The sequence below is a fragment of the Emys orbicularis genome, chromosome 12, assembly GCF_028017835.1.
Source record: "Emys orbicularis isolate rEmyOrb1 chromosome 12, rEmyOrb1.hap1, whole genome shotgun sequence".
Lineage (NCBI taxonomy): Eukaryota > Metazoa > Chordata > Testudines > Emydidae > Emys > Emys orbicularis.
The window spans coordinates 20,824,786-20,896,276 of NC_088694.1; the positions used below are offsets into that span (position 1 = coordinate 20,824,786).

At 46.5% G+C, this 71,491-nt stretch overlaps 2 protein-coding genes across 2 annotated transcripts in view; one reads left to right on the forward strand and one right to left on the reverse strand.

The window, feature by feature from the left end:
- GHRH (growth hormone releasing hormone) overlaps nucleotides 1-5,161 on the forward strand; it is a 7,415-nt gene extending 2,254 nt beyond the window's left edge. The window contains exons 2-5 of the mRNA XM_065415012.1: nucleotides 1,496-1,633; nucleotides 3,660-3,764; nucleotides 4,549-4,680; nucleotides 5,092-5,161. Coding sequence (XP_065271084.1) covers nucleotides 1,496-1,633; nucleotides 3,660-3,764; nucleotides 4,549-4,680; nucleotides 5,092-5,161 — 445 coding nt within the window. The remainder of the gene's footprint in view (nucleotides 1-1,495; nucleotides 1,634-3,659; nucleotides 3,765-4,548; nucleotides 4,681-5,091) is intronic.
- Nucleotides 5,162-8,752: 3,591 nt separating this feature from the next.
- RPN2 (ribophorin II) lies at nucleotides 8,753-40,522 on the reverse strand. Its single transcript, XM_065414117.1, has 17 exons — nucleotides 40,474-40,522; nucleotides 38,844-39,037; nucleotides 35,735-35,830; nucleotides 33,806-33,981; nucleotides 32,049-32,124; nucleotides 29,402-29,536; nucleotides 27,295-27,471; nucleotides 26,682-26,800; nucleotides 25,583-25,688; nucleotides 22,579-22,670; nucleotides 21,388-21,502; nucleotides 20,425-20,619; nucleotides 19,758-19,844; nucleotides 19,001-19,096; nucleotides 17,119-17,194; nucleotides 16,182-16,311; nucleotides 8,753-9,095 (listed from the first exon to the last, which is right to left on the reverse strand). The coding sequence occupies exons 1-17, from the start codon at nucleotides 40,484-40,486 to the stop codon at nucleotides 9,086-9,088; spliced, it is 1,893 nt and encodes a 630-aa protein (XP_065270189.1). The 5' UTR covers nucleotides 40,487-40,522; the 3' UTR covers nucleotides 8,753-9,085.
- Nucleotides 40,523-71,491: the final 30,969 nt, after the last annotated feature.

The following is a 71,491-nucleotide window of genomic DNA, read 5'->3' on the forward strand; positions in this document are numbered from 1 at the left end:
GCTGCCTACACAGGGACTAAGGGCACATCTTCACTACCCGTCGGATCGGCGGGTAGCAATCAGTCTATCGGGGATCGACTTATCGCGTCTAGTGAAGACGCGATAAAATCGATCCCCGATGGCTCTGCCGTCGACTCCGGAAATCCACCACGGCAAGAGGCGGTAGCGGAGTCGACGGCGGCGCGGCAGCGGTCGACTTGCCGCCGTCCTCACAGCCAGGTAAGTCGACCTAAAATACGCCACTTCAGCTACGCTATTCACGTAGCTGAAGTTGCGTATCTTAGGTCGACCCCCCGCTGTAGTGTAGACCTAGCCTTAGCTATCCACTCAGGAGGGTGGATTTTTCACACCTCTGACTGATGTAGTTAAACCAACCTAATTTTCTAGCGTAGACCTCACTCTGCAGGGATGGCACATGGGCAGTCTGGTCCTACACAGGAGCAGCGAGGGGCTGGAGCATGCTTAGTGAGGACAATCTTTGGAGATTTTAGCTGCTCAAATCAAAGATGTCTCTGATCATTTACAAACCCCTGTTTTTCAAATGCTTATAACTTGGCCAACTTTGAAGTGGATTTTTATGGGAAGGGCAAAAGACGCATCCCTGACACAAAGGCCGCCCCCTTGCCAAATTTGGAGTACAGGCGTGCTAGGACATTTTAAAGAAAAGGTCTCACAAATTTTTTAACAGGGGGAAAACAACACATTTTGCCCTAGCCTCGTTCTTGGAAATAGCTGAGCTATTTTGGTTAAATTTTTCAAAACAATTCAGCCTGGCATGGAAAATTTCAGCCTAAATGGTTGAAGTTTGGCAAAATTATAAACAGTTGAAAACAGGATCTTATAATGGGAAGTGTTCAGCAACCGTAATAATATAGATGGTACAGCCAGCCCTGCCTTTAATTAAAAAGTTGTAAGTACAGGTTAACTGTCTTTGCTTCTTCTGTATTATTGTCCACTTGCATTGAAGTGAGAGGTGTAGGAGCTTTGGTATTATATGGATTGAAGGGTTGTGTACTAAGGCCTCCTTGTAATTCATTTAAGTATCTCTCTACCACCTGTTGAAATCTTATTTTTGTAAGTTCACAAATCAGTAGATCTACAAAACTTTAGGCTTTGCTTTCAAGAACTGGCACAGTGAGAACACATTTGGTTATGTTTTGCCTGGGTATGTTGGCATTTTGGAGAGGGGGACCTGTCTGCTACTTTGTGCCTGGGACTTCTGGGTTTCTAATCTCAAAAGGTGCCTAGCATATTGGTATAAGTAGCATCTAGGCAGCTTCCAGAGCTGGAGGACAGCAGTACAAAGACAACCTGCGCTGTCTCCATGAGACAGGGAAGGGAAGAATAAGAGAGAAGACAAGCCATACCGAGGTGAACCCAGCAAGTGCTACTTAAGGACTGCTGGTGGTTGGCCCGGTGGAGAAGGCTATGGTGGTGGGGAGATGGTGTGGATTGCAGCTTGGTTGTGCTCAGAGCTGCTGGCCCGTTCTTACAGGTACAATCCACTGCCCATCTCTAGCAAGACGGTGAGCTTTCAGCTACAGGACGGCAGTCCAGTGCAGAGCAACAATCTCTCTGTGGAGCAGCAGCAGCAGGAAGAGGAGGGTTTTCTAGCCAACCCCGCTGAAAAAAGGTAGGTGCCTCCCTCTCCAACCCCAACCCACAAAGGGACCCTCAGTTAAGTTCTTCCTACACTGCAGTCCATGAGGGAAACAGCAAGAGGATTTGAGGGCACTTGTGGATGTTTTGCAGAAATTACAGTGAGGATTGAGTTCTAGGGCTGGTTGAAGTTTTTCCAGCCCAACTGTTTTTCGATGGAAAATTGGGTTTTTGATTAAAGTTTTTTGCAAAAATTGTCTGCTTTCTATAGAAGATATTAAAAACCCAAACATTTGAAAATTGAAAAGCTTTCACCTGAAAATGAAAAAAAATTCAATTTGGAAAGGCAGCGAAGGTGCCTCCTGGGAGTTGTAGTAGGGCTGCCTCTTGGTCTCATTCTCTACTGGACTACATACATCTCCCATGATGCACTGTGGTGACTCAGTAAGAAAGGAGATCATGGTGCATTATGGGAGATTTAGCTCAGCCACCAAGACCTGCCCACAGAAAAGAAAGGAGGCATAATGCACCTAAACGACAACTCCCACGAGGCACCGCAGCACCATTTCCATAGAAACGTGCAGGGACTTTTTTTTTTTTTTTTTTTTTTTTGCAGGGAGGGGGCGGTTTTGGCCAAGGTTTTTCGGGTTTTGATATTTTGCCAAAAAGTCAAACCATTTTCCAGCCACCTTCATTGATTTCTCTAGTGGTTTAACACACAGGACTCAAATTGAAAACAGCCACGCTCTGTGGCTACCTAGGTCAGGAACAGAAGAATTTTAAGTCCAATTGAAGCCATAGAGGGAAGGGTAGGTAGGAAGCGTGTAATTACTCACACAGGAATTTGATCAAGATGCTTGGAATTATCACCCCAACTCTTGTCAGAAGTCCTACAGCATCTTTACTGAACTGATGTGGGCAATAGCACAGTAGCGCGTTCCCGCTGACAGACATCGCCAGCGACACAGAGCCCCCTCCCAGCACACTGCCCCATGGGTCCAGCGCTAATGCAGGGAGTGGAGTGTCACGATGCCATTGACATATCTGAAAGTGCCGGTATCTTCCTTAAAAGGTCTCCCCGACCTGGTGCTGACTGGACAAAACCCTGCTCTAGCAGATGAAGTCTGTGCTCATAGCCAGACAACATGTAGTCAGCGGGCTGTATATTCTCTCCACTATTATAAGGCTGTCTCCCTACACCTGAGTCAGTCACCTGGGGAAGGGGTTAGCTCTTCCAACCTTTCCAAAGAGACAGTTATTGACAGATAGCAAAATGAGGCACAAGATCAATACTCCTTTCCCGCCCTATTTCATGCAAGCAGCAATTCTGCAGAGCTCTAGGCATCTCTGGGAATTGTGGCAGCATCTGTTCACCTCAAAAACATTCACGAATTCATCCTCACAGCACCCCCATCAGGCAGGGAAGGATAGTTAGTCCTGTTTAAGCAGGTGAGGGAACTGAGGCAGACAAGAGCAATGGGGTTGGGTTGGTGGATTCATCCCTGTCCTTGTACAGAGCCAGGATGTGGGGACTGAGTGGGGGGCTTGCACTTCCCCTCTCCTGGGACTTCTGGGACCCAGATCCCAGTGAACATTAGAGCACCTCTGAGGGCGTCTCTGAAACTCATGTCCCAGCTGCATTCACCCCTAACGGTCCCATGGTGTTGCTGGGGAATAGCCAGGGCATAGGAACATCCTAGCCACCCTCCCCCTCACCCCTGCAGCCCAGCTGTCTCCCTACCCCCCAACTCACAAACCTTTGGGCCCTTTACAACATTTTTTTATTTAAATGTGAAGCCACTTTTCCCCAGCAGTTCTTGATTGGTTGGTAGATTTTTCCTGCTGTTTCCATGTCAGGACTTTTTAAAAAACAATTGCTTTTCTGGTGGAGAATAAAAAGGGTCAGTCAGATTCTGGGATGGTTGTTTGCCCCTTAATCAGCTCCTCTCTCAGCACTATCAGATGTGAATGGTTTTTGGTATTTTTAAAGTTGATTTCTTACCAAAAGGGTGTATTATCCAGGGTGTTTTATGCATCTAGCGTCTGTCTCTTATCTTTAGGATGCAGCGTCATGCTGATGCCATATTCACTGACCACTACCGGAAAGTCCTGGGGCAGATCTCTGCCCGGAAGATCTTACAAACCATTATAGGCAAACGGCTGGGGTAAGACCACTTTTCCTGTTCTTCTGTTGTTACTGGGTTGGGGCTTTGCGTGTTACACCAGGCAATTTCTTCCATGCACATAGCTAAAGTAGAGAACTTTCCGTCCAGTCCGATGGAATCATCATCTCTCCTAGTCACATGCATTTCTCACTGTTTCACCAGTACAAGAAAAAGCCTCTTCCTCTGTGGTCTAAGAGAACCCTGCATCCCCATATTTTTTTAAATGATCCCGACAAATCACAGTTTTCTTTGGGCATTGTATTTAATCCTTTCCTTCCCAACCTATTAGCTTCAGGGTTATTCTTAATCTCCACCACTTTAGGAACCGGCTAGAACCTTTGCGGGAAGCATTAACTGCTATCACTCACTGAAAGAAAGAAACTTGGCTTCACCCTGCTCCAAAGCAAGGGGGGGGGGGAAATCAAAATCCACATTGCTGCTCCCTCAGCTTTGACCACATACACTAGTGGTGCTAAACAAGACAGGAGACACTTGTCAACTGCAGCCTATCATTGGTCTCCCACTTGACCAACCCCATTCCTACTCAAGAGACTGTGAGCAATGAGGTCAGTTATTTCATCTTAGCAATGGATGGGCAAATGATTTGCAAATCAGAAGTAAGATCCTGCAACAACCTGATCCATGAGGCAATAGCTAAGCCACCCCTGCAAGTGCAGCAGATTCCCCATCCTTTCAGCAAGAGATGGAGAAACTGTTTGTAAAGCCCCTGTTTGCAGAGAGCCATTCTAGCAGCCCATTCTTGTTCTTTGCATAACCGAACCAGCGAACGCAGTCCAGGGGAAGGGGAGCATGAATTTTTGACCAGACGCCAGTCTGAGAGCATCTTGATGGACAGCCGCTACCACCAGCAGATGGTATTAAAGAATTTCTTGGGAGCCATATTGCAGAATCAAAGGTAGGTAGAAAGCTTTACCTTGAAATGTAGGGCCCTATAATCTTAACCCCATTTCAGTCAATAGGAGTTTTGCTGTACACTTCAATGGGAGCAGGAATAGGTCCTTATTCCTATCTGACTTATGTGGGTGAAAAGCTGGCAGTAGGTAATATTCCTCCAGTACATTCCTGGTCAGAATAAAGCTTCTACTGTGCATCAAAGCCTGCATCTTTCTTTCCAACGGTAAGCATGGCACAGCTGCATTGGGGGAAACTTGGATGGAGCCTCCCCTCCACAGCATGGCTGATACTAGTCCTGTACCTTGTCAACTTGTCTCTTCCCCCAACTCTATTTCTGAGAGCAATCACAATAGTGAGTTGTTTTCCACACAGAATGATGTCACAACCTACCCAGCTCTCTCCTCTTATTCAGGCCTCAGGATGTCAACAGTGATCATGTCGAGGACTTTACCAACACCCTGGCCAAGCTCATGAAACTGTAAATCTCTCTCCCTTCTCCCCACCGTGCTCTGGTGAGTAGCAATCCCTAGCTGCTGAGCTTTGTGCAACATCCTGCTTTTGCAGTGCTCTGTAGTGGGAAAAGAAAGGCTTAAGACCAGCGTTACTGTGCAGAGAGATAATTAAGCTTCCATCTCAGCACAGACAGCGCCCACTGAAGTCAATGAGTGGTGAGTTCTTATGTACCTAAACATGGATTTAGAGCCTAACTTTAGTTTGAAAATGGTGGCCATGAAGACTGGTACTGTTTAAAAGAACTGCTTCAAAATCAAATGCTTCCATGAATGGAGAGCTACAGCAAGGGTAGCTTCCCAAGCACCCTCCTTACCCACCTCGCTTCCCTTCGATTCTTTCGCCTGACTTACTTATGTCTGACTCTTGCAGCCAAGTGATGACAGCTCTGGCGAGCCTGTGGTTGACGTAACACACATCTGTTATGTCTTTCCTCACAAACAGCTGCCTCATAATTTTCTTTTTTTTCCTTCTGCACAGGAGTCATTCAGAGATCATGGACCCGGCTGTAGAGTAAACAACCCACAGCAGCAAAGACAAGATCCTGGACATGAACAGCTGTAATTCATGCATATCCTTCTTGGAACCTAGAGACATTTCATAAAGGAATAAGATTGTTTTAAAAGTTACTATGCCCAGGTTAATTTGAATCAGTCCTTAAATTAATTCCTCCCTACTTCCCTTCAGGTGTACTTGACCAAACAGATCTCTCACTGTTATCTGCTACTGGTCAGTTCTCTGTATAGGGCTACTCAATCCTGTGCACACCTAGCCCAGGGCAGAGATTTGATTATCTACAATCTCAACATAAAATTTTTGAATCAAGTGCTACTGAAAGAAATCTGCTGAGTTACTGCTCTGTCTGAAAGTTTGTTTACTCAATAAACATGCAGGCTACTAAAAACTACCTTTTGGTATCCATGTAGATTTAGTCTATACATTGATATGACTCCTCCCCCTTATGGATACATGTCCAATGGAGATCAGATCAAGCATTACATGATTGCACACTAATGAACGATTTATTTCTCCTTTAGAAAACACACACAATGTACTGGAAACATCACTGGCCTAAGACATGGCTATTTTGTCCTGTCCAGAACTCTTGCAGCAGGGTTGAACTCACCAGCAAGTCCAGCCTGGGGTTGGTTTGGTGTAAATGAGACTGCTGTGCATCATCAGAGGGGAATTTCAGATTATACTGGTCAATATATTTTAACTTTCATGATGGAGCATTATTAATTCTTCTCCTAACTCCATTGCAACATTATTTCCCACATTTAGGGTGATGTCTGTGTAACTCCTCACTGCCCTTTAGAAGGGAAAATATTTTAGTATGTTCCCCCAGTGCCACAAAACCCCTCTCTCCAGTGTCCGAAAGGCAGAGGAAGAACATTATTCTGCTCCTACTTTGGCATCATGATGCTCCTAGTACTGCACATGTAACAGTTATGCCTTCAGATGACATATAAATAATTCCGGGTGGGTTTTGCCTTTCCATCATCGTAGCAGAAATAAAAGTTGTTCTGAATAAACCTGTCCAACAGCAGGTCAAGATTCCTCCTTGTCTCTTGAGGTGTGCCCGTTTCTTGGTCATGAGCTACATATTGGGTCCTTAATGTGTGTTGGACAGAAAGTTTGCCAACTGGTTTTGCAGAGGCTAATTCTAACAGCTGTGCTAGACTATTAAAAGAGCACATGGCGGTATCTGCACTTGTCCACTCCAGGCATAGGTATAATTTTGCACATACATGAGTGGAGATGAGGTCTTTGTAGATGTCTCTCGTTATATTAGACCTTTGCCTAGGTCAAACTTGGGGTGGAGAATTTTTTCTCTGCTTTTCTTCATGGCCCTCTGCTCAGCACAGTTCATGAGGTGACACAGATATGAAAATGGGGTCCAGCCTACATGCCTGAAAGCGAGTATTTATATCACACATTGTGGACACTAAGGGCTAAATATCTGAAACGGGCTTCAACTTGGCCTCTAGTTTTGTGGGAACAATTTTTCCTTTCCAACTAATAGCAGCCACATTCCACTGTGGGCATTAATGGCAGACAGCTAAATTCTCACCCGCATGTGCAATCAAGGAGGTAGGAAGCTAAAGCCTATCAATCATCTGCTCCCAGTTATGGATGTAACTGATGGTGGATGCAAATTTAGATGTCCCATCTAAAAATGTAGCCTGAGGACCACCCTGATCCTTGGTGTAGCTCCATGCAAGTCAGCTGAGGTGTTTCTACAGAGTGTTTCTCCAGGCATCCTTAAGCCATCCTGCCCTGTGCTAGCTGGGTGACTCCTGGATCCCTGGCCCTACAGCTGCAGTGATAGGCGACAGCTGCAAGAAGGGAAACGGAAGAATCCAGGCAGAGTACTAACAAACAAACATTTTCAAAACAGAGAAAAAGGGGGGGGGGTCTCTCAAAATAAAACAAAAAACAAAAAAAGGGTTCAGTTTATTCCTATGCTAGGAGTTGCTGATTGAAGAGGAAGGACGGGGGTAAAACTCCACCCAAAACAGTTTTCCAATTCCATGTTTTCACAAAAAGAGGTTGAGATAATGGAGCTAAAAGATCACAGTGATAAGTCACTATAGGGGTGTGGATTGCTAGGGCATCACTCAAGTATTTAAACGTTTCTAACCTTTGGCCTTCCAGTACACCCAGGCTGGGCTCCAATGGCCCAGGAATATAAAGCCAGTGTGGCTTAGTGTTTAACCAGTCCTTTAGACTTCAAAACAAACCCATCACACATCGCTATGTCACAGCCAGCAAGCCCATTGCAGACTCTTGACATTCATTTAATTTATCAGAAAAATGCTCTCTCTCTCTCTCACACACACACACACACACACACACACACACAGAGAGAGAGAGAGAAATTAACCTACTATAAAAAGACACAAAACAAAGAAATCACCCTTGAAGTGGCAAGGTCTGTACCCAGTATTGGAACGGAAACAAAGCTAGGCTAACCAAACTGCTCTGTTGGCAGAGATTTAGGCTGAACATCCCTCACTGGAGTTTCATTGATGCTGCATGGGACCTATTAAAAATAATTAACAATTCAGAGTAAAAGGGAGGATGCACGTTAGTCTTCATATTTCAGCACCATGGACAGTTTCTCTCTCAGTTTAGGCAAAGAACTGGCTCTTGACTCTTTTGGTTCTAGGATCAGGGAATCTAACAATAATACAAACAGAGGCCCCGTCTACACAGTCTTCCAGTGCAAGCAGCAGGAGAAATGCAGATGTGGGCTTCCCAGTTGTATCCTCTGCAACCATCATTCAAGACAGCACAAGAGTAGAAAGTCCTGCTGCACAAACTTCTTTACACTGGAATAGAATGGGGCGAGGCCAAGGAAGGACCTGAAAGCAAGTGCCAGGCACACTGCAGGAGCAGCATCATGAAAAGAGAAGCTTCACACAACAGTATGCCTTGCCTAGAATAAAGAAATTATGGGCTAAGCAAAGCCAGTGAAAACGTGTTTCACTCTCACATGGAACCCAAAGTTACATCACAGCCTCTGAAGCAGCTGGGAATAAAACATTGAACCCTTCTTTCCTCTCATCATCCTCTTTATTCCACAAGGGGGGAAAATGTCAGAATTACAAAATCTGCACTGTCAGAATTTAAACACTTGGGGGGAGGGGGGTGAAGAGGGAGGGAAGAAAAGACATGGCCTTTGCTGGTTTAATTCCAAAATTGCTCAAACAGCCACTAAAAACAAGTGAGGGAAAACATTCAAAAAAAATAAAAAGTATAACCACAATTCTCTTGACTTCATAAAAAAAATTCTTTTCTGCCTTCCAACTTCTGGCCTTTGGACTGTTTCTTGGCCACTTTTCTGTGTAGATTTGAGTTTTTTCCCTCCTATTTCATCCATTCTTCTGGTACTAATGTGTCCTGAAAGGAAAGAGAAATCCGAACAAAATTAACATTTTCAATGCAAGGTTGAAATTCCTTGCTCATTAAGTGTCCTGTGCTCTTTTGAAGGAAGACACAGGATTTCTTTTTACATGGCAAAGATGTAATAAACCGTATCATAACGTAACAGGGGGGGGGGCAAACAGAAGGAGCAGTGAAATGTCCAGAAAACGCAAAGGTGGATTTCTGGCAAATGGCAGAGGTGACCAGCCTTGCAAAACAAAAACTGAATTAAAAAATGGTGGCTGAGTGCAAAGCTTTCAACAGGCTTAGTCTAATTCTTAAACTTACCAAGAAACTGCTGGTTTATGCAATTAGAATGAGTGGGTTTGGATCTTTGGGCTGGTCTACACTGGGGGGGGGGGGGAATCACTCTAAGATACGCAACTTCAGCTACGAGAATAGCGTAGCTGAAGTAGACGCATCTTAGATCGATTTATCTCGGGTCCTCACAGCGCGGGATCGACGGCCGCGGCTCCCCTGTCGACTCCGCTTCGGAACTCCACCAGAGCGAGAGGCGGGAGTCGACGGGGAGCGCATTCGGGGATCGATTTATGACGCGATAAATCGATCCCCGATAGATCGATTATTACCCGCCGATCCGGCGGGTAGTGAAGACGTACCCTTAAAAGGAAGACTTAAAATGTCTTCTCCAAATTAAAACCTGAGCCAAGAGAAATCTAACACATACATGACAAACCCATGTCCTGGGAAGGGACAAGACACCTGCAGGATCCACTGACTTCAATTAGAGCCATGGGTGCTCAGCACTCTTGAGTCAGGCCCCAACACTCTGCAGAGTTCAGAGCGTGCACGTACACTGAACTCTGTTACAGGAAAGTGCAAACTGATGCATTCTTGGAGTATCAGAGCAACCCTGGCTGTGGTTTTGAGGGGCTGGCAAAGACAACTGCCTGCAGCTGACAGCATTTAGCTCTGGCTAAGGGAGAAGTGTTCAAGGGACACACAATGCCATTCCTTACCTACTCCACACTGGGGCACCGAGAATTTAATGTTACGAACATTCATCAGCCAAAGCAAAGTGACACTAAGCTCACATATGGATATCAAGCCAATTCCTCTCTAGTTATGTCAGCTTTTTCGTGTGTGTAGTCCAAGTTTCAAAAGCACCCGCGAGGGAGTTGAGAGGTGGTGCTAGGGGTGTCTTGAAAGGGTCTGAAAAGGGACATGAGGCCAAATCTTCAACTCATAGACTCATAGACTTTAAGGTCAGAAGGGACCATTATGATCATCTAGTCTGACCTCCCGCATGATGCAGGCCACAAAAGCTGACCCACCCACTCCTGGAATAATTCTCTCCCTTGACTCAGCTGTTGAAGTCCCCAAATCATGATTTAAAGACTTCAAGTTGCAGAGAATCCTCCAGCAAGCGACCCCTGCCCCATGCTGCGGAGGAAGGCGAAAAACCTCCAGGGCCTCTGCCAATCTACCCTGGAGGAAAATTCCTTCCCGACCCCAAATATGACGATCAGCAGAACCCCGAGCATGCAGGCAAGATTCTCCAGCCAGACCCTCATTGACCATTGATACTAATTACCAGCGATGGCACGTTATTGACCTATTGACTAAAATCACGTTATCCCATCAAACCATCCCCTCCATAAACTTATCAAGCTTAATCTTAAAGCCAGAGAGGTCTTTCACCCCCACTGTTTCCCTCGGAAGGCTGTTCCAGAACTTCACCCCTCTGATGGTTAGAAACCGTCGTCTAATTTCAAGCCTAAACTTCCCGACGGCCAGTTTATATCCATTTGTTCTCGTGTCCACATTAGTACTGAGCTGAAATAATTCCTCTCCCTCCCTGGTATTTATCCCTCTTTTTTTTTTTAGGCTCGACCTGGTGGCCGAGTGGGGACTTGGAAAATTTTACAGCCGCTTCCCGGGGCTTGACCTGGTGGCCGTTGTGGACACTAAATGTACTCATGCACATGTAACACAAAGCATACTTGATACAGATTGGGCAATTACAAATGTAAACAGCAATTTGTACTCACAAGTAACAGTGCTATGTTTTAAGGATACAGTTCCTGTGCCTGTATTTTTGTACATAAAATTTAGTCCCCCTTTGAAAATTTGAATCCTGGGTCCTAGTTATGTGTGCCTAGAGCACTGGGTAGGTACAATTCTATATACTTCAAAAAATCAAATAGAAGCTTGAGAGATCTTTCAGCAGTGTATTCTGCAATGGTTTCAATTCTATCAGATGAATGGTATTACAGTCTGATTCTCTCTCTCAACCCTGAAAGAGTGCACAGTGTAGGAGAAATGAAGGATATCACACATGCACAGAAACAAGAGACATGCAGAAAGACAGGCAGCATGCTGGGCAGTCTGGCCCCCACAGGACTATTGCATGGTAAATGGGAACCTTCCCCATTCCAAATTAACAGCAGAAATGAAGGGCTTTATATTGGGAAAGTGATGTGGGGGAGATCTGAAAATGATTTCATATTCGGAAGGGACTGACCACTGATGCAGGAAGCCAGGAAGGGATTTTCTTCCCATAAAGAAGAGTTTAGTTTTTTTTTAAATGCATCTCCTTCCTCTGAAGCATCAAGGGCCACATGGCTGAAGAGGGGACATCAGACATGGGGGCCAGGGCTTTTAGGTGGCATGGAACATTCTCTCTCGAGGTGCCTGCCTGGCTGGCTGGTTGGTTTTGGCTCACATGCTCCAGGTCTAACTGCTTGCCGTGTGGGGTCAGGAAGGAATTTGGGTTTTTTTCACCTTTCTCTACAGCATGGAGGGCAAGTCACTTGCAAGATTATCTGACTATATCTTATTTAATTATTTCCCTGCCATTACATAGGCCATGAGCACTGGTGCACCTTGGTCCTGCCTGTGGCACATAACAGTCTAGTCTCCTGCGGGCTGTAACGCTTTGGCCTAATTTGGGTTGTTGGGTTTAGCGTGTGGGTGTTGGTGCCTGTGATATACAGGCAGTCAGACTAGATGATGTAGCAGTCCCTTCTGGCCTTAAACTCTATGATGCCACAGAGGGAGCCATCAAATCTAGTCTGATTTGATACTTGGATAAATCACAGCTTGGGTCACAAGTCAAAAGAGGTGGGTGGTTTGGCCTTGCTTCTACTGGATATCTGATTACCCACTCCACAAAGCCACACCCAGTTCAACCTGACTCTCAGTCTCTGGTAAAGATACCCAGGAATGAAATAGCAGAAACAGTGCAGGTCAGTGCAACTTTGTACAGCGACCACTTCCACTACGCTCACCTCTAGACTACATTCTCCATTCACTTACAGGCATGATAATCCCCCTCCCCCACGCCGGGTTTCTGTGATTAATTTAGCTTTTGTTTCATTGTCGTATAGAATCCTTAGGCCCACAATAAAAAGGATGCACATGTGTTTGTGTATGTATGTGTCACATAAACTTGGGAGAGTGAAGGCTTCACACAGAAGTCGTTTTCTCTTAATGCACGTAGATAACAGAACAACATCTAAAGACAGCTATAATTAAAAATAATACACCCCCACCCCCGATTCAAAGCCATACGTGACAGGTTGGAAAGTGGCTTCAGTTAAGATTTCTTTTGGCCGAGGAGTGAGCGATGAGAATGAAATGAAGTAGCCAGAATGCCTGGGAAAGGCAAATTCCAGAAGAGCCCTTACTTCTAGGAAGAGCAACCCCCTTTTACCGCAGCGTTCTATACTTTGCCAACCTACTGCTCTGTTCTGCAGCAATCCTGCCAAAAGGAGAGAGGGAAAAGATTCAGAGGACAGCGAGGAGGAGAGCAGCCCGGCTCCAGGAACTGGAGCAGATGAAAGAAAAAGCAAAAAGCAAAACCAGGGCTTCCAGTACCTTCAATAAAGACACAGGGATAGGCCAAGCATTACTGCTGCTACCTCTCCTGTGCTGCCCACACCAGGAGAATGGCTTTGACTCAAAGTCTGTGTCAGGTAGCCATTGCTCTGAGTATCTGACATAGGCTAGCAACAAGGGTTACGCTGGGCTGGCAGTAAGCCAACAAAAGATGCCTTTTAGTAGCTTATTCTCATATGAGAACCTGAAGGATGGGCCACCTCCACAGTCAGGTGGAAGTTCTATTTTAAAGTTGGCATTTTGGTAAAAGCTCTTACGTGTCACAACCAATGAAACTGTATGGCTCAACATGGAGAGGCTGTTTAGAGAGGTAGGGAGTAAGCCATCCCCCATTTATCTGCTAACAGAAGCCCTGGTAGAGCTGAACCAGTCAGAGATAAGCTTCAATTAATCTCCTTTGCCTGCTTCTCCAGATTTCTTAATATAGACACTAACAATTTCTGGTTTTACTTTTACCATTTCTATTTATCGTCTTAGCAAGAAGCAAACTTCAGACTTACTAACAATTGAAATACAGGAATGAATGACAAAACACAGCTCCATCAGAAAAGAACTCCTGCTAGAGAACTCTATGCAAAGAAGGAGAGGGGAAATACCACATTGAGCATCCCGAGCATGGCTGGAAAATGCTGCTTTGAGAAGGGATTGAGCTCTGACGATCTAGCTGATTATCTTTGCCCAGCTGCAGTCTCCGCATACTGCTTAATTTTAAAGGTAATAAATCAGTATAAAGTTACTGAAAATACTATTTTTCTCTCGGGTTTTATGGGTCAGATTGCTTTGTAAAAAATGTGTGAACATGCATGTGCAAACTCCTTCCAGGGGACCAACAAGGGCAAGGTAAAAAAAGAGAACAAGTTTGACTAAAAATGTGTTAAGGGGTAAGCCCAGCAGCCAGGCATCGCACTCGCAAGACAGGGATCAAAGCCTGAATCTTTAAATTAGACTCAAAGTGACAGCAGTTGAGTGTGGCAACTGAGGGGACTCGAGGCTCTGAGGAAGAAAATGGCTGAGACTCAGTCTGTAGTGATGTTGGGGTCAGGGAGCAACAACCTGAAGGCAGCCTAAGTGCGTGTGTGTTTGAAAGATGAGGTTGCAGTAGCGAGGTATGTATGAGAAGGATCTATGGATACTCTGATTAGAGGGCCGAGGATACATCTACGGGGTGATGGTAGCTAACTAAGCTTTAGATTCATGTTCTTATAAAGGTTTGCTTTCACTAGGAAGGTTTGTGCTGATGGGTAAGCCACAGGGAATACTGACAGCAATTGTGCAGGCTAGGGAAGGTCTTGCATGGGGCATCAGGAAAGTAGCTGGTTACATGCTCGCACTCCCACCTTCCTTGAAGAGTGTCATCTTTATAATAGTGGGGAAGGGAGGGAAATTCCACATGCACAGCAAGTTAGAACTGTAGTCTCATGGCTGATGTCTTTTAAAGGCCAATCCAACAGGAGTCTTTCCCGTGGCTTTAATGGGAATTGAATCAACCCTATAGTATAGGGAAGTCAAAGCAACATCCCCTTTACCACAAAAGCATTTACCACCCAGTAAGTGGAGCTGTGGAAGGTTGGAACTTCAGAGTACCCTTATAATGAAAGTTACTGTAAATGTTTGATACACCAGGGAGTGAACACTCTCTTCAGAGCATGTGCTTTGTTGTAAGTACAGTTCTTCCAAGGAAAGCCTTATGGCCTAGACTTTCAAACCTGGATACCTCAAATTAGGCTCCCAAGTCTGCATTTAGGCATCTAAATGAGCGGGCTGGCTCTCAAAAATGCTAAGCCACCAGCAGCTTCAGTGAAATCCATAGAATCATAGAAGTGTGGCGCCTAAAAGTGGACACAGTTCTCCAGCTGAGGCCTCACCAATGCTGAATAGAGCTGTACAAATACCTCCCGTGTCTTACATACGACACTCCTGTTAATACAACCCAGAATATTAGCCTTTTTTGCAACTGCATTACATTGTTGGGTCATCTTCAATTTGTGATCCACTATAACCCCCTGATCCTTTTCAGCAATACTACCGCCTAGCCAGTTATTCCTCATTTTGTAGTTGTACATTTGATTTTTCCTTCCTAAATGAAGTGTTCTGCACTTGTCTTTACTGAATTTCATCTTGGCGATTTCAGACCAATTCTCTAATTTGTCAAGGTCATTTTGAATTCTAATCCTGTCCTCCTAAGTGCTTGCGGCTTGGTGTCATTCACAAATTTTCTACACATACTGTCCACTTCATTATCCAAGTCGTTAATGAAACTATTGAATAGTACCAGACACGAGAGAGACCCACCCTGTGGGGCCCCACTAGTCGCAGCTTCCCAGTTTGACAGAGAACCTTTGATAACTACTCTTTGAGTAGTTTCTCAATCAGTTTTGCACCCACCTTATATTTCATCTACACCACACTTCCCTAGTTTGCTTATGAGAATGTCATGTGGGACTGTGTCAAAAGCAATACTAAAAATCAAGATATATAGCATCTACTGCTCCCCCTATCCACCAGGCTGGTAACCCTGTCCAAGAAGGAAATTAGGTTGGTTTGGCATGATTTGTTCCTGACAAATCCATGCTGGCTATTCCTTATACACCTCTACCCCGATATAACGCGACCCGATATAACATGAATTCGGATATAATGCGGTAAAGCAGTGCTCCGGGGGGGCGGGGCTGCGCACTCCGATGGATCAAAGCAAGTTCAATATAACGCAGTTTCACCTATAACGTGGTAAGATTTTTTGGCTCCCGAGGACAGCGTTATATCGGGGTAGAGGTGTAAACTCTATTATCCGCCATGCTTGCTGCTGGCTGTTCTGCACTTCTGAGAAACAGCCCATTCATTTAGGTGCCTTAATTTAGGCCCCAAGTTGAAAAGTCTTGGCCTGTGACTTCAGGAAAACCCATGTTCTGTCAATGCCCAAGGAAGAGCACACATTCCCTCTCTCAAAATTCAAAGTATTTGATCAATTCATTGAGCTGCTTTATAATCCACTCTCCTCAAAACTCCACAGCTGGTAATTCTCCAGTGACAGCCACCCCTACTGCAAGCAGCTAGACTACTTGCTATTTAGCACTCCATTAGGTGTTTGTGCTGAAAATGGCCAGTGGAACATGGCCGCCTTCCTGTCAACATGGCCGCCTTCCTTCCCCCGGCTTTGTGGAAACCAGACCCTACAGTTACATCCACATCCCTTCCTCTTACCTCTTTACTGCTTTCTGGGCCAACATTCTGTTGCCTGCCAGGAATGTGACACTGCCCAAGATGGCCAGGTACTTCAGAGTCTGGAACATGTTCAGTTGAGTCCAATAGACATACATGAGCCCCAACATGGCTATGAAGAGACAAGACAGAAAGTCTCATTTCAAAGCAAGACCCTGGTTAAAACTGTTCATGCCACTAGACGGTTTAGAAGTAACATATTGTGCTGCCACCCCTCAGCCTTGGATTCCATTCTCTCTCTGGCTCCTTGGCCCAGGAGAACCAGAGAGACTCTGCAGTCAGTTCCATGGGAACAAGGGCCTTGTGCCATTGTCATTGATGAAAGAGCAGCACTGGTGAGTTATGTCCAATTCTCTTCAAATGGAAGGTTGGTGGATGCAATATGAAGGTTTGTGAGTGTTAGAGGAGGAGGATCTTCCAGGGTTCTGCGAGGGACCAAAAAAACCAATGAGAATTCAGAGCTCTCAGAGAAAACTAGGTCCCATCCATTCCTGATGAGGACAAGTTGGTCTACAGTGTGTGCGCGTGTGTATAAATAGACTCAAGAAGAAGCATAGGGAGACCCCATAGGCCTTCATCCCCACTCTACTGCCTCAAAAAAAATCCCCCATCTACCAAAGGGTGAATACACAATAAAAATAGTGACCTCTGATATGAAGAGTGCTATTAAGTGTAGGTAAGTGGTGTGCAAGAGGAGCCTAGTATAATGACAGCTGTTATAAGCTGATGGACAAAACAGGTTTGTTTATCACCATATTAACAATTCTGAAAGGCAGAAAGGAAGAGGAAAACGAGAGAGAAACGTTATGCTATTAAGTCATTACAGTTAATAGGTTGTGAGTCCATTTATCATCAGAGTACATCTGTAAAGTCCATGTGGGAAGGAGGTCATACAAAGCAAAGAGCCTCTGGCACTTACCAGCATGACCCAGGTGAAAGATAATGGTGCTGGGAGCGAAGCTGAAATTGGAGATGTTGGCACCAATCTTTATCCACTGAAAGAAAAAATAAAACCCCAATCACAATGGATTTATTAGACATTAGCTTTTATTTGTCATCAGTTAACCACAAAGTTCTTCAACATGCCTTTCAAACTGGAGTTGCTTCAAATTCCTCATCAATTAAAATGATGGCCAAGACTGCAAAACCAACTTGTTTGTTACTGCTTGTCCACATGAGAAAACAGCCTGGAGTAGTTACTGTGGGAGAGCTATTGCAGAACAGCTATTCCACAATAGCTCCCCACACCGCACTAACAGTGTCTTTGTGTGGTTTAGCTTCAATTCACACCTGAGTTTATTTCACAATAGCTTCCCTGTGTAGACAAGCCCTTAAACAGTGGCCAACCCAAGATCCCATCTACTTCTGCCAAGCTTTTAAGGCAGAAGACACTGCTCCTAGTTGCAATAACGAGTCTGTTTCATGAAAGCAATCAGTTAGCTGGTATTTAACTCTTAAAGAAATACTATCTTGGAGTCTGCAGGATCTCACAAGTATTTTGCTAAACAAAGCCTCCAAACCCATCCTTCCCTCAGAAAAATCTGATTTGCCTTGAATTCATATGAATAAAACTGGTAACTGTGAACATAATGTTCTGTTACTGAACCCAGGATGAAACTAGCTACAATTCTAGAAGAAATAAAAGGTTATGAATGACCATGTAATAATGTCAGTTTGAAGGGAGTAGAAGAGAAGACGAAAAGGAGAAGCATCACTGAGGGAGTGCTGGCTAAGTCATCAACAAGTGCACCATGGATTCCCAAGGTAACTGGACACGGCTCTGTCCGATTGCCCCCAAGCCTTCAGAAGAGGAGAGGTTGCATTTGGAACACACAATGAGGTAAGGATGAGGGTTCAAAGAGGAGCCATATGTTTATCCCACCAAACCATGTATAATTTAACTTGATGAGCAGAGAGATTTTAAAGTATACCAAGCAAGTTCTAAAGTGGTGTTTAGTTGATGACAGGTGCTTGGCTGATGCTGTACATTTCACCTCTGTCAATATGGACTCAAATGCTGATTAGGTCCACAAGTGGGAATCAATCTGGTGGTCTCTCAGCCAAGTCCTTTAGCATGTGAATCCACATCACAAAAAATTGCCATGCAGTTTGGTATGACTGCCTTTGTTCTGGAAGAATCTAAGGCTGGAACAGCAGGGGCAACTGAGGTCAGAACCTGAGGTCAGCAGAGCCATGTGGGAGAAGCTTACACTGTATGATGCCTCATCCTAATCAGTGCTCTTAGTTTTCTAACTGGAGCATGAATTCAGCAAAACAATTTAGGGACAGGAAGTTAGAACTGAAGCTAGTCCAACCCTTTGCACCTAGATTGAGCCCTGAGTAGCTCCATTAATTTGCTTGTAACATCCCATTTCCATAATGCCCTGCCTTGTTAACATCAGGCTCTTTCTAAGGACTGGAGAGAAGCTATATCAGCCAATAAGTAATATTGTGAGTGAGGCAAGGATTCCTCTAGTCACCTGATAGCCTCTCATTCAATGTCTGGGAATCAAAACTGCACTTTTACCGAGGCTAAGGGGCTTTATTACATTTTCCTTAACCTGTTCAGTGCCTTAAGATGATTTGCTGGAAGTCCAGCATAGAATGAAACAGAACCAGAGAGTTATCTGAGTTAGAAGGGACATCTAGGAAGACACTGTTCTTCCCTCTGTATCACAGCAAGACTGACTTAATTACTCCTAACCAGAGTGTAGGTAAGAGGTGTGGCTGTAGTTGTTTACTGTGCTAGTTTTGGGTTGTAGGGCAGAAGAGAAATTCTATATGGAATCTATTCAACTTACCAGAATGAACAGCAAAAACAGCGGGGAGAGGATCAAGGCTGTGAATGTGTTGGACACCACTGTAGGAGGCCTCTTCTCAGGTTCCCTGAACAGGTGCTGTGGAGAGAAGTCCCTTTAGAAGCACTTCACAAGAATAGTTTCAGCTCAACAGGTGACAAGTTTCTGTCCCAGCAACAGGTCCCACACACTAATTTTGATTGGGGTGGCCCCTTTATGTATCAAAGGCCCAGTCCATGTCTTTCTTGTGGAAGTGTCTCCCCCTCCCAAATGTAATTCCTTGCTTTCTTGCAATGTCAATTTTTCCTTGTAGTCTGTAAAACAGGGAATCTCTGGCTACTCAGCATGCACCATGGATGCTACTCTATGAGCTGACCTGGAGGGAGAGGTAGGGGGAGAGATCTTTAGGAGCTGGAAGCTTTCTTTGGTCTCCACTTGATGAAGCATAGAAAGTGTGATCTCTAACAGAGATCAGAGACAGAGTGTGTTCTCATTGAGGAGATCCATATCTGAGCAATGATGGCACAATATTTTGTTGCCATACCACTGGGACACAGAGTTTATTTCTGCCTACTGATAAGTAATGCGACCCCAAACTCCCTATCCACCAAGAAGTTATTTTTGTTTTCCTCTAATGGGCATCACTAACATGGCGAAGATGCTCTCGTATGGAAGGCTACTTTTTAAGACTGTCACTGATAAGGGTAAAAGTGAAATATTCTATCAAAAATAGAATTCATTCCCATCTTTTGAGCTGTACCTGGATTTCTGGCTTGGGAATGAAAAGCTTCTTTGACTGGACTGCGGATGGAGCCTCTTCCTCTGGGAATTTGATAACAACATCAGCCTGAAATGGAATTGAACAAAATTACAAAGCCATGACCCTGGTGTATGACCTATAAAGGCTATTACACCCCCCTTCCCCCACAGAGACAGACTCCCCAACATAATGAAGGCATTAAAGACGACTAAGCAATTCAGCCACACTACAATGAACAACGCACCACATAGACCTACTGAATTGCATTTTAAACTGACATTTCCTTTTCTGAACAGGGAAGGGAATGCCCTTCATTTAGCACTATGCAGCTGGATATGTTCAAATCCCAGCTGGTACACACAAGCTACTTCCAGGGACAGCTTGCTTCTGAGCCTAAGCCCAGTCAGTACAGGACTGTCTCAGAGAGCCTGTTCCATGGCTGCTCTTCCATGACACACAGAGCTGAAAAGTCATTCTAGTCTTGCTTTTGCACCGATTCAATTTTTTTTTTTTTTAAACCAAGAGTCTACATATGCCATAAAAGGAAGCAAGTTCAGCCACACAGAACTACAGCGTTTGTCTCTTTATTCTTCTAGGCTTCTATTATTGCTTCTCGCTACACTGTCAGTGATCCCACAACCACGTCACTGCACAGTCGGCAACATACCACATTCCACAGGATTGGATTTTCCAGAGTGGCATCTCCAATTATCAAGTAAAGGGTGTAGGTACCAGAGGCAGAATCAAACTCTGTCTTTCTCTCAGCAGTGTCCAGTTCAAACTTGTACACATTCTTGCTGTCTGGTTCTGCGACAAACACCACCTCCTGCCCAGTCTTTGGGTTGTGAAGACGGACAAATGTCTGAGAAGGAAAGTGATAATGGCTTTATACTTATAGAGGGATTTTCATCGCAGGAAGAAATCCTGGTTTTGACACATTGAGGCAGGCAAGTATTCATATTTTACAGATGGGGAAACTGAGGCACATGGTGGCAAGTGATGTACCTAAAGTTAGTGACTCAGTGGCAGAGCTAGAAATAGAATTCAGGAGTACTGACTACTGGACACCTTACTGAATCACTTGAACACAATCCTTCCCACAGTAGCCACACTAATATAGGAACCAGCGCAGTCCATAAAGTCTCTTGGGTGCTGGCCATTTCCTGCTGTGGCTGCAATGAGCGCTACTTGCAATGTATTACTATCATCACATGCCTGGTCTCTGGACTGTGAGGCTGGTACATCGAATGCAACCTTAGGTGTGAGAGTTTCAGGGAACATTCTGTATCCAAGGTAGAAATGCACTTTTACAGCACAGGATGTAGCTTCCTCCACTCTGTATTTGTTTCTCTAAATAAGCCATGAAGTAAAGCTTAGCAGAGGCTTATTTAAAATGTAACAAAAAAAAGTAAGTGAATTGGATTCACTCTGTTCAGATCCAATCTTCTTTCCCTCCCTTTTGGGTGCACAAAAGTATTTATCTACAATTTTCCCATCACAATTTGTTTCAAACACAGACAATAGGATGGTTTTCAAAGCCTAAGAAAGCTTTTCAAAGAGCAACTGCTGCTTGAGATGCCTCAAGAGGCAGCATCCAGATGATAGGATAACTACATAAATTCATCCTGACCTGGTGAGGGATGAGCTCGGCTCCACTGTTCACATCCACCAGCTGGAAGGACAAGGCAAAATTCTGATGGCTGTCAGCTGTGAATGATCCTTTGGCTTTGGCTGGATAAGCTACCCTAAGGAGGAGGTGGGGGAATAAAAAGAGATTAGAGATGGTTTTCCAACAGAGGGTTTGGAGTCACTGACATGTAAGTCTGGCTAACAGTGTCACGATTTACTCATGGGGGACTTACTGTAGATTACTTGATAAAACAGACCATCAGTTCAGAGAATTAAAATGCCTCTCTGTTCCATCACTGCCCTCCCACAAAACTGAGGGGAAAAAAGTAATGATTTAGCATGATTTATTTCTGCAAGCTATTTGTGTATATTAAGGGGAAAATATTGGATTTAAAGAAACCCCACAAAAACTGATTTATAGTTAGAGCTGTGCAAATAATGGATTTCTTGGTTTGCTGGCAGTTCAAAAAAACAAACAAAAAAAAAAACACCCTGAAAACTAAATTTCCAATAAAGTGAAAAGTCAAAAAAAACATTGGTTTGGGTTGAATGAAATTATTTGTTTGACCGGAAACAAAATGTTTCATTTGCATTTTAAAAAAATAAAATTGAAGAAAAATTCAAGATGAAAATTTACCACTCCCAACTCAAACATTTTGTTTTGAAAATGTCAAAACAAAATGTTTTAAACTTTCAGAATATTTTGGCTGAAACAATTTGGCAAAACAGACAATTTCGCCAAATCTGCATTTCCCCCTGAAAATAAAGTCTCAGCTGACAAGTTTCACCCAGCTCTATTTGCAGTAGCATGACCTTAGACCACACATTCATCTTAGAGGTTCCTCTAGATGAAATCTGCCAATACCAGGAGCACTTAAGCAATTATTTTAACTACTTATATCTGCTAACTTGAGCACACTGCCAATATGAAGTAGCTGCATGGAAGTAACAGAGGGCTACAGGGCTTGTCTAGCTTCTGTCAGCACTTTCTTCAGTTTAAAAAAAAGCCACTTTTCCCCAATGAGCTCTCAAGGATTTGTGAGTTGAAAGGAGAAGGCACAGATACACTTCTGATGACGTTTAGATACAAAAGACTACTTGAGCTTCCATAGCAGCAGATCAGGAGGTACTGAACAGCGGCCTCGGCTCAATATTGTCATTTGTCAGTGCATATCACACAATATTGCCTTACCTTGTGGTTTTTGGTGCAATGCTTTGATCCTTATCCACAGTAGAAAGATCCACATTTGTAATGCCAACTTCTGTGGAGACCTTTACTTTCAACTGTAGCCAAGCATAATAGGGAAATTAACAGTACACCCACACACACAAAGTTCATGCCAACATTTTCCTTTAGAAGTCTAGAAATCCCCCTTACTCCCAGATGCATAAGAGATAATCGAGAACAAGTTTGAAGTACCCCTTTTGCCAGAATTTGGGGGTGGGCTGGAGACTGATCATTCATTTAGAATATACTCCCATACCAACCCCTGCACCCATGCGCCAACAATCCAGACCTCACACTGAGATCAGTAAAGTACAGCTTGTCTATTATGGTCAGATACCTGACCCTCTCCAAAGAACAGCATAGGAAGATGGTTCAAGCAACTAGATCCCGCTATACGTTTTTTAAAATTAATGGAAACGATGTATGTTACTCTGCTCGCAGTTTTTAAAATACATTTCTACTTTTCTCAGTTCCTATTAATATCTAGCTAACAAGTCTGACAGTAACCTGCTATATTTTTCTTGCCTTAGACCTCTGGTAGGTCTTTCTGCACAATCTCTTACCACCAGGCAAAACCAAAGGACTCACAAATGCTACTGGCCTCTACTTCAATTTAGCAAATTCTCCTTTATGATTAGAGTCAAGTTATTATTTGTATTGCAGTGGCCCCAAGGAGTCCCAGTCATGGACCAGGACCCTGCTGTGCTAGGTGCTGTACAAACAGGACAGCCCCTGCCCCAAGAGTTGACAATCCAAGTAATCAATCAAATCAAGTGGGATTTACTTCCAGCTTTCTCCCAATCATAAATAGTTGCTGCAGAGTATAGCTTTTAATTGGCACATTTGTTCTCCTCACATAAGAATGGCCACACTGGGTCAGAGCACTGGGTCCAACTAGCCCAGTATCCTGTCTTCCAACAGTGGCCAATACAAACTGCTTCAGAGGGAATGAACAGAACAGGCAATCATTGAGTGATCCATCCCGTCGTCCAGTCCTAGCTTCTGGCAGTCACAGGCTAGGGACACTCAGAGTGTGGAGTTGCATCCCTGACCTTGTTGGCTAATAGCCGTTGATGGACCTATCCTCCATGAACTTATATAATTCTTTTTTGAACCTGTTATAATTTTGGCCTTCACACCATCTTATAAAAGCATTCCTTGGAGAGTTAAAATCTATTCATTGCCAAGATGTTTTCCCATCATGTACTATGGTTCGTTACTGTAGGGTTGCTCTGAGTTCCAGACCCTGCCACACAAGAGGATTTCTCTTACATAAAGAACTTAATTTGCAATGTTCAAAGCAAAAAAGAGGTAGGTTAGATTTTGGCCCTGCCAATCTTGACTCTGTCCCTTTACAACTGAGAATTAGAGATTTCAATACAGATGTTACCCATAAGATTTCTTGTTAGTGGATCCTGCCCCAAACTAGCCAGAGAAGAGAACTTCATATTAGTTCTAGGACAGGAACAAAGGAAGTGAGAATCTGATCCACTTCCAGTTTTAAAGGCAACTGAGAGCACCTCAGTGCTATTCCATGAAGCTCCCTTTACTGACTATTACACACAAGCCCATCTCACAAATATTTTAATGCCAGGAAATGCAGTCTTTCCACATGGAGTAATAACCCTGCAGTTTAGCTCATTACAGTCAAAAACTACTATGCATTAGGGACAATTAATGGTAATGACAGCCTCCGAACACACAGCTCCCCCGCAGCCCTCCCCGCTAACAATGAGTCTTCTTATTAGGAGACGATCACACAAAGCCATGGGCATTAATGCATTCCCCCGGTGCCACATGCCTCGAGAGAGTTTAAGCAAGACCATCAATCCCTTCCTGACACTCTAAGTGCAATTATTACCACAATTACAACGCCACTTTGATAAGCATGGCAGAGGCCAGCACTTGTAAATAAGTGTCTTCCTCCCCCCATTCTGTGCTGACTGAACTGAAAGATTTTAAATGCTAATTTTTTCATTAGCGGCAACTGAGGGCAAAAAGTTAACCCCCCAGAATACACATCACTTGAGGAGAGTGACAATTGTTCCCAACTGTCACCACTGCAGTGACTTTGTGAATGGAATGTTCTCCCTGGAGCAAATCTGGGGAAAAAGTAGAATCCCAAACATTTATTCACAATTACATTTCCTTGACTAACAGGCAGTGGGCAACTGTTCTACTAGCAGAGGTGTGTTTGAACAAGCGCTTTTTAATTTGCACCCACAACTTGACTCTCTCAGTCTTGCTCTGACACGAACATCAATGTCTACCTATTTTCAAGATGGAAGGAACATAAGTTTGACTGTAGAGTATGTACAAAGACATTAAAAATCAACTGTTTAATGTTCATGTTATATAAGGAACTGCGTAACATGGCTCTTTAACCACATCCTGAAGTTTATGGACTCAAATTCTGAATAGCTTGGAGAACCAATATTTCTAGTGAGTTCTTCCATCACTTCATACTAATGGATGTTATGCAAACAGTTGCTTTACATCGCCAATGTTACTAATCTTTGTTCTGTATTTGATGTACATATATTACCTACTAAAGGATTAATAATCAGTAAAATTACTCTAATTGATCCCCTCCAGATCTAGCTTCTGATCCTGAGGTAGTCATAACAATAATAATACAGCCTAAGCGTTGGGTACTTTTCATCAGTAGATTTCCAGGTACTTTTTGGCCATTTTACACATAGGGAAACTGAAACAGGTGAAGCGACTTGCCCCAAGGTCACAGAGCAGGCCAGTGGCAGAGCTAGGAATTCACATCCCTCCGTCCCCCCGGTCTCCTGACTCCCAGCCCCATGCTCAACCCCTTAGGCTAAATCAAAGTCTGCTGCTTTGCAGAAGATTGTGATAGCACACATTCAGTACAATGGGCCAGATCTTCATATGGGATACATTAAAAGTAGTTCCATTGAACAAACACTTGACAATTAGACAGCAATCAAAACACACCCACCTCAACTTTGTTTGCAATTAATCGACTGTCACCATCGACGCTGATGGAGAAATCATAATATCCACTGGCAGGTTTGGCATTCATGAAGTTCAGCTCAAAGATGTCTCTGTGACAACAAGAGCAGAGATATAAAGAACAGAAAACACATGCTCAACAATATCCATATAGGAAACTAACAAATAGGAAACTTGTGCAACTATACAGAAGTGAAAGGCTCCAAAGAGCAAGGTATACTAGATTTTCCTCTACTACAGCTTACAAGTATCTGAGAGAAGCAGCATATACAAATTGAAAAATATTAGCATGAATTCAGCATTTCTGGTTAAGAAGAGACTTTAACGCTTCCAAAAATAAAAATATCTTCTACATTTAAGTCTGATATTTTCTAGGTACACTAGATCGTAGTTTTATTACAGCATTTTTTCTTGTAGACAAACACTTATGCTCTATCTACAGTAACTGCAACGGTTAACAGTCATGAGCAGAAGAACAGTAAGTTTATAACAGAGTGAATTTACACAGTAAACTGGAGGGCAGGAATGATCATTTCTTTTGAAGGCGGGGCAACTTCATCTCACCCTCACAAATTCTTGCTGGATCAGTCTGAACTGATGGATTATGGCAGTAACCCCAAACATGTGGCTTTTAGGGCACCATATGTGGCTCTCGTTAAGTCCACATCTCAGGTGCAAGTCTGATGTCAGAACAAAGATAATTATGATAAGCATATACCACACTATCCAAAATAAGTAAGGCAACCCTAAGCATACAGATCAGCCCTGCCAAAATCATTCTTCATCTATCCAAGGAGTTAGGGAAAGAGGAGAAACACCATATGTTCCCTCCCAGCAGTCAGAAATATTTTTGGGTGGGGAGAATTGCATCAGTAGGGAAATGACATGTGGCAATGATTCAGTATCATTACTAAAGAGCACTCAAAGTCACTACGCTCACCAATAAATCACTATGGTGCCTTGAGTATTCCATCATTTAACAAGCGTTTCTTTCTTATGAGAGGCAGAGAAGGGGAATAATCCCCTGTTTTTATAACAGAGGTTGCTGCTTTATGTCAAACAGTAGAAACAGGTTTGTTCCTTACTCTGAAACGGCAAACGGCATCTGGTGAAGGACAGTGGCTTTGGTAGAAGCAGACTTGGCATGGTCTAGCTTTACAGCAGCTTGAGTCAGTGGCTGTGACATGACATTGGTCACTTGCAGCTAGAAAGAGAAAAAGTGGATTAGTAAGAGTGAGATCCACATTTCTGGGAAGGCTACCCAACAAGGGAGCTAATTCTTGGAAGATGGAGAAGCATCCAAAGACAACTCACTTGTAGAAATCCCCTGCCCTCTACTACTATTCCCCATGATTTGACGGCCACACATGTCAAGTTTGAAACACAGCATCCTCAGTCTACCAAGTTCCTTATGATGCCTTCATATAGGGATGAGAAACATTATTAATTCTCCTAATAAAAGCAATTATGCTGAGCACTGTGGTGCTTTTTGTGGTAGTGTCTCTGCTTAGTCCCCAGTACACAGGGATCCATAAGACTCAATTCCTAAATCCACATTCAATGCCTATGTGAAATAAGTCTGCACTTGAGCCCTGGTGCCAAAAGTGAAAGGCGTTATCCAACGCATTAAGCCATCCCATCCCTGCAACACTGCAGATTGAGCCAAGATTATGGACAAATTCAGATCTAGGAGCTCACCCTGAGGATGGGTTGATGATGAGACACGGCTGCTGGCCCATCAGGGACAACGATGACGGGCAAGTGGTAGCGGTTCTGGGATAAAGAGCCTGCAGCACAAGCCACGCTGAAGGCCTCAGAGAGTGTCTCAAAGTTCTTCTTGCTAAAAATTGCATTCATCAACTGGATTATCTGATCCTGAAACAAAGAGGAACCAATCATGTGTTAGCCAAACATGGGGTGTGGCGGGGAAGGAAGGAGAGGGAGGGCCGCTTTCCCCAACATTTGAAAAGGGCCTAGCCTAACAGTGCTAAAAACCTTCTTGTGCAGGAACAGAAGCCTTGACTAATACTCCGGTGATTTTACCTTAGAGCTCTCTGCAGATATGACTGGCAAAATAGTCTCATTCAAATACAAATACAGTACCCAACAGCCACAAGATTTATGTTTCTTTTCTTTTAAATTCATTTTGTTTAAACTATTATTAGGTCAGCCCTGTAACAATGGAAGGTTAGTTACCTGTTCTTCGTCTGGGTTGAACCTTAGGATTCTTGTTCTTGGGTCTAGAGTTCCCAGCACAAGCCAGGAGGGTGAAGCCCAAATTAATACAGAATCTTTAGAATTCCTGTTTGTTTCAAACTATAAGACTACCCCTTGATGTAAGCACAGGCATTGGGGCCAACTTCGGGTATGAAAATGGCATAGTACTCAAAGCCAATAAGAGGCCTGTATACACACCTCATATCCCAGAGAGTCCGTCCAATATCCGAGGAACGGATACAGTTCATTTATCATTACAAAACCAGACCAAAAACACCCACCACAGTCACCTCCTAAACAATCTCCTTTTAGTTTTCTCAAATGCATTTAAAGTTCCTCTAGTTGCTCAGTTTCCACTGTGTTCATATCTACTGATGTCTCATTTTCCCCTGTGTTTGCATCTACTGATGGTCAATGGACAAGAGACCCCAATTGAAGGCACCCAGATGGAAGCATCAGATCCTCTATTACGTGCCAATCTCACAAAGTGCTCTTCAACAGAACAGAGCATCTTGCGGGATTGGGGACTTAATCATCAACAGATACACTGGTTTAACACCATGAAAACTGTAAGGGGAGTTGTTTTAAATATTATAAACCGGCTAAACTTTAAAATAACTCGGGCAGCTTTCTGAAGAGAAGGTATTTTCCCCATTCAGTTAAAAAGTCATCCAACAAAAGAGCTCCTGACAGTCTGATTTAGAATCAACGCTAAACAATTTTCTCTAATTGGACCAATTTATTTTTTTCTGTCTTGGGACTCTGACAGTCTGAAATGTGCGACTGTGTTCACCAGAACCTTTGTGTCAAAAGCGACATCCAAATTACTGCTTGGCAGCAGCATGGAAAAGGGCCAAGAACGAACTCCGATTCCATACACAGGCTTCATTCTCAACCCCCTCCATTGCTGCTATTACCTGAATGATGCACCAAGTGGCTCAGCCTAGCTTCTTTTTTCAGGTCCTTACACAAAACAGGTTATAACGGTACACTGAGGTTCAGTGAATTTTACCCTAAAAGATGCTTAGGAAATGATACTGTAGAGGGCTTGCAATAATGATTTCTATTAGGGCTGTCGATTAATTGCAGTTAATTCACGTGATTAACTCAAAAAAATTAATTGCGATTAATCGCACTGTTAAGCAATAGAATCCCAATTGAAATTTATTAATTTTTTTTTGTTTTTCTACATTTTTCAAATATATTGACTTCAATTACAATACAGAATACAAAATGTACAGTGCTCACTTTATATTATTTTTGATTACAAATATTTGCACTGTAAAAATGATAAACAAAAGAAATAGTTTTTTTCAATTCACCTCATACAAGTACTGTAGTACAATCTCTATTGTGAAAGTGCAACTTACAAATGTAGATTTTTTTTTTTGGTTACATAACTGCACTCAAAAACAAAACAGTGTAAAACTTTAGAACCTATAAGTCCTTGCTATGGGTCAATTTCTGCTCTCAGTTATACCTGCTGCTTACACCTTTTAATGCTCTCCAGATACAATAATTAATGTTCTTTCACAAGTGTTTTTTTACCAGCTACTACACCTTCTGGATCATAGGATCTGTTACATACCTCCTTCATCGCTGGCTCTGTACCCACATGGTCTGACAGGCCGTAAGTAGCAGCAACAAATAATGCAGTAGTCTCAAGTCCTTCTTCAAACTGCAGATATACCCCACCTAGGTCATCCAAGCGGGCAACAAGATCCTGGCAGCAACGAGTGAGAAAAATTGTATGGAAGGTAAAGACAAGTACCACTGACAGCCGAACTACTCAGATTAATTCCATCTATTAGGCATACATTCATGGAGTATTTGTATTGGGATCACTATGAGAATTTTCTCTACTGTAATCTGAACAACTTTTAAAGCTATGAAAATAGCCAAAACACAAGGCCTGGTAGTAATGAGGGACTTTAACTACCCAGACATCTGTTGGAAAACTAGTAGGGCAAAATAAAAAATGTCCAGTAAGTTCTCGGAATGTACTGAGGAGAACTTTTTGTTTCTGAAGGCAGAGGAAGTAACTAGAGGGACAGACATTTTAGACATGATTGTGACTAACCGGGAGGAATTGGTTGCAAATCCAAAGGTTGAAGGTATTTTGGGTGAAAGCGATCATGAAATGAGATTTCAAGCTTCTAAGAAAAGGAAGGAGTGAGAGCAGCAGAACAAGGCCAAAGCAGACTTTAAACTCAGAACTGGTAGGTAAGGTCTCCTGGGAAGAAAATCTAATGGAAAGGAGAGCTGACAGTTTCTCAAAGAGACAATATTAAAAGGCACAACAGCAAACTATCTCAATGAGAAGAAAAGATAGAAATGGTAAGAGGTCAATATGGCTCCATTAGGAGCTCTTTAATAACCTGAATATTAAAAGGATTCCTACAGAAAAATTGAAACATGGACAAATTGCTAAGGGTGAACATAAAAGAATAGCACAAACATCTAGGGACAAAATTAGAAAGGCTAAGATATAAAGGGGACATAAAAGGCAAGAAGAAGAGGTTCTTTAAATACATTAGGAACAAAAGAAAGACAAAGGGAAGTGTGGGTCCTCTACTTAGCAGGGAAGGAGAGCTAATAATGGACAATATCAAGTAGTCATTTAATGCCTATTTTGCATCACTTTTCACTAAAAGGTTAACTGTGGCTCAACATAATTACTATTAACAACAAAGGGGAAGGAACACAAGCCAAAATAGGGTTAAAGAATATTTAGGTAAGTTAGATGTATTCAAGTTGGCAGGGCCTGATGAAATTCATCCTTGGGTACTTAAGGAAGTAGCTGAAACAATCTCAGAATGATTGCAATTCTCTTTGAGAACTCATGGTGGACAGGTGAGGTCCCCGGGGACTGGAGAAAGACAAACATAGTTCCTCTCTTTAAAAGGGGGAACAAAGAGACCCAAAGAATTACAATAGCTATAAGGTGAGTCACAACTGGTTGAAAGACCATAAGCAAAATGGTGTTTTGCAGGGGTCAGCTTTTCATTAATGACTTGGCTGATGGGAGTGGAGAGCACACTTCTAAAATCTGCACATGACACTAAGCTGGGAGAAGTTGCAAGCACTTTGGAGGACAGGACTAGAATTCAAAACAACGTTGACAAACTGGAAAGCTGGTCTGAAATCAACAAGATAAAATTAAATAAAGACAAATGCAAAGTACTACACTTAGGAAAGAAAAATCAAATGCACAACTACAAAATGAGGAATAACTGGCTAGGCGATAGTACTGCTGAAAAGGATCTGGGGGGTTATAGTGGATCACAAATTGAATATGAGCCAACAATGTAATGCAGTTGCAAAAAAGGCTAATATCATTCTGGGTTGTATTAACAGGAGTGTCATATGTAAGACATGGGAGGTATTTGTACAGCTCTATTTGGCATTGGTGAGGTCTCAGCTGGAGCACTGTGACCAATTCTGGGCACTGTACTATAAGAAAGAGGTGGACAAATTGGAGAGAGTGCAAAAGAGAGCAACACATGTGATACGTTTAGAAAACCTATGAGGTAAGGTTAAAAAACAGGGCATGTTTAGTCTTGAGAAAAGAAGACTGAGCGGGGGCTTGATAACAGTCTTCAAATATGTTAAGGGTTGTTAGAAACAGCACAGTGATCAATTGTTCTCCATGTCTGCTGAAGGTAGTACAAGTAGTAATGGGCTTAATCCGCAGCAAAGGAGATTTAGGTTAGATACCAGGAAAAACTTTCTTATTATAGGGATAGGTAAGCAGTGGAATAGGTGTCCAAAGCAGGCTGGGGAATCCCCAACATTGGAGGTTTTTAAAGAAAAGTTAGAGAAATACCTGTCAGGGATGGTCTAATATACTTGGTCCTGCCTCAACATAGGGAGCTGGACCAGATGATGTCTTTACATTCCAGTCCTACATTATTGTGACTCTGTTAAAATACTCTAGTATCATTGTTTTGGGAAAAAACAGAAGTAGTAAATAAAGGCATTAATTGGCTTGAACCACCGCTAGTAATTTTCTGGGTTTAATGTGAATTGAAGATCACCTTTGTTAGATCTAGAGTCCACATACTTGTTCAATCTTATTCACAGGGAAGAATTCTGCTTTGAAAGGAGTTTTCGAACAAACTCCAACACTGCAGAGAAGGGAGGGAGTTAGCCAATGCTGCATTCTAAAACAATCTTTCAGAGCTGCGGATTTCTAAAGACCGCCTCGGCAATTTAAGAGTAAAGCAAGTTCCTACCTCTATCTCCTCCACAATGCCACTCAGGTCTGCCTGCTGGGACAAGTAGGATGCCGTCTGTAACGCCTGAATGGTTCTGGAACAATGAAAATCAAAGCAGGGATGAGCAAGTAGTGTGTGATTTTACCAGTTTAAAAGCGTAACATTGTTAAAACCAAAGCAACTGAAATGGAAAACAGAGGCAGTTAGTACATTCTGTCAGTCGATTTGTGGAGGTGGGGGGTTCTCAGGGGGCAACAGAAACCTGAACAGGCACACGGGAAACTGAATATTTAATTTCAGCTATGTCAAGTAAAGGGACACTATTGGGTTAAGGAAAATGCATGTATACAAAAAAAAATAGTGCACTTGCATTACTGATAAAACCGTAAGTCAAATTTTTTGCATTTTAGTGCTTAAGAATTTCCAGAGACGATGAGAATCCAGAAGTCCCATTGACTTTGATAGCAGTTGTGCCTGCCCAACACTTGTGAAAAGGAGAACACCCCTATAAGTCCCTAAATATGGATTTGGAGCCTGACATTAGGAATTTACATTTGAAAGTCTGGGCCCTAGATTATTCAAAGTAAATTACAGTGTTACAAATGGATCACTCTCAGGGTATAACAGTTTTCACAACCCCCTCTTCCCTTTTTTAAATATGGATGTTCAGGTCTCTAGTTTCTTGCAACCGCTTATCTGTACTACACAAAATTACTTAGCATATTTTTCAAAATGAGCAGAAAATTGTTTAGAGTTGGGTGTGGGGAAAGGAATGGATGTAATTACAAGCAAAGTATACAACAATTAGGTCAAGACTCTCAATCAAATGTACTATTCTGACAGGATGTTTAATAGTAAATGTCCATTCTGGTCATGATCTACAAGTCTGTTCACTAGCAAAGTAAGTGCTTATTACATATAGGATATGGTTTTCTTGAGTACATCTCCTGCCTAATAAGCAAACTAGAAAACTGATTGACATGAATGTCACAAGCAAACAAATTGCATTCAAGTTACAATACTGGCAGGAAAGAGCTTCTTATTCAGAGCCTCAGTTGGATGCTCAAAACAGAGAAATTGCTCTTGTGGAGCACACCTTGTGAGATAAAACTGTCAAATGACTGCCAATCAGTGCAGGTAACTTCAGAGGTCTGAGTCATCAACAGGCCCAATACTACAATCTGCTGATGGGCTCAGCTCCTGTTGTCTTTCAGTGGGAGTTGAGGGTCTTAGCACCTATAAAGCTTCCTCTCTTCTGCCGAACAGCTCCATTCTCTTTCCAAGCTCATCGACTCGAATAAAGCTATTAAAAAATTCTAAGGATGCTAAATATCATGATGCTTGTGTCACCAAAGGATTCCCCCCCCCAAATTAGATTGCTCTTGACCTGTGAGCAATGGATTGTGGCAGAACACAAGCCAGATTCTCCAGAGATCAAAACAAATGAACTTTTACTTTCTAAAAAAGCCAGTTTCTTCCAAGGTCATTGTTCTTAAACTAAAATGAAAATACTAAAAACTGGTTTGCAAAACCTGAAGGTGAACAATTAAGGGAAGAGAGCATATTTTCACCAGCTCATTTACAAGCATTTTATTCTCCCAAGCAGTAGACATTGGAGTGGATAGAAGTCACCGCTGGAAATGCAGTGTCTAATTCACTAAATCTGCATTATAAAAAAAACCATACATGTGCAAGTGGCCTTCACTTCAAAAAACCATCTTTACAAAGGATGAATATGCAGCTGAGTGAATGGTTTTATTTTTTGCAAAACTTACGCCAGGACGTTCTCTTCCTTGCTAAGACGAGAAGTGAGGGCACTAAGTGCTTCCTGGGATGCTAGAGGAAGCCCAAAGCCACTCAGGGCTCCGACGGCATGGAAGATCTGGTTGACTGAGGAATCCTCACTGACAGCTGCAAGCAGCAGCTCTCCGGTCTCATTTGAAATGGCAACCTGAGACGGAACACACAGAAAATGTAAGACCACGTTTAAATGAATCTGTCCATAAGAACGAAAGGGTGCTCAACATTTGACCTAAGAACGGGCAGAATCTGGTAGGGGAAAAAGGTCCTCTGTCATTTGCTATCTTTTAGGTTAAATAATAAAAAGCTTATTTGTATTGCAGTGGCACCTAGGAGCCCCAGTCACAGACCAGGCCCCATTGTGGTAGGTGCTGTACACAGAACAAAAATATGATCCTTGTCCCTAAGAGCTTATAAAGTATAACATGACCAGTTTTAGTGAGTCCTACCAAAAAGATAGTGGCTCCTTCTTTTTTGGCTATACAATAACTCACCAAGAGGGGCCCAAACAACATGAGGACCACCCCCCACTCCAAAAGAGGCTGGCTCTGCCTCAGATACCATATCAGCTATCTGTTCATGCATGCAATTTGCTTGGTCAAGGCATTAGGGGTGGAGGGTGAGGCGGTAACCTTCACAACCCTGAGATCCTCTGACATCAGGAATGATATGGAGGGGAATTTGTATTGATAAAAGGGGGCGACTGTCCAGGGGCAGGAGGGATATCTGCAGGATGGCCAGCAGTGTTGCCACGTGGCATAAGGATACAGAGTAACTGGATGGTGAGGGAGGGCTGTATAGCAATGGGGGTAGCTGTATACTCAGGTTTGGGTTGTATGTGAATTTTGAACATATTAAGGAACATTTTGTAACAAGATACATACATAACTTAGCAATCAAGTGGTCTTATGCAAGCATGTGTGTTGTGACAGTCTTTAATTATACGACCACATACTGCTTTTCTACAGGGTCCACTGCTGCATTCAGTACACAGGATGGACACACAAGGGGCAGAATTAAGGTTGCACGGGTCACTCTAAATCTGGCATTTTCTAACTTTAGAGGTTGCAGAATCAAGCAGTCAATGTTATTTTAATGTAGTTTTTGTATGTACAAATTATAAGGGCCTCAAAGCTGTGCCCCTGCCTGAAAATGCTGATAGTGCTGAGGTACAAAAAAAAAAAAAAAAAGCCATATTGCTCTCTGCCTCATTAAAACTCAAGGTGAGGTGAAAAAGGTAAATTTTTGTCCAAATGTTCAAAATTGTTCAGGATCGAAATACTCGTTTATATATCAACTTCTACTTCCCCCTACTGTTAGTATGCTGCAAGGTAGCTATGTTTTTGTTATATTTTATATGTATGGTTTATTAAATGCCTTGGGATCCTCTAGGAAAAGGTGCTTTTATATCATAGTCTTTATCCTAGAGCAGTGGTTCTCAAACTAGGGCCGCCGCTTATTCAGGGAAAGCCCCTGGCGGGAGGGATGGTTTGTTTACCTGCCACGTCTGCAGGTTCGGCCGATCGCGGCTCCCACTGGCCGCGGTTCACTGCTCCAGGCCAATGGGGGCTGCAGGAAGCGGCGTGGGCCAAGGGATGTGCTGGCTGCCCTTTCTGCAGCCCCCATTGGCCTGTAGCGGCGAACTGCGGCCAGTGGGAGTTGCAATTGGCCGAACCTGCAGACGTGGCAGGAAAACAAACTGGCCCGTCCTGCCAGGGGCTTTCCCTGAACAAGCGGCGGCCCTAGTTTGAGAACCAATTGCCCTAGAGGATCCCAAAGTACTTTGTAAACCGTAAGATAAAACACAACCACTTTACAGCATGCTAACATAAGATGAAGAAGTCATTTTGGCCAAGAACAAAAGCAAATATTGAAATGACTATAATTTAGGGGCTTGAACTCACCTCACATCCAGACAGAGCCTGACTGGCTTGTGCAGCATAGAAAAGGGAATCAACACTGTTGGGATCCACGTTAGACTTGATGAAGTTACATGCAGCCTGTGCAGAAAGAGAAGTCAATTTATGATTTGAGTCACACCTGTTGCCACTAAACATGGAGTTCAGTGACACTCTAAGAAGACCTTAAATACTCTTTGCAAGGGAGACAACTACATGCAATTCACTTCATTACTGTATTGACCAAAACCCCAAAGTAGGATAACACTCTAGTAAGCACAATGATCAAATTATTTTCATGTTGTCTGCAATGCAAATGAATGCTGAATTAAAATTGTGTCCAATTTTACTAACCATATTGGACTTAAAATGTATTTAGCAGCGCCACTTCTTCAAGGACGGAGGAAATCCATGTGAATGATGATTTTATTGATTAAAAAATGTGAAATGGTTAACAGATGACAATCCAGACTTCCAAAAATAAACAGGAAGAAAATCAGCTCAACAAATACAAACTTGAAGTTAAGCAATATGAATTTTTCTCTGCACTCTATGACAAGTTTCTCACTGACAGACTAAAGGGATAAGTAGAGGTCAGATCATTACGATAAGGCACATAACTTGTAAAATAGGAGAGAGTTTTCAACCATTTGTAGATGTTATATGAATAGCTGCTCCTTGAATAACTGGAGAGCAAGTCTGTACCACAGGGTTTGGATACATTTATTCTACTGGATGAAGTTAAACAAGATGCAGTATTTTTGGGTATCAAAATATTATGAATTTGGCTAGCATTTTGTTACTACTACTTGTATAACTGGTTAAAATTTTTTTAGGTAAGTTCATGGAGGACATGTCCATCAATGGCTATTAGCCAAGATGGTCAGGGATGCAACCCCATGCTCTGGGTGTCCCTAAATCTGTCAGAAGCTGGGACTGGACAATTTGGGTTGGCTCATTCAACAACTGTCTTGTTCCCATTGCCTCTGAAGCGTCTGCAATCAGCCACTGTTGCAAGACCGTATACTGGCCTAGACCAGTGGTTCTCCACCAGGTGTCTGAGGCCCCCTGGGGGGCAACGAGCAGGTTTCAGGGGGTCCCCAGCAAGTCTAATGCCCAGGGCAGAAAGCCAAAGCCCCACCGCCTGGGACTAAAGCCCAGGGCTCTAAGCTCTGCCACCCAGGGCTGAAGCCAAAGCCTGAGCAACTTCATAGGGCCCCCTGTGGCGTGGGGCCCTGAGCAACTGCCCTGCTTGCTACCCCCAACCCTGTTTTTTATATGCAGAAAAAACAGTAGTTGTGGCACAGGTGGGCTATGGAGTTTTTATAGCATGCTGGGGGGGGGGGCGGGGGCTCAAAAAGAAAAAGGTTGAGAACCCCTGGGCTAGATGGACCATTGGTGTGACCCGGTATGGCCATTCTTATCTTATTACTCTTAACCGTGGAAAAGTATAATATCTAGAAAAAATAAGTAGAAAAGCACACATACTGGACACGTGTTGACAGTGTAGAAGCAAAAGCTATGCTACTGCTGACAAAATGGAGAGAGTTCAAAGAACAGCAACACTATCATTAATGGGCTAGAGGAAATATTTATGAGGAAGGATTGAAACAGCTAACTATGTGTAGCTTAACTAGGTGACATCTGAGTAGTGTGATGTGACATCTACACGTGTTTAAAAGATGTAAACACTAAAGATGAGGAATTACTCATAGTAGGAAAAGAGTGTAAAAATGCTAGGAGCTTAGGGCATACTGGTGATGCACGCACTAGAAATATATTTATATTATAGCCAAGAATAACAGGAGAAAATTATGTGGGAGTTTTTCCACTATACCAGCTAAAATGAAGCTACTAGAAATGGGACAGGAGCACACTGCAAATTCCAACTTAACACAACTGCAAAGTGGTCATCTGATTTCAATGAAAGTGAAATGTTTTGAGTAAACCAGCATGACAAAAGCTATTCCCCACAGCTGATACTTCAATGACAAAGTGAGTTGAAAGGTATGCTAATACAATTGCAAGCTAATGTAGTAAAATGAATGGTCTTGTCAGTACTGACATTTTATGAGTAGTAACTACAGTAGATTCTGCTTATTAGCAATGCCTCAGTTATCAGCAAAATGTTGCTATTATCCAGCAGTTGCCAATAAGCAGAAGGCAGGTTTGTGAGGCTGCAGCCAGGGAAGAAAGCGCTGGGATGTGCCTCTCCTGGCTACAGCCCTGCAAAATTGCCTGTGGGCAGGACAGCAGGTGGGCTGCAGCCTGGATGCCAAGGCTTTCTATGGGGAGTAGGAGTGCTGGGGGCCCCTGAAGGCGCACGGCACCTCTCCCTATGCTCTCCGGGGGTTGGGACTCAGCATGTCCCAGCACTTTCTTCCCTGGCTGCAGCTCCCTGGCAGGAGCTCCCTGGCAGGGCACAGCGTGGAGAGCACAGTGAGAGGTACCACACAGCATCAGCATTCAAGCTGCAGCTCTTCTCCCAGTTACTGCCCTGTCACATGCTCCCCTCGCAGCCTGCACCCCTTACCTCCTGTGAGGTCCTTGTGTGCCTGCATGCCTGTTGCCAATACCCAAACTCCATTAACAATAAAGTAAATGGCATGGGACTAATTCCCAGCAAGTGTTGCTATTAACCAGAATCTGTTAATATCCGGGTTGTTATTAAGCATGATCTACTGGAGAGGAAAATGTAGTTGTGAGTTTTCCCGAATAAAATGCAGTATAGTACTATAGTATGGTAGGGGTAAAATTCACAATCAGTGTTACTGATCACAGATCAACAAAATGCTGCACTTCCTGTATTATATTTGTTTCTACAGTACAACACAATAGCCCAAGAAATGCCAAGAAAACTCAGATCCTTAGCTTGAAAGAAGACCAATAATTAATATTAGGAAGTTATTTCAGGCACCATTCTAATGTTACTGCTTTTGGAAATACTTAGGGCAGCAGGAAGTACCTATCTAAGTTACTGATATGTAGAAATGCTTCCAACTGGTCTCAAAACCTAGGATTTAGCAACATATGAAAAAGATCTCAAGATAAAAAAGGGTGAGAGGGAGAGAGGTGAATTTTTATGACTATACAAGTTATTGCAGCATCTCCTCACTTGTTCATCAGACACTTGCAGTCCCAGCTTGCTGAGTCCTACAATGGAGTAAAAAGCAGCTTCTAAATCATTGAATGGGCGGTCCAAGGAAGCTTTCAGTCTCTCCACATCACGCCTTGTGAGATAATGGGTAGGTGTCAGGGCTCGGATGCTGGCCACAAATGTTAAAGCCAAGATGAAGAGGGTGTGTGAACCTGAAAAAAGAAAGATGCTATTGAACACAGTGCATTTTGTTTCATTAACAGAAGACATGTTTGGCATTAGTGAATAGTTAGCATTGCTGGACTAGCAGTTACTGTGGTCCACCCAACTTAAAAACACTTCAAATGGAAATACCTATTCTGGCCCATCAACTCCACAGAACTGAGCAGGAGAACTTAGTCTGAAGGTCACTTTTGGTCTCTCATTCTTCTGGATAGCACAAGCTGGGAGCACTGCAGAGGTGATGCTCTCCACTCCCAAGAGGCAACCGACAGCAGCCTCTGTATAATTCTGACAGTTCTGAATAGCGGCCAGTAAAACTGTTCAAGTCAGAAGTGGTGACATAAGGCTTTGCAAGAATATTATAGACAAGTGAAAGATACTATTTAAGGTGCAGGACTGCTCAGGAGTCCCTTGTGAGCAGTTTACGGTGCTAAAGATTTGACTTGGTTCCTACATAACCGAAAGGACTCCCAAGTGGGGAGAGCTAGTCAGAGGGCAGCTGAGGAAACTAAGTGCAGGAAAGATTTCAGTGTGGGATGCACCCCGACTGCACAATTGTGCTCTGCTGACCTTTATTTTCCACTACCAGATGGAAAATCGCCAACAGCACTACTAGAAATAGACAGTGCTAGCGTAATTGTCCAATTCTGGCAGCCCTGTGGGAAAAGGCAAGGGAAAAAAGAATGACAAGGGGTGGGACGACTGCATTAAAATAGAGAACACAAGAACAGAGAAAGAGAGCCAGGTCAGGCTAACAGCTTTTGACCTAATTTTCAAAACCATCAATGGATCAAGCCTCAAGTACATTCAAGCCCCATTTCAATCTATGAGCCAGTGTGACTGCCGTGCTCCTCCGGGACAGTGCAGGTCACAAAGCCCGGGGAAGTGGGGGAATTAAAGCAGGGAGGGATGAAAGCAGGGATCCGGCCATGAAATGCACTTCCAGAGGAGAACTAGCAAGGCCCGAGCCTGACCATCTGCAGGGAACCTGCGAAGCCTCCTTCTTCCAACACAATGACACAACCTACACCCGGAACCCCCCGTGTCTAGGTCAGGCAGCCCCCGGGAAACATGAAGGGAGGCCACAAAAACTCCCCGGGCTGGGAGATAACGGATCCCACGAGCCCCCCCACAGCGGCCCCCTAGGGCTGGGGCACAGGGGAGCCCACACGCCCCCTGCGCCGGGGCAGACCAGCCCCCCTAGGGCTGGGGGGGGGGGCGGCCACACAGCCCTTGGCGCCCCCCCGGGCGGGGCTGCCGCGTACCGGCCCGGGAGCGCTCCTCCCCAGACCGTGTGGCCCTGGCCCCACCTGAGTGGGGGGCGGGAGGGGAGCACCCCCGACAGGCGGAACCATCTCGCCCTACAGGGGGAGGCTGGCAGTGCACCCCCGCCGCTGCCCCGGGAAGGGGGGAGGCTGCTCCTTACCCGGGGCCGCCATTCTGCCCCTGGCCGCCTCACCAAGGGAAGCAGAAACGTGTCTGCTTCCGCCCAGGGCGCCGGCCCGTACCACCCGGCTCCGCAGGGAGGGGGGGCGTGGAAGGGGCGCGGAGGGAGTCAAACAGCAGTGGGCGCTGGTGAATTGATCCGTCTTGTCCCTGCCGAACCGGGAACAAGCACAACGCGCCCTGGGAGGTGGGTGGGTGGGGGTGGGAGCAGCGCTGAGACGATTCCAAATTATCCCCCCTCCCTAGTGAGGCCGCGTGGTTCACTCCAACCGGGTCGCTTCGGGAGAGGGGCGGGGCCCTGGCTGGGATGTGTATTTCGCTGATTGGTTGGATGCCCAGCCACTCAAATGAAGGGAGGCAGGTTTAAAGGGGCAGTAATAGGAAAAAGTTAAACTCGTGGGGAGCAATGGCTAGAGCTTTCCCTGCTGCCCCCAGGACCAGGCCTGCTGGGGATTCCTGTCCAAGGAGGATCTAGCCACGTCCCCTGCTGGGGCTGCCCATGGGGCGGGGCTCTTTGCCCCAGGCAGTGGTGCCCCACTGAGCTATAGTGAAGAATGGTGGAGGTGGCTGCTGAGTCCTGGGTGAAGCTGAGCCTGCAGGGGCTGCTCTCGATGCCGCAGCCAGATCCGGGCTAAAAGTTCAAACTAGCCAGTGTTAACAAATGGAGCTAAAGCAAAACCTCACCCTCAACAGGCTGCTGCGGCTCTCGCTGGTGCTCCTCCCAGGATAACCCCGGGGGTTAGGAATCGCAAGCCTTAAATGCTCAAAAATCATGAGCCAGTCCCCCTCCCCATGTTCTGGATTTTGCTGAGAAATCACACGCTTTATAAAAGTAATCAATGACAGGTTCTTTCTATTTGCCTTCTGGTTTCTGAGCACTCCGAATGCACTTGCTTCACATCTTCTGGCCTTTTTCTGCAGCACTGCAGGTTAGAAACTTGTTTTTTGTTTTTTTTAAAGGCAAAGTTCTTATTTTCATGCATTCTCTTGATTCCAGCAACAAGGGCTTTACAAAAATCATCAAATATCATGAAACTCATCATAAAGTTGCGAGAGGGGGGTGAAGACTGCCCCAGCATACGGGGGACATGGAGGGGTAGATTCAGAGGCAGTTGCAGCAGAGAGATGGAGCGGAGGGTAAAGAGGATTCAGGGACCATAGCATTGGAAAGAGCTGAGAATTGCTGAAGGGAGATGAAGTTTCTTGGCAAGGGCCTGCAGCATCATAGGTCTGGCAGCATTGAGATGGGGACAGGTGGTGGCTGTGGAAAGAGAAAGGGCAAGAACCACCGAAAGGTAGTGAGGGAATGCAGAGATTGTTGGGATGAGGACTACTGCAGGGACCACTGCATGGATCAGCATCGTCAGAGCTGTCCCTTGGATTGGTCAAATTGGGGTGACCACTCTGGGCCCCGTGCTTTGGGGGGCCCTATGGGCCAGTGCAATTGGCCGGCCCGGTCGGTCCTGGAAGATGAATCCGTCACTTCCGCCCGGGCTCCGCCCCCCCGCCCCGTACATCGGTGAAATAATGAATGGTATAGAGAAGGGAGATTTCTCTTCAACTTCTTTCATAGAACAAGAACAAGGGGACATTGAATGAAATTGAAAGGAGACAGACAAATCTAAAGCTGATGAAAGGAAATACTTTTGCATGCAGGGTGCTGGAACTAGGGGTGCTGGCTGTACAGCTGCACCCCCTGATTGAAGTTGTTTCCATCATATACAGGGATTAGAGTTTTGTTCAATGACTCTCAGCACCCCCACTATAAAAACTGTTCTAGTGCCCCTGTTTGCATAACTAGTTTGTGGCACTCATTGCCACAAGCTATGATTGAGGACAAGAGATTAGTATGAATCAAAGAGGGACCAGCCATTTATATGGATAAAAGGAATATCCAGAGTTAGACTAACAGTGATTAAAACCAGAGTAGTTTGGGAAGGGATATAACCCCCAACCTTTAGGCATTAGCCCACCTCTAACTGTGGAGAGCTAGAAGGAAACTTCCTGTGGAGGTAGGTTAGCCCATAGATGCCTACTGCAGAATTTCTCACCCCTTCCTCTGACACAACTGGCCCTGGCCATTGCTGGTGACATGATACTGGACAAGATGGACCACTGGTCTGATCCTGTACAGTATGTCCCTGTGTGTTCCCTTCACCTATAGGAGTTGTCTCTCCAGGTTACGATAGAGGCTCGTTGCTGGGATGGTGGGGGGCAGTTGCACTGCTGCTGTGGTGCTGCTCTAGCACATTTTTCTGCCAATAAAAACAGGAGGCTTTTGGGGCTGTCAAGCCAAATAATTACAGCACTTAAAAGTCATTGTTTGACTGGCAAAGAAAGTTTGATTCTTCATCTGCCCTGCAGAGGGTGCTGGAATCTTATTTTTTGTTGTTGTTTCCCAAGCTATTCATAGACCTACTGTTCAGAATCCAGTTTCACATGTTCCTTCAGCTTAAAAGGCATCTGCATTTAAACAATCAGGTTCCGGAGGCTATTACTCTCTCCACTGTGGATGATGATTTTGCTCATTCAGAAAACAACAGCCCTGAAGTTATCCAAGCGTGAAAAACAGCCACTGGGAAGGCAGTGCCCTTCTTTTCATAACTTTATTCTGATCTACTTTTCTTCTGCCTCACATATTGTTCACACTATTGGACTGAGTAGAGAGACTGGCTTCCTGATGGGTTCTCACCAGCCGCTGGGATGTAATGCCCTTTCCTTGACTTTTGTGTGTTAAGAATATGCAGTATAATTAAGATGTCAATGGAAGAACTGACAAGATTTCTCTCTCACTGAATCAGGCCCAAAGTTCCTGGGGAGCTGACACAATCTGGGGGTGTCAGCTGTCTTGGTGCAACTCTCTACTAACTGGTCCCCTTCAATTCATCTACCATTAGATCAGGCTATAACCTCTTAACTTAAATTGAGTCCATCAGTCCTTAAGCTCCAGAGCTTTCAATCTCCTTTTGTCTCCATGTTAATGTCTCAGGGTCTCCTGCCAGGCTGCCTGTTGCCCCTCTGCCATCCCAAGCCTTTCTGCCTCCCTTTTCCCTCTCTGTTCTCCCGCTTTATAGCTGGGCTTGTTTTCCTTCTTGATCCCAGCTGTGGGTGCATGTCTCCACGCAGTTCTGGCAGCTGCGATGGGGTGGTAGTGCAGGGTGGTCAGCCTGATTGCCTGTAAGCAGGGAAGACTCTCCGCTCCCTTCTGTCCTTGCCCAGTATGGGGCTTGTAAACCCCACTGCAGGTGGTTATACTTAGAAAAAGGGACATTATCAAGTTCCATATTTATTCCCTCTTGGCTGCCTGCACACAAAAACTTTCCCAGTACAAGTTGAGCGTTTCCAGCATCCTACATTCCTGGGATCTGAGAAGTAAGCTGTGTTCTCTTTCCACTTTTACTGAATCCGTTTTAGGCCTTTTCAAAGTGCCTGTCATGGTGCTATCTAAGCACTGACGGTAATAAAGACGACTCTGCAGTTAGGCACCAGCTGAGAAGGTGCAAAATCTCAACTTTGAGATGGAGTCATTTTTAATAAAGCCCATTATGGCAACTTGATAGCTTGATTAGGAATGGGATATAAAGCGTTTTATCTCCATGTCACTGGTTCAACCCCACACAAAGTCAGCAGATATCCAGATTTAGCATCTGCTGGTTGCTCGCCAGACTGTGTGAAATGAGGTGGCTGTCTCAGCTCCATTTTTAGTGATAGGTGTCCACAATCACAAAATCTACTCACTGAACAACAGCCTTGCTGGTCAGACAGGATGGCCATGCAGACGGATCTACCTTCTTGCACTGGGAATTGGTTGCTCCAGATGAGGGTTGAGACCCATTAGCAGGGGGCAGAAGAGGTACATTTGCAGTGTGTCTGCCTCCTTTTTGGCTGCACAGAGAACTTCAGTCTACAGGGCTGTTACTCCAGCATGTTTCACCAACTACACTTACTCACACACATTTATTAAAAATATGAATAACCCCCACATAGTTTGCCAGAGCTCAGACCCTGTGCCGGTCCCAGGTGGTTGGAAAAACTTAGATGGAACCATTTTCCATCAGAAAATGCAGCTTCATTGAAATCAAAACGCTGAGAGAAATTGGGTCAATTTTGCCAAAATTTTGTTTCAGAGGGGGGAAAAAAAACAGGAAAAAAAAAGTTCCTACGATGTGGAAATGTCCAACTTTGTCAGAACAAAACACTGTGATTTCTCACTTAGAAATGACTTTTCGTTCTGAAGTTTCTGAATTTTGTATTTATATTATAATACATAATTTTAAAAACTCCAGTGAACTATTGTGATTTTGTCAAAACTAATGTTCTGATCTATCCAAAACAAATTTCATTTAAAAAAAAATGTTATGGAGAATTTAGAAATGTTCAGGTTTCGTTCCGAATTGCATCAAAACCAAATTTCGAAATCTTGAAAGCCTTTGTGAAATGGAATTTCCATTCTCCCCACAGCTCTAAGCAGACGTGTAAAGAGCTTGGAGTCTAATTAGAGCCCCAAGTGGACATTTGTCCAAATCACAATACTGCTATAAAAATTCATAATGAATGGCAGCCTCTCCTTTTTTTGAGCCCACATCTGAACCAGCAGAAATGCCGCAAGTTGCAGGGGAAATGGGGGTGCATTGGTAGGCTTGTGCAATGAGCCCAGACTATCACAGGTTAAGGCTGAGGTGCATTGGCAGATAGCGCCTGTGTGAAGCTTGCAGAGTGCCTCTTTGCACCATGCCCAATGCTATCCTGTGCTATCGTGTGCATGGAAATTCATTCAACATTTCCCCAAAGCTTCTGAGGTCATTTGAAAGCTCCAGGCTGCAATCCTCACAACCTATCCTCAGCCAGGCCTCTGGTTCTGATGAGACTTGAGCTTTGAAACCAGCAGTAGCGCCAGGAGGAAGACATCAATGTCTCCTCGAAACCCACTTCCTATTCTTGCAGTCCAGCATTGTCTCCTCTCTGGATAAAAATGCCAAATGTGCTTATGGCCCATGCATGTGAGGGGATAAAAAAATTCCACAGTTGAGTTCTTCCACCCGTCACCAATCGAAAGGAGCCTTTTATGAGATGAGAGAGAAAAAACCAAAGGCCACTTGTGCAATTAAGTGCCTTAAATGCAGCTTTTATTTCTATTTAATGGGATGGCTATTGCATATAAAATTAGTGCCAGATGATTGTTAAAACCTTATTTACTAAGTTTTAATAACTGTGCACTTGATCTGTATCCTATTACAGAGCCGCTAAACCTCATTATGGAATAGCTGCAGAGCCCTGCACACAAATGGAGCTTTCTGATTGGTCCTTGATGAAGTCATACCCATGTCAATAATGCCCAGTAAGCGCACTGGGTCTCAGTGTGTATAAATTCCACTTCATGATAGCAATGAAACTCCCTGCATGGTGCACATGGAGGGCATTATTGTTCTATTTGGGTAGTTAAAGTCATTCTGCCTCATGCTTTATGCCATCACCCAAGGTCTTCTTCTTTCGGATGGCTTGGGTAGGTAGCAACAACTACAAATTTATATCTAAGTTTGATAGCCAGCACATTGCCGCAGGTGTAGTCTTGGGTCTGACTGGGAGCCTGGAACTCCTGGGCTCTGCATCGCCTTTCATGCTGACTCTTTGGGTCGTGGGCAAGTCATGTGGGCATACCCAAGCTAGCTTTGATCTAGCTGGCTCACTAAAAATATCCATGAAGCCCGAACAGCACAGAAACAGCATGGCTAGCCACCGGAGTATGAATCCAGGGTCCTGAGCAGGGTTGTACTCAGGGGTCTGGCCTGTGCTGCCACGGCTTCACTGCTAGTTTCAGTGAGCTAGCTAGATCAAAGCTAGACTGGCTATATCAACCCCCCTGGTGGCTATGGGGACATACTCTTAACCTCTCAGTTTCCCAGTCTGTAAAATGGGGATATTAATATTCATCTACCTCCTAGAGACCTTGCCAAAGTGAATTAGTTAGTATCTGCAGAGCTCTTTGAAGATGCTATGCATTATTAGATTTAATTGCTCAATTTGCTTTCAACTATCCCTCCTGGTTCTTTAGTTCCTGCCATATTAAGATGTCGCATGGATTACTAACTAATTTATTATGATGGGGGAGGGGCAGGAGCTGCTCCATAGTTAAGGTTTTGGTTGTTAGCTGGACTCCACTGAAACACACTCTCAGTCTTAACTTTTTTTAAAGGAGTTTTCTTGTTTGCAAAGAGGTAAGATTCTCCTGCATTGTTACTTTATATTTGTTTTTGTATTTCCTTGTTATTGTATAACAGAAATGTGAAAAATCACTAACAGTACTGAAAGCACAAAGTAAAGTTCTGCTTGTGTTTACGAAAGCAGGGTGCCAAATGGCTTACTGTATCCAGCCCTGAGCACCAAGCCTGTAGCAACCAGCCTTGGCCCTTGCTGGGAACTCAAGGGCCACACCTTGTTCACATGAATTGAGCTAGTTACAAGCTGTTCTCACCTTTCCAATCCAGGTATAGCCTGCAGAGACATTAGGTTCCAACAGCCAATGCGCCATCTAGATCGGAGTGGGAGATCCAGGCATACGTGCCAACTTTCTCCGGCGCTGGTGGGTGCTCACGCCCCCCCGCCCCTGGCCCCACCTCCATTCTAACCCCTTCCCCAAAGTCCCCGCCCCAACTCCGCTCCCTCCCTGCCCCTATTGGATCCCTTCCCCAAATCCCCACCCCAGCCCCAGCTCTTCCCCCAGAGCACCGTGTTCCCCCTCCTCCCTGCCCCACGAAACAGCTGTTTCACGGCACAAGCGCTGGGAGGGGGGGAGGGGAAGAAGCAGCAGGACTCGGCAGCGCGCTCGTGGAGGAGGTAGAGGTGAGCTAGAGCAGGGGGGGCAGGGCACCCACAGAGTTGGCGCCTATGGGTCCAGGCTGCAGAGAGGACAGATCCCAGCATAGAAGGCACCATTTTGGATCCACACACTGCATGCTGGGCAGGGCCTGCAGTCTCAGTGGGTCACAGCTTGGGGATAAAGTGGAGGGTGGCTGCAGCCTGCATTGTAGAACTATCTGGGCCATTCCTCTTGTTTTATGAATGATGCCACTTTTTGGCAACATTCTGGCCACCACCACCTTCTTCAAGTGACATTCTCCACCTTCCATCTGTCTCAGTCACAACAGATTTGTAAAGCTTCCCGTCTCCTTGGGTCCAGTTGGTGATGTTTACAATGTAGCTGGGATGATTTTTTAAGAGATGGTCTCCAGAGCGCAAATTAAGAGAAGGTGAGTGTAACCAAGTGGCCTCCTTCCAGGTGCCCCCTTGTAGCCTCAGGGCAGCCCTACAAGTGGCACCCTCACCTCAATTTTCCTTGTGTGTCCCCCATGACACCATGGATTCATGTACTCAAATCCATCAACATAATTTATTAACCAAACATAGTGCAAAAGTCCCAAAGCATAGTTCATAACACCCCAGTGCAAGTAGTCCTTAAAAAAAAAAAATCACATTATCTTGGCCACTTACATAACACCTACCATGTTTCGGCATTTTCCACCACACCCAGACTCTTGGTCAGTCCTTCTCTGTCCCTCTATCAGGGCAGCCACCCAAACCCTTCCTTCTGGAGTGCAATCTGCCTCTTCCCAGTGGGAACTCCCAGAGCCTCTCTGCTGGGAGCCTCTCATGGTTCCTCTGGGCCCAGCTCTCTTGCAAGGAGATGCCACCGGGTAAGCCCCTCCACTGCTCCCCTTTCTGTCAGCCCTCTCTGGCCCTTGGCTCTGGCTCTCCATCTTAGAATCAGAAGGCATCTCCTTCTGCTGCTCCTCCTGCCTTCAACCCTCTCCTGACCTGGTTCTCTGGCTTGGGGATGTCAGCCTGGAAACCCCTTGCTGCTCTCCTGCCTTCAGCCCTCTCCCAGGAACCACCTTATCACTCTGGCAGCTCTCATCTCCTGCTCTGTCTCCTGACAGTCTGTCTGCTCTGACACCATGGCTCTTGCCAGGCCCCTTATAGCTCCCTGATGCTGCCTTGCCTTCTCAGCTGGGAGCTCCTGGACTGGAACAGGAGCGCCGAGCCCAGTTTCACTGAATTGGCCAGCTACCCTGTTACAGTGAGACAGACAAGATTGGATGAGCGCCTCAGTCCTGTTGGCAAGATCTGTGTGGAAAAGCTCCATACTAGTAGCAGAATCCAGGAGAAGATGCTTTTATGAAGAGCACAGGGTGGCAGAGAGGAGATAGAAGGACGATGCAAAGAAGGAGACGAACCATGCCAGCAAGGAGATAGGAGCAGAGGAGACTGTGGACAGATCGCGGTGGAGAAGGGGTATGTAGGAGAGTGCTCCTCTTCAGTATCTCCCTGACTTGGTGCCCACTGTACTCTTCATAATCAGCATTTCAGATGCCTCTAGCTTGGGAGCGGAGATGAGCAAAGACCAAGGGTTTAACTGGTTTTACAAAACTTGGTTGGTTTGAATTTGTTTTGCAACACTCAACCCAGATCCAGGGTTGGTTTGGCTCTGGCTCCCTTTTACCAGACCCCAGCGTCAGTGGGAAGAGCCAAGGAATGTTTGCAAGTGGCTCTGAGTTTGGCCCTCATCTAACTGGGATCTATGGAAATAAATGCTGTTTGTTGTTCAAGGGGATGAACTACGATAAGCCTGAACCAACCCTCCCAACTCAAACCCTCTGAGTTTTGGGCATTTCCCAATCCCAGGCTTCAGCCCATTTCTGCTGGAAGTAGGGTTCCCAAGTTAAACTTGTCCCCAAATGCCCCTTGCCTTGTGGCCTCTGTACACTATCCCCAGCAGGACAGATGAAGCCCACAGCTCAGAGCGAAGGATTTGCCATTTCTGTTTGAATTTAGTCCTGACTTGCCCACCCTGATTTACTGGCCGCGGATACACACATTTTGCCTGAATTCTAGTGCTCTTTCTTGAATGTTGAGATTATTGGGTGTCCAGCACTAGGTGAGAATGACTGAGGAACGAAGAGAAGTGAAATGAGTCTGGGTCACTACAGCAAACCATACAGACCTTATCCTGCAGTCCCTTCCCAGACCTTCCTTAGGCAATTCTCCTGGGGCCCCATTCTTTCCCGAGATACAGGTAACCTCACTGAAGTCAGTAGAACGTACCTGTTTTGGGGGTGAGAGAATGGTTGCCCTTCACACGGAAGGCCCCTGGAAGGCAAAGGGAGTTCTGCATGCAGAAGTGTCACAAGACAGGGCTCCCTTTCAAGGGAATCCAGCCCCATGTCATGGCCCCTTTGTGCTAACTAAACCAGCATGACAGACCCCTGGGGAAGACCTCTGCTGCAGGAGAGCCTCTGTGGGAGCCTCGGACACATAAAGGGTCTATAGCCCATCTTCCTCAGAGGGCCCCATCTAAGCGGGTGTTCTAGTGCAAACATGGGCATGGATGGGGTAGTCCCATCCCCTGGCAATTCTGCATGGCTACATTGAACCTTAGGAGCCGTTGACCCCCAGGGCTCAAGTTAGAGCAGCCCTCTGGACTCTTCAAATGCGTGACAGAGGCTGACCTTGCCCCCAGCAGCCCCTGAACAGGGGAGGTGCAAGCCTTTGGTCCCTGCACTGGCCCTAGCACCAGTTCAGGGATGAATCTGCCCCACTGACTTCACTGGGAGCTTTGCCTGAGTAACGACTGCAGGACTGGGCCCCAAATCTTTTGGAATGTGTCATTTTATAGCCCCTCTCCCCTTCCTCTGGCAGTGGGTCAGGCAGCAAGCAGTCCTTGTTTGGTAAAAGCCGCTAACAATTCCCCTTTTAGGCTCAATAATTCAAGTCCCGTGAAGGAATGTCAGCCTGCTCTCCCCCCCACCCAACGCCCCTTCCGGCATTAAAGGAGCTGTGACAGCACAAAGAGCACGCAGCTGACATTGCTGCTGAGGCAAATAAGCTTCCACAGGACAGGCTCCTTTAAATGCTGCTAAAGTACCTTCTCAGCCTGCCGGCAAATGGATTTTCAAGACACCCCCATTTTCCAGGGCACTATTGCCTGTGGAATTCACTGGACCGATTCTGGACTGGCCTTCCTCAGTGGGTTTTCAGTACCAGAAGCAGTTGCCCTAAAGGGGAGAAAAGGGAGAAAAAATGTTTTCCCCCCCCTTCTTTGTAATGTAAAGGGTTATGAAAGACACCTTTTGTTCCAACGCAGCCCTAACACTCGGCCGATATAGTTCATGTTACTAAACCTGTTTTCCTGGGGAGCGTACCTTTTTCTAGTCCAACAAGGGTTTTATTGCACTGGCCTGAATCTGCTTTCCTTATTAGGACACTGGGAAAGCTCTCCATGATGAATCCCAGCTGGGGATTTTTTTTTTTTTTTAATTTTCTGTTTGGCCCCCTGGAGTGTATAGGGAGAATCGGATCCGCTAAAGACACCGGGATCCCTGCACCCGATGCCTCCACCACTGATTCCCTTACTCATGCTGGAAACCAAGTGCCTTGTGTGAGCGTCACACATGCAAGGATGCTCAGAGGGGGAGGAGCCAATGCCGTGTGCTCCAGCGACCCCTACTGGGAGAGAAGTAGCAGCGAGGCCTTTCAGAACAAGAGCTCCTACAGCAATTTTGCACAATGACCCATGCTGAGCAGCTGTGAGTTACTCTAGTCAATCCAGCACCCTGCTCCTAGAACTCTCCTTAAAGTGACTCCTGCTGGGAGAAGCTGGAACTGGACAGGATCTGAAACCCTTTGCTGCTTAGTGCTTCCAGCATACATCCTCCCCTCCCCCACAGCCAGCTAGTGCTTCTATGCTGTCCTCTATGGGGATCCCAGTGAGACACATTGGGACCAGATTAGCTGTGAGCTCCCTGCAGCCAGTGCTCTCATCCCATTAGCTTGAGTGAGTTAATGAGTTCTTGGTCTGATCCCACCCAGCCGGAGCTCTTTGTATTTCCCGGAAAGATCACTACAGCAGGCTATGGGAAAGGAGCTGTGATCTTATCCAACCCTTCCCTGTGTTCAGGCCGATAAATGAGGAGTTGGAAGCAGGGACAGGAAGTCATTCAGAGACGCGAACAGATGGGATGTGTTTGCTGTTCCCATCGCACGTGTTGAAACTCACCTCTCAGGCTGATGTGGGACGCTGGCTCAAAGTGCTTCACTAATTTGATTCTTTTTTCTGATGGAGGGTACAGTGGGAAAGTGGGGGGAGGAGGGCAAGGATGGAAAGAGAATCAGATTCACACTGGATACAGCAACTTTGAGGGCTCCTTCCCAGATCCCTCCCTTTCTCTTCTACTAATGAATTAACCTGGTCTCATTCTTTTTCTGGCACCCGATTGCTGGTCTTGTGAGCTGTGTCAGCTTGGCCTGGTATTGCTATTATTTCCCGGTGCAGGATCGTGCCAACTGGCACTTCCATTCACTGCAAGGGCTGGCAAGGTGGTGGTAGCGCCAAGGTGGTGGGTTTAATAACCATCGAGGGCTTTCCAGCCTGCCATGTAGAACATGTGCATGAGTGTCTCCTGATGACTCACCGCCTACTGATTAGGTGTTAAGCTATTTTCCTGGCCACAACACTTCCACAGTTAGAATTAGCTCTGTCTGTAAGCGGCAAAATTGCTGCCCAAGATGGTTGCTGTTCTACTCACTCCAGAACTATAGCAAGGTTGCTGTCACTTCCTATTAGCCCTGGTGGGAACCTTTCAACCTTACGAGGGGTTAAGGAGATCAGATCTGTGTGCGCACAAGTGCATTTTGTACTTGCATTTGCCCAGGGCAGGTTGTTGAAGTTGGTGCACTGAGCCCAGTGCCAGAGAGAAGCCTGTGCCAACACAACCAGTGTGCAATCCATGACAGACAAAGTCTTGGGCCAACTCAACCGTTAAGCAGCCAATGCCCGGGAGTAGCCATTGCCAGAGCCCCTTTACATTCAGAGACAAATGGAAACTAATGCCTCTGCAGCCACTGTCCAGCCAGAGCCAAGATGATGTGCCATCACATGTCTGGCAGAAGCAGCTGCCAACACAGCTCCCATGCAGTAAGAGCCAGGCAGAAGCCAGTGCAGCCACTCTGCTTTCATTACCAAGTGGATGATACTGGGTGCAGAGTGGCTGCTTTAGAGTGTGTCAAGCAGAAGCTGCTACCCATGCTCATGCTCAATGCAAAGATTTACTTTAGCCAACGAGCGAGCCCTCCCTCCCTCCCCGATGCAGGCCTGCCAGCCGCCATCATAAAAGGGAGCCGCGTCTCTGACTCGGATGCCCGTTGCTTGTCTTTCCAAGCGGGGTCCTGGAGGGTGGAATGAGATCAGAAAGCACCAGGGCCCTTGTGATTCCTCTGTGACAGGATCCACTTCTCTTTGAGGGCAATGCCGCTGAGGGGTCACCGGGGTGAGAGGGGCAGGAGGGGGGCTGGAATCCCAGCAATGCAGACGGCCGGAATGGCTTTCTGATCGGATAATGGGAAGAAAGGATTCATTGTTTCCGTGGCCTGTAACCTGTTTGGAGGCACGAGCCTCTCTCACAGAGAGGCCTGGGATAAAACTCACAGCAGCAGACTACATCCTTGGCTGGTGTAAATCAGCATAGCCCTGTGGCTTCAATGGAGCTGAGCTGATGTACAGTAGCTGAGAAGGATCTGGCTCAGTCGTATGTTGAGGAAAGCTGAAGGCAATACCAACGGCCTCTGTGCATCACCAGCAGGTGTGCACTAGCCCATGCTCCATAGCTTTAGGCAGTTCTGCAGGGGTTTGAAAATTTCCCCCATTGCAGAGGTTTTATTTTATGGTGGGGGGCAGGAGAGGGCAGGGTGATTAAGGATAGGACAATAACATGCAGAGTTAGTTTAAAGTGGAGCTCTCATTAGGGCAGAGGAAGCTACATGCAGAGAACCGTCAACAGTTCTGTTTCTCTCTGTAATGGGGACCTTACCTTCTCCTGTGTGAATTCAGCTGCTGCCTCAGTTTCCTCTGGCTGATCAGGTAGTGCAGCTCTCTTGCTAAACCTCCTCTTCTTTTGGGAACAGAACTTCAAACACAGACCAATGGCATAAAGTGGGAATGAAAGTCCATCCTGCGCTGGCCACCAGCTGTTTTCCAAGGGCCCAGGCACTTTTACCCCTCCACCCAGGGCAGGGTAGGGGAGTATCCTCTCACCCTGTGATACAAGCTCTGGCCCCCAGCAAAGGGAGGAAACATCTGGTCTTGTTCTCCAAGTCCCTCCTTTTCTATTTGCCCCTCTTCCTCCACTTGGTCTCAGAGTGCCACCCTTTCTAGCATCCAAGCATCAGCAGTTTCACAATCCAGAAACTTTCCCTTCTCCATCCAACCAGCTCTCAATGCATCTCCTTCACCAGCCACCCAGGATCAGGAAAGTCCCACAACCTCTACTCTCCCAAGGTCCCTCTATACTGAGGAAAAGGATCTGACATACAACAGGCCCTCTTCCCAGCATTCCTTGCCAGCCTCCGACTCCCACTATCCCTCTGGACTATGAGGTCACATAAGCTCGCTGTTCTTGGTGAAAGCCAGCAGCCTAGCAAAGCTAGACCTGGAACCTATTTAGAAGGTCACCGTGCCCTGTGATAATCTTTAATAAAAAGTTAGTAGCAATAAAGTACCAAGTGGAATGCAACGGGTGTTAAGACCCCGCCACCTTGCTGAAAAGCAAGGTCACTTGCCACGGTAGCTACCCAAAAATAGCTTCTACCAGCTGACACTAAAGCCCCATCCACAGTGCGACTGTACCCGAGTCAGGGGGCCTGGTTGCAGCATGGGTGTTCCGTGACCTGGTTAAAAACATACTGTAGATGGGACCAACTGTGATTAAGTTAGTGTCAGACTACTCAAATGACAGGCAAAGTCCCAGGATTGACCAAGGTTTTAGTTTAGTTTTGGGCACATGGTTAAGTCCTGACTACACTGCACCTCTTAACCAGATGTCCTGACATGGAACCCTGAATTACAAGTACATTTATCCCCCTACTCTGTAGGCTGGCTTTGGGGGATCAGTACAGAATAAGTAATAATATACCTAGCTCTTAAAGAGCAGTAGATCACAAAGCACTTCACAAAGGAGGTCAGTATCATTATGCCTTTTTTTTTTTAAACAGATGGGGAAATTGAGGCACAGAGAAGTGAAGTGACTTGCCCAAGGTCACTCAGCAGTCTAGTGGCAGAGCCAAGAAGAGAAGCCAGATCTCTTGAGTCCCAAGTTCAGTGCGCTATCCACTACACCACACTGCCTCAAGGTGGCCCCCACTGGGAGCCTCCCTCAAAGGAGTGGGATGAAACACCTCAAGCTTGGCCCATGGCTGAAATTAGCCTAGAGCCACCAACATCCCCTTTTTCACTGGAAGCAAGGGGGGGGGGGAGGGAGGAGGAAGGAGCGGAAGAGACAGAATGTAGCCCCTTAGGAGGCACCTCAAAGAAGATTCCCATTCAGAGGGTCACATCCTGACCTCAGTTACACAAGTGTAACCTTGTTAGACCTCAGTTGCATTTGGGCAGCCCCATGAAAGGTAACAATTTGCACCAAAGTAACTGCAAGCAAATGTGGCCCAAAGTGGTTGAGTATGTAGCCTGTATTTCTATTGACAATGCTGACTTTACTGGGACTCTCATAGGAGTCAGTGCTCAACAACGCAAGCAAGCCTTGTGCAATCGGGGCCCTGGTTGATTGGCTGCACGTTTCTGGGTGAATTCCCTGCTTTGAGCACACCACACACAGGCCAACATTCAACCCTCCGTTCTTCAGCCCCCCCTTCTAAAGCTTTCCCCTTTGTTCAAAGACATCAGCCTCCCCGCTAGTAACCGTTGCCCAGAGCATTGCACATCAGTGCGGTCTTCCAGATAACCTGCTAACATCTGCTGCACATCTGCACCACTGACTAATGAAATGTGGCACACCAGAGAGGGAGGAGGGGATTTTGTTTGTTTCCCCCACCCCTTTACCCGCTGCATGAAAACATCACACGCGTGCTGATGCTCAGACCTGATGCCAGGCGCTTCGTGTGGCAGCCTGTTCTTGGCACTCCCAGCTCACCTCCCGAGAGGAGTGGGGCCATGCAGACAGGTAGACGGCCTTTGGCTAGAGCCGCTAGGCAAGAGGCTCCTGTTTTTAGCTAGAATGCCAAGTCGGATGTGCTTTGGCAGCCTCCCCTCCTGGACGCTTGTGAAAGAATCCAACAGAGGGGTGGATGATTGAAAAATAAATAAAGGTTTGGAGTGATCAAAGGGAAAACAACTCCATTCCCATCTGGAGGAATTCTGGAGAGGGTGGGTATTGGAGAAAGGAACTTGGTGGTGGAATCAGATGCTTTCCTGCATGCACACTACAAGCGGTTCTTTTGCTGAAATCCTGCCTCTAGCCATCGTGGCCTGGCTCCATGAGGCCAAATTTTGGGTTGGTCCCTGATTTTGAACATCCCCTTTTTGCCCACCTAAATGGGACATCTTCCCAAGTGGATGTGCACTTTAGTGTGTGCAAGCCCTGTATCTGCACACACCATTGCAGCAGGGCATGGGGGGTGGGGAAACAGACATTACACTGGTATATTGACTGGGTCTCTGCTCATTTCATAACAGTCCAGAGCAGGTGGAGAACCAGGTTGTTCCATTTGTCCCGTTTGCCCCCCTGTGAATGCAGAGGCTCCAAAGAGCAGATGCATCTTGCCATGGGAGTATGAACTACTGGAATAAGAATACCCAGGGGAGCCATCCAACTTGAGGAACCCTAAGCGAGGTGATTAAGCAATGTGAAGACTCGTGTCCACTGGAGCTGAGAATGTCACACTCACTGCAGCTCAGGCCTCAGGCAGATTGTTCCAATGCTAGCACAGCTGGCAGGGCTGTGTTTATTTATTCAGTAGGCCACCCAGCCTCCTCTCAGATTCCAGTTGTGATTTACAAGGTCTCGTGCCAGTGCCCAGTAACATGAGTTAGGAGAAGACTGTGGCTTTTGACCTTCCCGTGCATGTGTTGAGGGTGGAGACTGATATATGAGCCAATTACACTGACCAACCTTTGTTTAACGGATGGGGCTGCTGAACAAATTGAACTCCCGTATCCAGGCTGGATTTTCCATCATCATTTCAGGATTCAGTCATCTGTTGACATTCCGCTTGGCTGAGCCGCCTCTTCTCTCAGACACCCTTCAGAATGTGGTATACTCTCAGTCTAGACCCACACCTTGCACTTATCTAGCTTCTATTTGCATCAATAATCTCCTATCAGAATCACTGATTCAGGAAATTGAGGTGATAGAAAACGTTGCCTCTCTTGAAAAAACTCCTCCCAGCTCTTTTTCAGCTTCCTGCCTCCTTAATTTTCCTCACATCCCTCTCTCTAGCTCTCCAGCCTCCCAGATCTGAGGCGTGGCAGGCTGAGAGCACCAGAGTCTGTATGGTTCTGAATATCCTCCCGCCCTAGCTCAGTGTAACAACCTAGGAGTTGTATGTGGCCCTCAAGGGCTCTAGGAAGTCTCCTCCTCCCATTGTCCATCCATGCTGGCAATTTGAGAGCCAGGTTGGGCTTGCACCAGTTTTTGCTCAGCCTGCAGGCTCATGGAGGAGCTGAAGAGCACAGGCAGAGATGCTAAAGGCTCCCGTGGCATCTCAAAAAGAGCCATTGTGCAAATACAAGGAAAACAAACACGTGAAGACTAAAACCCAAACCAGCAGGGAGTTGCCCTTCTGACATTAGACCCCACAAGCCACCCTTTCAGTCCTGGCCTTCAGATTTGCACACCCACCAATTTCATTTGCACAAGGGTGAGCACTCAGCCTGTATGCACCCTATGTGCACATGGACCTCCTTTCCACACTTTTGTCACCAACTACCCAATCAGGGTCACTTAAGTGCGCAAATTAGGCACATAAGTATGCATGCACAGTTGAGGAGATCAGGCCCTGAACCACACAGGCCCTCAGTTTCCCCTTCCTTGGGGGTAATAACATTCATCAGGTTGCTGTGAGCCTCAATTCACAGAAATTTGCAAATGCTTTGAGAACCTTGGCCTGAAGGGGCTTTGGGTTTGCAAAGTGACCTGTTTCTCTTATTACAATAGGCAGGCAAGGGGAATGTGACTGGGAGGGTGTGATCCTGGCTTTGCACATCCCTGTGTGTCTCATCTGTGGCATGCATGCTGACCATGGAACACCAGGGAGGGAGGGACATTACCCTGGTTCCTGCTGATTCTCAAACCCAGCCCGTGACACGGATGACTTCTTTTCCATCAGAAAGGAATTCTTGCTCTACCCCATTCATCAGAGATCAGCTGGTGGCTCCGCAGGAGCGGTGAAATTGAAACCAGCTTTTGCAGCCTTTGCCCAGCATCCCTTCTCTTTAGCGTACGCAGTGCAGGCCAGTGGGAGATGGGTTTGCTATCTGGAGGCAGCAGCTCCACAGAGCCTGGCTGGCTATGAGAGCAGCAGCATGAAACAGGGGAGAGCTCACGTGTGCCATGGGTATGTGTGTCCATGTACAGTGTCTGTGGGTGCACAGGGGTTTCGCTCATGTACTGTAGAGTATGGGGGCCTTGTTTGTTCTCATTTCCATTATGCCAGTGCGCAGCGTCAGAGGGGCATCTCTGTTCACCGCCCACACGGACAGCCAAGTCCCACTAGTGCAAATGAGAATCAGCCCTGTATACTGGAGTGTGCTGGGCCCCATCTGTGGTGTCTGGGGCAAAGGTACCGCCACAGGGAGGTATGGATATGTAGAATGATCATTAGGACTCGTAGGACCTAACCTTAAGCTCTCTTCTGGCCTCATGCAAGATGGGGCTCGTTTCTATTACGTCTGCCTGAGTGCAACTTGCCCAGGACAGAGGCAGCTGTTGAAAGCTTGACTTTTTTTTTTTTTTTAAGATCTAACCAGAGCCCAGCAAAGGAAGTGGCAGATTGTGGTTCTGGGGACTCACTTCCTCCTGTTCTGGCCAAAGATGATCATCTACAGTGTCCCAACAGCCTGCTCAGTCTGTTACCGGAAGAGCAATGCCATTGCTCTGCCTTCTGTGGGGAGCAGACAAGGGCTAACCAGAAAAGAAAGGGCCTCAGAACTCACTCCCACCTGTTTGCTTCTGTGCGACAGGAAGAGAGCACTACAGATCTCCACAGTTCTCGAGTGCCATGGTTCTCAGCTGAGGAATCACCACTCTGATGCACAACATGAAGCCAGATTCCAGAGGCTGAGAAGTTCTCTGCAGAGTTTAAACTTTCATTAAAGAATAGAAAGGATTCCCTGAGAACTGCATTCTGACGCTTGGTCTCAGCTGCCTAGCAGGAGACAGGCTGGAATGCCTCTAGCCAGGGCCAGCTCCAGGTTTTCTGCCACCCCAAGCGGTGGAAAAAAAAAAAAAAAAGAAGAAAAAAAAAAAAAAAAGCCGGTCGGCGGCACTTCGGTGGCAGCTCAATTGCGCCACTGCATTCTTCGACGGCAATTCGGTGGCGGGTCCTTCACTCCCTCTCTTCCTCTTCGGCGGCAGCTCAAAGAGGAAGAGAGGGACTGAGGGACCCGCCGCTGAAGACCTGGATGGGCTGCCCTAATAGCGGACGGAGTGCCGCCCCTTTGTATTGGCCGCCCCAAGCACCTGCTTCCTTAGCTGGTGCCTGGAGCCAGCCCTGCCTCTAGCTCTCAGAGATTTGTGGCCTTTCTGGGTACAAGGAATTCAGACCCATTCAGAGACCTAAGAGTAAGAACAGGGCTGCCCAGAGGATTCAGGGGGCCTGGGGTCTTCAGCGGCAGGGGGCCCCCGCCGCTGAATTGCCGCCAAAGACCCGGCACTTCAGCGGCAGGTCCCGGGGCGGAAGGACCCCCCGCCACGGGTCTTCAGGGCACTTCGGCAGCGGGTCCCGGAGCGGAAGGACCCCCCACCGCAGGTCTTCAGGGCACTTTGGCGGCGGGGGGTCCTTATGCCCCGGGACCCACTGCCGAATTGCCGCCCAAGGCCTGAAGCGGAAGAAGCTCCGGGGGTCCGGGCCCCATGAGAGTTTTCCGGGGCCCCCGGAGCGAGTGAAGGACCCCGCTCCAGGGGCCCTGAAAAACTCTCGTGGGGGCCCCTGCAGGGCCCGGGGCCAGGGGCAAATTGCCCCACTTGCCTGCCCCCCTCTGGGCGGCCCCGAGTAAGAATCCAGTCAAACGATATCTTCAGCAAAGCAAATTACTGGGGCGTAAGTATCTCCTGTAGACTTTCCCTTGAGGCTGCAAAGAAAATGTTATGTAAACAACAGCAGTAATTAGATTAATTGAATACATAGCAGTGGGGAAGTGTGCAATTCCCATAGGAACTTGTACATTCGTAAATGCATCAAGATCCTGTTTTTCAAACAGTGGTGGACGTGCATTTGAAAATGTTCAGGTATCATCCTACTTTGCACATACACCAGTGCATATGCAGGCACAAATCCCTAATCTGCACATGCATCTGGCGCACAAATCCCCAGTTGGTACATGCCCACACAGTTGATCATGCACAAAGCAGATGTGCATTTATGCATTCACAAACACCAATCAGCTGACTTTGGATCAGGCCCTGAAGGTATCTTTGGGTAAAATTATTTTTTTTTTAAAAATCTGAATTACACCACTTTGGATGGGCAGAAAGCATGTAAAGCCCCATTCTGGGATGGAACACAAAGGATTCTGGGATATGGGCTAGGGGAAGAATACATGGAATGGTTTGGGGACTGGTGGATGGGAAAAGGTTCTCTTAGCATATGTGCAATGTGCCTCAGGTGTCCGGTGACCAGGATTAATCACCAAATTTGGTCCGCTGGTTGGGTCATTAGCTTCCCCGGCCCAGACTAAGTACTGAGGGAAGCGTGACATGAACACTGATTCATGTCCCCCCTCCCCCCAGGAAAAGGTTGCTCTGGTGTGTGCGCACATGCAGAAGTTGGGGTGTGTGTGTCAGGGGCCCAGACATTGGAAGAGTTAGGATTCCCCGGTGTCTAGTAGAAGAGAGTGAAGCACATCCTCACTTGGAGGCAATCTGCTCTTAGCAATTGCCCTATTCCCCACTGGGCCTCCACCCTCACCACACGGCCAAGTCATGTGGCCTGTTTGCTGACATCCTCCTCCCTGAATATTAAAATTCCAAGTGGTGTCAGCAGCAGCGGGTACAGGCAGGCTCATGAATGCTTTCAAGAGCTGCCCCAGTCTCCAACAAAATGCTAAACAGACGAGCTGGAAATCTGAGGGATTTAGAGCCAGAAAACCAAGAAAGGAATGAGTTGGGGATTTGTGCTAGATCCACTAAAACTCAGTAACCAACAGTGGCTGAAATCCTCTAGCCCCAATGGCCTGAGACTCCCAAACATAACATCTTAGCGCAGCTGCTTGAGAAAGTACTTACAACCTTGCCCTGCTAGGGATTGTGGGTAATATGGAACAGAGCCTTTCCTTGGCTTGGGTGAGCAAGAGTTACTGTACTTTGTTGCCCAAGACTTGCTAAAGACAAGGAGTGTTAATAAATACTCCCTGCACCTCCAGCACCCCAGGAGTAACCAAAAGATCAGATGAGATGCACTGCAAGAGCCAGCGGATGGTGTTAACTTAGAACGATGCTGTTCTACAGACTGAGGAGGTGGCGGTTCTGTATTGCTAGGGGGTCCCATTTGCAGGCCTTGTGGACAAAGTGTTTTCAGGAAGGATCTGAGTGAAGAAGGTGGGAGGGTGGCAAACAGGCAGAAGGAGGAGGTTGCAAGCATGGAAGCTGCTAAAATGAGAACCAAAAACTAGAGCAGAGAGGCATCCACTGGTGGAGTGAAGGGGGGTGAGCAAGAACAGGAGCGGAGATATAAGAAGGGGCAGAGCTGTTCAAAGCCAAGAGTCCTATGCGTGGTTCATTAGGCAAAGGGGCAGTGGGGTAAGGGATTTGCACAGGGAGTGGTGTGGTCCGGTCCAAATAGCAGGGAATGCAGGTGATTCTGGCTGCTACTTTGTGGAGAGTGAGTGAGATGGGAAACAAGGAGGATGTTGCAGTAGCCAAGGGAGGAGATAGCCACGACATGGACAGACATTCTAGCTGAAGGGATGGATTTTTGATAGGCTCATCCAAGGGTGTCAAGGCATTTACCCATTGATTCATGAAACCTCAGACAATTATCACCACTGTACCGACAGGTAAACTGAGGCAAAGATTAAGTGGCTTGCCCAAAGTCACACAGCAAGGTGGAAGCCAAGCCAGGAATAAAACATGTCTGCTGACTCCCAAATCTTCTCTCTAGCCACTACACCACACTGCCTCTCACAAGGTTATTTACGGAGCAGTTGGTCCTGTGGAGGCATGGGGTGTCACTGAGCAAATATTCCCCCCCAAGGTTGAGTGGGTCTCTTATGGAGCTCTCCAAGGCCCAGGAAGCAGGAGCCCCACACAATTCAGGAGCCAAACTTGGTTTCTCAAATGGTAGTGCCAAGGGGCACAGCAAGGCCACTGGACCAGCCCATAAGTCTGATTGCTAATAAGAACATTCCCAACATTAACCTAGACAGCCTGCATAATGAGGAACTGCATCAGGGAGCTGGAAATAGGATGGGAGGCCTTTCACCACCCCCGTGGCTCAGCCCTCCAGCCAAGTCACACAGTCAAAACAAACAGACCCCTTCAGGGGTAGCAGAGAGTTCAGTAAACTCTCTGCCCTCAAGGGGCTGAAGACCCTGGTCTCTGGGCCCTTTAAATCAAGCCCTCCACTTGTCCCCTTCTCAGGGTTAGGCCACTTCACCAGCCCCCAGAACTACTCTAAGGCCCACGCAGGGACCCTATAAACAGCAGCCTGGTGCTGGTGCCTTTAATTAATTGCTGCTTCCCCAGGCCTCTTCCCACCCTGTCCCTTTACCTTAGGGTTAATCTCTCCCAGGATCAACATATGCTGTCCTTTGAGCTCCTGTTACCAGCAAGGAACACCCTTCCTCATCCAGGGGCTGCCCTGATCAGGCCCTGCAGCTCCTTTTAGCTGAGCCTGCTGGGCTCTGATTGGCTGCTTCCATGGGAAGCCCCACCTTTGCTGCTCCTTTCCTGGGGCAGGGTGTAGTAGGACTGCAAGGCCTCCAGCAGGGGACCACGAAGGGCTAGTGCATCCCATCACACCATCTCAGAGCTTTCCGTGGCCTCTGTGCAGTGAGCTGGTGGTTCCTAATTCAGTGCCTAGTGCAGTGGTCCCCAAACCACTGCCCCTCTAGGGGGGCACAGAGGAACATTTGGGGTGGGAGGGCATGGCAGGGCCCGGGCCAGCCCACATGGGTGGTGGGGTGGGAGCACTGGTCTTGATTGCAGTCCGCCCCCTGGCCTCGGCCCCAAGCTGTGGCCTCAGCCCCGCCCCCAGCCTTGACTCCCCCCAGCCCTGACCACAGCCCCGCTCCCAGCCACAACCAGAGCCTTGACTGTGGCAAAGTAAAAAGTTTGGGGACCACCAGCCTAGTGGATTTGTGTCCACGTCCCAGAGCCCCCTGCCATTATTGGTACTGATCCTGGCAGGCGAGAGGCCAAGGAGTGAGTAGGCTATGGAGCCTGAACTCCCCTCTTGCTGCTGGTGGTCCTTCCATGGTAGTGCTGTGGCCGTGGTCTGTGCCATACTTGGGGGTCTGTGAACAGACACAGGACTTCGCTTTGCAGGGCTGACAAAGTACAAAGAATAAGACTTTTTCCTGGTTGTGTCCCTAGCCAGCATGGCCCCAGTTCAGCGAAGGCATGTGCTTAAATCCCAGTGACTCCATGGAGATTTAAAACCGTGCTGAATCCGCGTCTCTCTTAAGAGCCGTAGTGCTCCTACCCAATGACTATTTCCTAAGAAGTCTCTTCATGGTTCCCAAGCTCACCCATTGCCCCGCACGCTATCCCCAAGGGAATGGAAACTGGCTCGGGAAAACATTAATAACAATGGCGAGTGAGGACAGAGGGGTTTGCGCGCGTATTGGGGGGAACCCGACATAAAATTGTTGCAGGTGGTAAAAATCCCTGCCTGGCTTGTAATATTTCCCTTCTGCTCAGGCTTTGCTGAAGTCCATAAGCAAGGCAAAGGTCCCTAGGGAGCACTTAGAGAAACTATGAAAAATAATTAAAATCAAATCAAATCAATAAATGTGAGAAGATTGAAAAAATAAACTCCGTCTGCCTGAGCTTCGGCTGCCTGTGCTCTCTCTGCCAGTGCTCCCCCCATGAGGCAGCCCCAGGATTAGAAACAAAAGATGCTTTGCTGAAGGAGGATAGAGATTCCCAACCTAGGGAGCAGGGAGGTTTCCAGCCACAGCAGCTGTATTCAGCCCCCAATGCACTTTTTCCTGGCTGGAACTCTGGGGCAGCCCAGTCCAGTTCATGGTTCCTGCATATCCCTTTCATGCCTTGGTGGCGCCTGCTTTTACATGGTATAGCCCATTCTGTATTTGCACGGCCATGGCCACAGATATGGTCATTGCATGACAAATACAACATAGACATGTGGTATGTCTTGATTCAGCTACTGGCATGGATATCCCACTAGTGGAAAGTCCGCCTTCAGGGAGTGTGCAGTGGCACAAAGCACCTGCAAACTCTACTCTGCTAAGGGGCACAGAGATTGCCATCAGAGCCTCTCAAATGGGCATTCCTTGCCAGGAAAAGGGCCTGGTCCAGGTGCCCATGTAATGCACTGGGTTTAGTGCATCTGATAGACCATCCACCTCTGCCAACAGGACTCCAGGTGCAGCTTGAAGCTGCTTCCCTCTACTGGAGATCCCTAGGGGAGGGGAGTGCTGCAAGTGCTGCCTGGCTTTCCATGGAGGGTGAATCCCTTGCGGAGCAGAAGCCACCACTGGTGCAGAGGGAAGAGAGTGTAGTTGCAAACCCCTAAGCCAGTGGGGGTGAATCAAACCAAAGGGCCAAATTCAGGTACAGCTCCACCAACTCCAGGAGTAAGAGCTTCTGTTTAAAAGGTGACAATGGATCTAGCTAGATCATTCCTACATGGGGAAAAACAGCCAAGAGACCAGGACACTCCAGGACTTTCATCTAGTGGAGTTTCTGCCTAATCACTCCATTGCCAACCCCTCATCCCCATGGAGCAGGCAAGGGTTCACACCAGCCCTCCACCCATGCAGGTGGCCCAAGGTCTGCACAGCTGTCAGGACACCAGCACCTCTGCACAATTCCCCACGGTAGCATGGCTCCGACCTGTGATGCACTCACCAGTCACTGCCCCTGAGCATCCCTTCCGGGAGGGAGTCATTGAGCAGAGGTGCAAGCAGCCCAGGGAAATGCTGGCAGAGTCACATTATCTTACGTGTCCCAGTCTCTCATGGCTCAGGAGGATGGTGTGAAGGAGAATGGCCCATCCCCAGGCTGCTGCCCTAATGCACAGAACCCTGACCCCACAGTGCACTTGTAGAGCGGGATTTTGTGGGGTGGGAAACAAAGGGAAACAATGTAGCTGAGCCACTGAACTCCCCTCCCCACCCCAGGGATGCCTGTGCATGGTAGCAGGTCAGACCCATGACATTTGCATGAGAGAGATTCTGTAGAGCCATGCCATGCTAGCAAAGGATCTGGTACTGCTCCCATTGACATCTACAGCAAAGCTCCCATTGATTTCAGTGATAGATGGCACTCCTCTGTCTGAATCAACACCGAACTGCGGGATGAGAAGGAAAACTTGGGGGTCATTAAGGATCCCAGGCACTCATTGCAGGACTGAGGTATTAAGTAGCGATAAAATACTGCATTTTCCCTTCGTTCCATTATTAATGGAATAAAATGGCATGAGATCAACTTTTTGCTATGAATAAATTCATTTTCCTCCCAGCTGTTGAAGAATCTGCTACCCTGGGAGTGTCCATAAAGGCATCTTTCCCTTCTCAGAGACCTCGGGGTATATCCACAGCAGAAGCAACTGGCTCTAAGTGTCAGCCTCGCAAGTGTAGTTAGAGCTGTTCCAGCCTCGTTCCCTGGCTCCAACAAAACGCTGAACAGGCACTGTGGAAATCTCAAGGACTGGGAGCCAAGCATTGACCAAGAAGGAAAATTATGGAGGATTCATGCAAATTCACCTAAGACTCAGTAACCAACAGCTGCAGAGCTCCCCAAACTGCCAATGATTTGAAGACTCCAACATAACACTTTGTCACAGCTGCTTTGTTCCAGAACTTTCTGGTTGTAAATTAGAGGTGAGAGCCTAATATTACACTTGGATTTTCCAAAGACGCTGGAGAAGGCAGAAGTGTGTGATCTTCCAGGAGACACCAAAGAAGAAAGTGGGATTGATTGGAGTCATAGGACCAGATCCTCAACTGGTGTAAAGCAGCATTGCTCCCGTGTAATCAGTGAAACTACACCAATTTACACCAGTTAAAGAACCAGCCCACATGAAGTGGGTTGCAAAAGACCTATTGATTATTTGGTCACCCTTGTCTCCTTACTACTACCCCATCGGTGCGAGACCACGTCTACCCAACAGCTGGTCAAATAGGGGGAAAAAGTGATTGGTGAATATTAGTGAATAAAAGCTCAAGTTCAGTTCCCTTTGATTCTAGGAGTTTGATTTGCAATTTCACAAGCAGCTGTTCACAAAAGTGTCTGTGAATCGCAAAAGTTTTATAAATTTTACATGAACGATGCTTGTGAAAACTGGAAACTGTGTTATTCACTATTCATTATTCTCTTGTTTAATAATGTTTGTCATCCAAACAGAGAGCAAAAATAACACCATGTGACTTATGGGACCAATCACACAACATGAACAACAAATGTCAGGGAGAAAATAGGCAGAGTGAACAGCTTATAAACAACTCCTATGCTGAAAATTGTTCACCCAGCAAATACATGCAAATAAACACATTCAAGGAAAATTGGGATCAGTTCATGAAAAATTCACTCATCATAAAAGGGGTTAAATTGTTAGGGCCAGATAGTAGGGTTACCATACGTCCGGATTTTCCCGGACATGTCCGGCTTTTTGAGCCTCAAATCCCCGTCCGGGAGGAAATCCCAAAAAGCCGGACATGTCCGGAAAAATAGGGAGGGAGGGAGGGGCCGGCAGTGGTCGGCCGGGGGCCGGAGCCGCTGGGGCCGGCGGTGCGGGGCCAGGGGCCAGGGCTGGCGGTGCGGGGCCGGGGCCGGCGGTGCGAGGCAGGGGCCGGCAGTGCTCGGCTGGGGCCGGCAGTGCGGGGCCGGGGGCCAGCGGTGCGGGGCTAGGGGCCGGGCCAGGGCCGGCGGTGCTCGGCCTGGGGCCGGGGCCGGCGGTGATCGGCCGGGGGCCGGCGGTGCTCGGCCAGGGGCCGGGGGCCGGGCCCGGGCCGGGGGTGCTTGGCCGGGGGCCAGGGACTGGGGGCCGGCGGTGCTCGGCCGGGGGCCGGGGGCCGGCACCCCAGGGGCCGAGCCGAGCCGGGCAGGAGACGCCGGGGCCAGAGCCTCTTGGCCTGGGCCGGCCGGCCGCCAGAGGGAGCCGCTCGGCCGGACTGGGCAGCGCCGCGCCACGCCCCAGCCCCAGCCCCAGCTTACCTGTTGCCTCCCTGTTTCAGGCTTCCCGCGAACATTTGATTCGCGGGAAGCAGGGGAGGGGGAGGAGCAGGGGGCGGATCATTCAGGGGAGGGGGCAGAGATGGGGCGGGGACTTTGGGGAAGGGGCGGGGGTGGGGAAGGGGCGGAGTTGGGGCGGGGCCAGGGCCCCGTGGAGTGTCCTCCTTTTTTTAAATTAAATTATGGTAACCCTACAGATAGAGATCATGTTACTCCAACTGATGAACAGTTACTCACATGAGGAGTCCCACTGAAGTCCATGGAGTCACTTATGTAAGTAACTGCTCACCGGTGTGAATAAAGGATTCATAATTTGGCCCCCAAGGAATATTATTCTTAACTAATAGTCCAACTAGCTCCATTCTTGAATGTTTGCCCAGTGCCATTTTCAGTGTCTCAAAAGTAGTGCATCGTGAGAGAGTATCCAACAGCCTCATAGATATTACAGCTAGTAAAAAAAAAATTCTGTAAATAAGCCTGTTTCCCACCCCCCCACCCCTTTTTACTCATCTATCAGGTAGAGATGCACAAACAGGCCCTGGCACTTGCAAAGTGAATTTAATAAATCACACACGTTACCTGACAGTCTGAGAGGTTATTGTGTAAATCCATGAGGCTGCATTTCCAGAGCTCACCAGGGATTCAGCATACTGCTAAATAGGTATGTGAGTGCCACCTTACACTGGTACAGTATCCCAGGCCACAGCAGCTGCCTGCCTACCTGCTCCATCAAAAGGCCCAGGACAAGTCCGCCTGAGGATTTATACGCCGCATACCTGTGCGTATGGACTCAGATCCAAACTTGCAGTAGTGCAAGGTTTTTTAAAACAGCCTTGTTTATCGAGAGATGGGGGCACTTTAGATGGTCAAAAAAATGTTACAGATTGTTCCCATTTTAGGCAGTGGTGTCAGCATCTGGGGATAGGGCCAGACTGTGCGGGTCGGAGAGCATCATTGCAGCTGTATAGTGCCTGGTTTGACAGCACTGAGAAACCCTCACATGGCCGTGTGTGGTGGGGGGAATTATATGGTGTCATTAAAATTAGCATCAGGGTGACGGCTTCATGACTGTCAAGTCTTCACCCAAATACGCCAGCTGGGTTTGTCATGAGTGTGAGGTGTTTGTTTCTGCAGCACAACAGGAGAATAAATCAAACGTGGAGCCCCTCTGCTTGTCCTTAGTTTCTCCTGTGGCTTCTGCTCCATTCATAAATAAAAATAATAATGACCAGCTCTGATACAGCACTTTCCATCATAGAATCATAGAATATCAGGGTTGGAAGGGACCTCAGGAGGTCATGTAGTCCAACCCCCTGCTCAAAGCAGGACCAATCCCCAACTAAATCATCCCAGCCAGGGCTTTGTCAAGCCTGACCTTAAAAACCTCTAAGGAAGGAGATTCCACCACCTCCCTAGGGAATGCATTCCAGTGCTTCACCACCCTCCTAGTGAAAAAGTTTTTCCTAATATCCAACCTAAACCTCCCCCACTGCAACTTGAGACCATTTCTCCTTGTTCTGTCATCTGCTACCACTGAGAACAGTCTAGATCCATCCTCTTTGGAACCCCCTTTCAGGTAGTTGAAAGCAGCTATCAAATCCCCCCTCATTCTTCTCTTCTGCAGACTAAACAATCCCAGTTCCCTCAGCCTCTCCTCATAAGTCATGTGCTCCAACCCCCTAATCATTTTTGTTGCCCTCCGCTGGACTCTTTCCAATTTTTCCAAATCCTTCTTGTAGTGATGAGGCCTCACCAATGTCGAATAGAGGGGAATGATCATGTCCCTCAATCTGCTGGCAATGCCCCTACTTATACAGCCCAAAATGAAATGCCATTAGCCTTCTTGGCAACAAGGGCATACTGTCGACTCATATCCAGCTTCTCGTCCACTGTAGCCTCTAGGTCCTTTTCTGCAGAACTGCTGCCTAGCCATTCGGTCCCTAGTCTGTAGCAGTGCATGGGATTCTTCCGTCCTAAGTGCAGGACTCTGCACTTGTCCTTGTTGAACCTCATCAGATTTCTTTTGGCTCAATCCTCTAATTTGTCTAGGTCCCTCTGTATGCTATCCCTACCCTCCAGCGTATCTACCACTCCTCCCAGTTTAGTGTATTCTGCAAACTTGCTGAAGGTGCAGTCCACGCCACCCTCCAGATCATTAATGAAGATATTGAACAAAACCGGCCCCAGGACCAACCCTTGGGGCACTCCGCTTGATACCGGCTGCCAACTAGACATGGAGCCATTGATCACTACCTGTTGAGCCTGACGATCTAGCCAGCTTTCTATCCACCTTATAGTCCATTCATCCAGCCCATACTTCTTTAACTTGCCGGCAAGAATACTGTGGGAGACCGTATCAAAAGCTTTGCTAAAGTCAAGGAATAACACATCCACTGCTTTCCCCTCATCCACAGAGCCAGTTATCTCGTCATAGAAGGCAGTTAGGTTAGTCAGGCATGACTTGCCCTTGGTGAATCCATGCTGACTGTTCCTGATCACTTTCCTCTCCTCTAAGTGCTTCAGAATTGATTCCTTGAGGAGATTTTTCCAGGGACTGAGGTGAGGCTGACAGGCCTGTAGTTCCCCGGATCCTTCTTCTTCCCCCCTTTTTTTTTTTTGAGATCCCTAAATTTCAAAGGAGGTCAGTGTCATTATTTTACAGATTGGGAAACTGAGGCACAGAGGGGCAGTGACTTGCCCAAAGTCATCCAGCAGGCCAGGGGCCAATCTGGGAATAGAACCCAACCCTTCTGCATTCCAGTCCATTGCTCTATGCCTGGGTAACTTGGCCTCTCCCAATCAGCTTCCATGAACTCCCACAAACTCTTTAAGGCAGCTCATTTAGGAGATCACATCTCCTGTAAAACTTTTATTTTCTAAGATACAAAGGAAAACAGAGCCAGTGATTCATATTATTGGGCATGGGGGTGAGGGGAGAAGTGAGGTTGACAAGGTATCAGAACTGTGCCATCAGGTTTCTCAGGGTCTATAACACGCTGTACAGCACAGAAGAGACCTGCTCTGCCTAGTGGCACTCTCAGGGCTAGCGGAAACCTCCAGGCCACTTCAAACATGCTGTAGGAGAATGGGGCTTGTTCTCACCTCTTCTTGCCCATGGCTTTGAGAATCCAACTCAGACATCACTGCCATTTCTCTTAGCATTAGGAGAGGAACTGGTCTGCTATAAAGTTCTGGAAGACACACACACACAATGATCTCTTATGCAGATATTTTCAATGTACCCCCCTCTATTGCCTATTGTTACCCCCAAATCTATTCCCATTCAGCACAGAAATCCACTCCACATTCTTCCCCTTCTTATTTCAAGTGAATGAACAGACTGCTGGAGTCCTTTACCTCTCTGACCCTAAGGCACATTTCATTTTCTTCTGGGATGGATAATGACAAGCAAATGCCAGCCTGGATTTCTGCATCCACCAGGTACTTCTTGGAGTCTGCTTCTTCATTTGCTGCCCTCCCACCCCCCCACGCCATTCCCCTTTTAAAAGAGACACGTTTTCTGCAAAATATTCATCCCCTCTTGTGTGTGTTTATATAAGAGGGGACTGTATCTGACATCTCAGCACCTAGATGCTAGGATGACTAGAGCTGTATAAATATAGATGAGATAGGTAATTTGTGGGTAGTTCTTAAAGTTTTCTGTCTGGGCTGAATTTCTATCATATCTTAGGGTTTTACTCTATCACTCATCACTGTAGTGTCTGGGCTTATTTCCACGGCTGCAACTCAACTGGAGTCACTCAGTGTGACTGAGCGGAGAATTTGGCCTTGTGACTGTATACTTGTTGTTGCGGTTTTCAAGCGCAACAGGGAAGGGTCACGCAAAGAGTGACCTTCCTATTACGTCTGCACATGATTTCTTCCCTTCCCCTGTCTGGCTTTGAAATATGCCCCTGAAACCCTGCAAAGCTGAGTGCGCAGGGCCAGCTTCCGAGCTCAGTCACACCAGAGAAGCTCCACTGAAGTGTAACTGAGATCAGAATCTGGCCCACTCTCCCTAACAGGAACCCGCAGGGAGGTGTCACAAGACATAAACGTGAGCACCGGCAAATTGCAAACCTTGGCAGCTGCTTAGTTGCAATTTGGCAGATCTCTGGATAATCCCACCTGCTTGTCTTCTGCATAGGTCATGGCCCAGGGATAGTAAAGGTTGGGAAGGTAGGGACTTTCCCACACACTGTTGTGCTAATATATTGTACCACAGCAATCTCAGAGATGGGGGAGGGAGGGAGGGAGGGAGAGACAACTCTGAGAATGCTATTGCTATGCACATTATATCCAGGCCTGGCTTCAATCATATCTCTCCATCAAAGTATTTCAATCTTTCTAAGCAGTGGGGGGGGGGGAGAGAGAGAGAGAGGTAGAGGGGGACAGGCAGAGAGACTGACTCCTAGAATTAGGAGAGAGGTCTGTGCATGAACTTTCAGACAGGCTGGGGTTTCCCCTTCCCTCCTAATGCAACTCAACCTTGACCTGGAAGAACCTTCTGCACAGGGGAGAGATGACATTAATCTCCCTGCTCAGTCAACCTTGAGCTCTCTTTTAAGTGCCCGGTGTGACACA

Bases quoted from the DNA above. Each gene is read 5' to 3' on its own strand.
- RPN2 (XM_065414117.1), bottom strand. The intron at 33,982-35,734 runs GTGAGTTCAAGC...GTTCCGTCTCAG, and splicing joins AGGCTCTGTCTGGATGTGAG to GTTGCCATTTCAAATGAGAC. The intron at 19,097-19,757 runs GTACAGCTCAAA...TTCTCTCCACAG, and splicing joins TTCCCAAGCCAGAAATCCAG to CACCTGTTCAGGGAACCTGA.